General features: G+C 46.0%; 2 protein-coding genes across 3 annotated transcripts; both read right to left on the bottom strand.

The window, feature by feature from the left end:
• Positions 1–18,625: 18,625 nt before the first annotated feature.
• Positions 18,626–24,624, bottom strand: nicn1 (nicolin 1). Of its 2 annotated transcripts, none has more exons than XM_035632773.1 (7): positions 24,467–24,624; positions 23,195–23,344; positions 22,308–22,487; positions 21,556–21,669; positions 19,901–19,969; positions 19,264–19,368; positions 18,626–19,024 (listed from the first exon to the last, which is right to left on the bottom strand). In XM_035632773.1, the coding sequence occupies exons 2-7, from the start codon at positions 23,339–23,341 to the stop codon at positions 18,983–18,985; spliced, it is 657 nt and encodes a 218-aa protein (XP_035488666.1). In that variant the 5' UTR covers positions 23,342–23,344; positions 24,467–24,624; the 3' UTR covers positions 18,626–18,982. The 2 variants fall into 2 exon arrangements, with proteins under 2 accessions (XP_035488666.1, XP_035488667.1); XM_035632774.1 differs by having other exon boundaries at positions 23,195–23,341; positions 24,467–24,621.
• A 9,491-nt stretch (positions 24,625–34,115) lies between these two features.
• LOC118308874 (tolloid-like protein 2) lies at positions 34,116–38,647 on the bottom strand. The gene is made up of 10 exons (XM_047332968.1): positions 38,365–38,647; positions 38,134–38,224; positions 37,822–38,004; positions 37,491–37,643; positions 37,258–37,301; positions 36,483–37,154; positions 36,260–36,356; positions 35,898–36,083; positions 35,301–35,453; positions 34,116–35,162 (listed from the first exon to the last, which is right to left on the bottom strand). The coding sequence occupies exons 1-10, from the start codon at positions 38,399–38,401 to the stop codon at positions 35,117–35,119; spliced, it is 1,662 nt and encodes a 553-aa protein (XP_047188924.1). The 5' UTR covers positions 38,402–38,647; the 3' UTR covers positions 34,116–35,116.
• Positions 38,648–71,838: the final 33,191 nt, after the last annotated feature.

The following is a 71,838-nucleotide window of genomic DNA, read 5'->3' as shown; positions in this document are numbered from 1 at the left end:
TGCGAGTCTCTTGTCTGTGAACATGATTGTGTGTGTGTGTGTGTGTGTGTGTGTGTGTGTGTGTGTGTGTGTGTGTGTGTGTGTGTGTGTGTGTGTGTGTGTGTGTGTGTGTGTGTGTGTGTGTGTGTGTGTGTGTGTGTGTGTGTGTGTGTGTGTGTGTGTGTGTGTGTGTGTGTGTGTGTGTGTGTGTGTGTGGAAGCTGTATGCACACATACACATTTGTCTGCGTGCGTGTTCCGTACATACACAGTCTCCTTTACGACTCGCCGCTAATAGCCGAGTCATTTTAGCCGACCGCCTCGCCTCCCTTTTATTCTTCCCGGACTAATCACTCGCAACTGCCCAATTACGGCCAATCACTTGCGCAGACCAACGCCCCCGACGTAACGAGCCCATCATAACAATCCAGCCGCTCGCGACCGGAACGTCGGCAACGTGCTCCAGCTTTTTCCTCGTCGTCGCCAGGAGCATAACAGAGCAACGTTCTTTGGGGTGGGGGGGGGGGGGGGGATTTCAGGCCGCGTGAAGAGCCCGAGGCAAAGTCTGACTCGGTTTGAAGTTTTTTCTTTTTACTTTAAGGTTTGTCGTGGAGTTCAGGAGCATTAAACTGGTTCTGACGCCGACCACTGCGGCGACATCCCGTTTCCCCTGAGACACTTTCACGCAGGCTTTTCGTTTTCCCTCCGTCATTTAACCTCTTTTTGCCAAATGCCCTTGATTTTTTCTTTTTTACTTTTAGGGATAATGTCTCTCTTCAGATTAGATTTTGCATTTTGTCTGGAATCAGCATGAGGGCTGTGGGACCATATTTGCCTCCTGACTGCGTGAATCGTATTCGGGGACTCGTCAGGGACTTGGAGGTGATGTGAGCCATGTGCTCTTTTTCCTATGAGGGGACAAAGTTAAATCATCATCATTATTTTTTTTTGAAATGACTTGTCGATGCACTTTAATGCTCAGAAATGTCCCTACATCTTTAGGCTTTAATCAAACAAACTGCATTGGCCGGGGACCATTTTCAACCTTCCTCGCCTGCTGACGTCCCAACAGTTGCACTTACCTATTAATATTATCTATCTATCTTCAAGTGCGTCAGACACAGTAGCCATGCGTTCCTTAACTATGACAGCGATGCATAAAGACCCAGAGGGCTCGGAGAAACAAACGGACAGGGGGGTGAAAACATAACCTCCTCCACGTGTCCCCGGCAGTCAGGCAAGCGGTTGTCTGGAATCCCTCTGGGAAACGCTGGATGTGTTGTCGTCTTTTGGGGGGATCCTGGCACACTCACGTCCACCGCGGTCGACTGTGAATACACAGTGTGGATGTGGAGATGGAAAAAACAAGAGTCGGAGAGGTGGAATCTGCTGCTGCCGGAGCGCATCCGGGTGCCGATGCCACTTTGCGCCATCCACCTCGAGATTTATGTTGTTGTTGTCTGTGGGATTTTTTTTCTTTTCTTTCTCCCGTCTCGGCGGAAACTGAATACACAAATTTGCAGAACGAGGCTATGACGTAAAAGGATTGAACGTCCGGGTCGCGTCGCGCTTTTCGGGACGACTGTTGAGTTCGTGTTTTTTCGCCTGAACCAAGGACACAGACTGTGACAGAAATTTAGCGGACGCTCGGACGCCACACTTGGTGTCTGCGAGCGTCGAGCCCGTGACATTCACGGTGACGTCCCACAATTACTTAATGGCGTGTGGCAATTATTTGGTCATTTTCCCATCGAAAATCACCTTGGCATCAATTTTCTACCTCACAGATTATTCAAAAAAAAAACCCTATTCAGTATTCACCAAGCTTCACTGACAGAACCCCCGCGACACACACTAAATCTGTCTTTTCTCTTCCTGTGGTGACTCATCCTTCGCTGTCGTCCAATCGTGAAGGCTCCTGGAATTAACTCCTCCTCCCATTGCATCGACCCATTCATCGGTTAAAACCACAGGTGTAGGTGAAGGTGGTGTTGAGAAGTCCTCATGTCGTCATGACTTTTCCATGTTGACCTGCTACTTACTATCGACTCAATCTAGGGGGGGTGGGCGCACATTCGGATCTATTGGCAGCTGTGAATGTCAATCAATAGCCGCATCAGTTCCCTCCATAGGTTTATTTTAATTATGATGAATCGAACATGCGACGTCTGTTTCGGTGAAGCTTTGAAATCTCACTCCATGACTGAGTTCCTGCAGCCGACGTCCCGCCATTCACCTAATTTTCTTACCAAAGCATATTACCCCTTGTCCTATCCTGCCTTAGCAACGGTTTCTATGCGAGGGACGTCTACCGAGGTATAAGAGGAAGCTATGGTTATTGCAGGATAGCTAAGTTCCGGCAGCTAATCAGTTACAATATCGACACAATGACCCCGTTGACGTCGTGCTACGGGAAACAAACGTTGAACTGTTTCACAAGGAAACGGAGAAAACGTCTCAAAGTTGGTAAATCGACACACTTTAGAAGTTGCTACATTTGCTGCTTATTGAAAGAGCTACTCGCGTAGTTGCTAAATCCCGCAGCAAGGTTGCAAAGTTGCCATCACTGCTGCCAGCTGAGGTTTAAGTATGGGAGCTGTCCGATCGGCACGCAGCAACTAACGCGAACGTCGCGAGTCTCTGCTCCTGCAAATGTCGCTGACGCCGTGGCGCAACTGTCGCGGCTTCATATTGAAGTTCTCTCGTTGAACTTTATTTATCCTCCCATGAAGCTCTTCTCTGAGCGTTCAGTCAGTCCGGCTGTGCGAGAACATCAGTGAATGCCTGATCAGAAATTCAGACTGAAGACTCCGCGACAGTCAAATCACAGCGACACTATACGCTGACATAAGTGTGGGCAATTTTCCACGACAACGCACGCGGTAATAACCCACATAAACACGCCGACGTGATGAGGGTATTCAGGTTTATTTGGCTCTTTATTTATTTTTTTTAGCTGTTGTCAGACTTTGAGCTTCAGCCACGTCAACGCCAGATGACGTGGCTGAAGGAGAGAAATGGAAATAAGAGACGAGTGGAGACGGGAGGAAGAATACAAATCCCACCATGTGCACGAGGAAACGTGGGTCTGGGGGCGACCTACAACCTGGTGGCATTTCACGTGCAAACGTCATCGCTAAGAAGCAGAAATCCTAGAAGAGTCTACCACTTTTAAAAAAAAGTGAAGTGAGGTGAACATGCCATTTTGAAGCTGTTGAAAGTTCCTTAAAGAATGTAGTAAATTCTACTAAATCTGAGGTGTGTGTGTGTGTGTGTGTGTGTGTGTGTGTGTGTGTGTGTGTGTGTGTGTGTGTGTGTGTGTGTGTGTGTGTGTGTGTGAGAGAAATATAGAGAATATATAAAACAACGAAAGCCCGATAGCTCAAATTAAGTGACATGGATTCTAACATTAAAGTATTTTTAAAAAAAAAGAGTAAGTAAAATATTCATGGGGAAATGACGAGGCGGACGCAAGGTGTTCAAAGTCCATGAAGCGGAGGGAGTCACGGTCACTACTCCCAGAAAAGAAAGAGTGCCAAAGAGAGCCTCAATGAAAAAGGTGGAAGGTGATATCTTGGGCTTTGCGGACACAGCGTGGATCTTTGAGCCGGGCTCTCGGGGACGCGGACGCCCTGTAGCGCTCACTGCCTCGCTCGTCTGTTCCGGGACTGGTTGCTGTCACGGTGGGATCCTGTGTATTGAGTGTGGCACAAAGTAATACCTGAGAGGCACGAAGACAAAGCTACACAACAAAATCAACACAAACGAAGACGTCACACTTCTCTCTTTTCCGGAAGCTGTGTAGGAAAGGGTCTTTCAGTCCCGCGATCAAATAATGTTTTAGAGCAGCCGTCTCATCCAAAAAAGGCCCCAAGCCAAAGTGAAATAAAAATATCAATGCACTTTTATTGGTGAAATACACAATTCGCCATATCCTACCGTGGAGCTTAGTAAGGCAACAGACACGGACGTTAAAATAAATGACTGCTGTCAGGAAGCAAACCAATGTAACACACAATCAAGATACGCACACAAAAACACACGCACACAGGCAAAGAAGACGTAGGAGCAGCACAGATGTCTGACGGAAGACACGAGACAGCGAAGTCTCAGGAAAAGTCCGACGGGTTGTCGTGGATGTCGAGGTGGAGGAGAGGGAGAGCAACAGTCACGCACGCCGTCACTCGGCTGCTGTGACAAGTTTCCTGCGGAGAAAAGAAATCGGTGTCAGAAGACGACAGCGGCGAGGGGGGGGGGTGTCGTGACCTGTCAGAGGACACGTCTCGATACGAACTCTCCATCGTCCACATCACCCTCGGTGAAAGTTTTCGAGCTCCTAACTCTCGGGAAAACAAACGGTCGATCGGCCGCGCGCGTTAACTTTTCGAACCATCGACGGAAGAGACCAACTTTAAGCTGTGTCTGAGTTGTCAGATATGGAACCGCGCTTTGTCTTTACAACGACCAGGGCTGATTCACGCCTAATTACGTACAATTTCGTAAAAGCCTGACGGTTCACTGGAGTGCATGTATTCCAAACACCGTTGTGGTCGGAGCCATAGAATGTAAATAAAGACGGACGACGCATTTCCACTTCCTCCCGTTGTCCAAACATGAAGCCAAAGTAACAGAAACGATCTTCGCTAACTTTTATTTGATGTGTACTTTGATTTTTTTTGTTTTTGTTCGGTCCATATCCCATCTGCTACCAGGGAGGGGGGCGGGGTTAATGACCCGTACTGCAGCCAACCACCAGGGGGCAATACGGATGATTTGGCTCCACTTTTCCTAGCGGGCGAGGCGTCAATCTTTATTTTCACCTGTGGTCGCAGCGTGGGGGTTGTATGGCGCCTTTATTGGTGGAACTGTGCCTCATAGTATCATTACCCCGAAGTGTACCTCAACGAGGAAAACGTGAATTTATGCCAAACTCCACAACGGAGCTCCAAAAACCTCTAAGCACAACTGTTCACGCTGAACGAATTTTTTCCTTGATCTCAAAATGTGGTCTCCTTGCTTTTACGGTGCGGCAGAAAGGAGGAGCGCCTCCACATGAGTCACTTGATGAAATAAAACTATATCCAGGGTTTCTCCAGGCTTGTGAGGGTTAAAGCAGTCCGCCCGGGAAAAAAAAAACAACACAGTCCTTCATTCCCGCCAGTGGAGTCTGCAGTCGAGACACCTGATCCATCAGCATCCGTCACGGCTCGAGCGGCTCGAGCGGCGCTCTTATCCAGAGCCACTTACGGCGAGAGGCGCCTTTTTTCTCACAAAGGGCACTTCAGTCGGTGACAACACCGGGGTCCACTCAACACATCAGTGCAACTAGACGACAACTCAGTGCAGGGTCACTCTGACTCGGTGCGAGTAGCCTCGAAACAAGCGCTGGGACCCGACGACTGACGCTCCCTCCGGGCGCTTTTGAGCGTGTGACACAAATTTGTCAAAACGACGACGGCTCCATTCTTTTGTGTCTTCTTTAAACCTTTTAGACTAGAAATGTGTGTAGCCAGGGAAATTGCAAAACAATGACAGGGTTTCTTGCAGAGGACGTAACAGATTCCTCCCATCTGTTGTATTTCTGCTCACACACACACACACACACACTAAAAGGTTAATTGACTATAGAGAAATATGATATTTAGGGGAAAAACTAACTTTACATCTCAATATGGGGTAAAAAAAAAAAAAGAAAAAGTCTGTGTTTCATTGCCTTCTCTGATTCAAAGGTCCGGGCCTTGTTGAGTCCAATGTGGCAAATCAGCATCCAGTTTAGTTGTGCAACTGGTTAACGCAGTAGAAGCTTGTCGGAGGAGCGGGGACAGCCGGGGAACAGGCGGGGAACAGCGGCAGCAGAGCCAGGGCGGATAATGGCTGGGAACCGGAGAGAGACGAGCTGAACCCTCAGTGAGCACTCGAGACAAACAAGGAGCTCAGCGTGGCAGAGGAGCCCGGACGCCGGCGAGCGGGCGGGCGAGCTGAGGCGGAACAAACAAAAGGATCAGCAGGGGGGAATACAGACAGCACGAGGACATCGCTGTGAGAGCAAAGAGAGTTTGGCCACGGCTTCTGCAACACACTGAGCGATCTGGCAGCGGGCAAAAGGACCGGGGCTTTTTTTTTTATGCAGCAGACTTCAGGTGGAGTTGATGAGGAGATGAATCACAGGGGGGCGCAGGGGAATCGGCGGGAAGAGGAAGCGGAATCGTGACGGGCAGGAAGACACACACACACACACACACACACACACACACACACACACACACACACACACACACACACACACACACACACACACACACACACACACACACACACACACACACACACACACACACACACACACACACACACACACAGAGAGAGAAACGGGGACACAAACAAAAAGAAAACAAAGGAGGCCTGTTTCACCGTCTGTGGCCTGTCACACCTGTAACCACACCCCCAAAACTGATGTCGCTACTTCCTGTTTATTTCCTCCGCTGAGGCGATGATGTTTTCCTCTCCGATGGGTTTTTGTCAGCAGGATTACGCAAGAGCTACTCAACCCATCTCCATGGAATTTGGTGGAAGGGTGTCACGATGGCAAAGGAAGCACCAAGCGTCAACCCGCCGTGACGTCGTCTATTGGTTTGAAAATAATGTGCACTTTTCAAAGCTCAGTAAACTTCTCCAGTATTTGGCCGTGATGGAAACGGTTTGAGTGTTTGTTTGTATCAGGACTCACAAGGTCTTGTAGCTGTTTCTCCTGACGGCCACCAACATGTGCGACATGTTAAGAAAGTATCATAGAACAAAAATCTTAGCTGCTTCAAGAAAGACACAGTTTCCAATCTGTCTGAAATTTCCTAGGTTGTGTTTGATGGTTTTACCATTTTGTTAGCATGTTGTGTAAAGTTTAGATTTGAAATCCAGTCTCACGCAGAGATATTCCAAACTTGTGACTGTGTTGATTCTTTCACCTTGAATTAGAATATCAATGATAGGAGGGTTGCACCTTTTTACATTTTGACGTTTACATTTCGTCAGCTGCTAACCCTAGTACGGTATACAGCAATATCATCTGCATACATTCGCAGTTCTACATCGTGTTGAGGGAAATCATTAATATAGCGGATAAATAATAGCGGACCGAGCACTGACCCTTGTGCGTTGTCTCTCTCCTTTTCTTCCCGTTGTCGTCATTTTGTGTCAGATTGATTCGTCTGCTGAAACAGAATCAATGACAAGTGGAGGATTATTAACGCCGCTGTGGCACCGGGCCACAGGAATTGATGAACAGCAGGAAAACACTGGGGGGACGCAACATTTTCGACAAACACAATTTCACAAATGATTCACACACGCAAACACTCTCTCTCTCTCTCTGTCTCGCTCTGTAACCTTTTGTCTCTCTCCCTCTCTCCCTCTCTCCCTCCCTGAGTCAAATATCCCTGTGACCTCCACCAGGATGTTCGAGGTTCTGCTGCTCGACTCGCCTCAGTCAGGGATTTTAACATTCAGGGCAGAGATGCGCTCTCATTAAGATCTGTGTGATCTGACAGCGGGCCGTTGATGGTACAGTAGAGCTGATTGTGCTATATCTTAGACTCTCTCCCTCTCACACACACACACACACACTGCAGGGGCGTCTCTGGATGGTTTTTCGATCAGCTTGCAGCGCTTCACTTCAGCAGATGCGGGCGCTCGGCGCACGTTCTCTCCCTCTCATGTTGCTGCATGTTAATACGGCTGCGATATGAGGTGCTCAGACTCAGAATTACAAAGCGGGACGGTGATTGATTATGCATCGCTTCTTGGCATGGCTCCGCAGAGACACGGTGGGGGAAACTGTTTAACCAGCTCTACCACATGCCGAAACAGCGCCGGGGCGTCTCCCGACCGTCTAACCCACGTCGATATGCATTTAAATTGGCTGCCACCTATGCAAGAGGCTTGTATCCTGAGGAGAGACGGAGAAGTATGGGGGCAGGTTTTTTTATTTTATTTTTTTTTTTTCAGAACAAGGATGTTGGAGTCCATCTTGGTTCCTCAAATTGGATCCTTGAGCACGCGTTTGTCGTCTGTGTGACGGAATGATTCTGCATGAAACCGGGCCTGAGCAAGAAAAGGGGCCTGGAAAAGGTTTCTCTGCAAGATACAGTAGAAAATCTTAAGTCCGCCACAAAGCGGCGCCAAGTGCGTCCAGAGTCCATGTTTTTTTACATTACAGTTACACGTAGCTACATGCAGGTGAACCACGAGCACACACACACACACACACACACACGATCTGTTTCCCCAAGTGTTGTCTCTTACTACCTGCAAAATCTTCCGTTACAATATCAACCCATCAGGTGCAACACTGAACCAGGAACCTGGAGCACTTGGCTATTTCTGCAGTTAAAAACTCGAAAAGCGGATTTGGAGACAAAAAGACAACTTTAAAGACAACTGAACATTATAATCTTCTTGAAGGTTGATTTCAGAGACTGTGTGAGGTTTGGCAGGTTCAACTTTATATAGGGAATGAATATATCATTGGAATTTCTTTTCCTGACAATGACTAATGCTGTTGTTTTTCTCGGGAAGACAGACCCTGGCTGGTTACAGTTTCTCTATTTTCATATGCAATAACAGATCATTTTTTCATATCTTCCAGAAATCCATACTCTCTTCCGCTCACTGTCACTGTGTTTTTACATTTCTGTCACTGCTCACAGACTTCGGACCCAGATGACATTTATTAACACCAGATTTTTTTCTTTTCTGGCTGGAGCTCTCACTCTTCTGATTAGGATACAGTTTTTTAAGCTTTCGGGAAATGGCTGAACCCTCGTCGTGCAGAACACCGAGACTGAGACTGAGGCAAAAACAAAGTCTTAAAAAGGTTCAATGTAAAACTTGTGACAGAGGAGGAATTAATGAACAGGATGGTTGAACGCTGAGTCCAGGCAGGGATCAGGCAGGTGGGCTTTTCCCGTACCAGGTCCAAAACGCAGAGAAGGCGGGTGTGGAGCAACAGTTGGGCGTCCAACACAGATGGTGGAACAGGTGTTAGCGTGCGGGCTGAGCTGGTAACTGTCTGAGAAGTTGACCACTGAGTGCTTGGCGACCCGATGGAGTCTCGTTGGTTGCACTGGTCTTATCCGCTGCGTCAGGGGTTGTCGACTTGCTCGGGGGACTTTCTAAACTAAAGTACGTCGTCACGCGACGGCGGACGATATTGATGCGTCTGTCGTGGTGAAACTACAAATTTCCGGAGATAAACTCCAAAAATCGCAGCCGCTCCATCAGCATGTCTGTGTGTTTTACCAGCGTGTGACATCAGATGTAAATGTTTCATATGTAACAGTAACTGACATGATGACGTGCGACTCTTCTGGGTTATAATCATACTCTTCTACTTCTTCTACTTCGGGCATGGCGCGCCATTTTAAATATCGCTGCCGCAATGAATTGTTGGATATCGATATATCCTTTCCTTTCGCATAGGAAGGTCCAGAGGACCCTATGCTAAACGAGATACGAAAGTAACCATTGAAGCTCCTTTCCTATGCATTTAGAGAATCCGAACAGCTCTTATCATGGCTGCTGATCAAATACTTCCGGGTGACTCCAAGATTTAGGAGACTTCGTAAAGCCAATTTGACAATTCAACCTCACCCACCGCCTCTGGAATCACTTACCACATAGGGTGGTGCACAACCGATGGTCACTAACCAAGAAATACGGACCATCATGCATTGCTCTCGCAACAAGAGGAGAGAGAAAATTGTCAAAATTCACTGAACAGATAAAATGAAATAAAAAGAACACGAGGAAATTGGATGAGGCCATTTCCCCAACAACAGTTTTATTCGTTCGAAAAGATTAGATTTGCTTCCTCCTGTGGATGGAGGTTTGCGTTGTTCCGATTCCATACCTGCACATGAAAATGTATGGAACCATCTTATGTTAACACTTTCTCAGCAGCTGCGCATTTTCTGCCTGCGAGAGCTCCGACTAACTCCGTTAAAGGACAGAGACACTTTTGGGAATCGAACTAATCACACCGGCGCTCAGTTTTTTCCAGAGTGCAGCGCTATGTGCCGCTCTCGCACAAACAAGGAGCGCCGCCCCCCCCCTCCACCACTCAAACTCCGCACAGCCACTTAAACAGTAACCGAATTTCATTCCCCGACAATGAGCCGCTCAATTATGAGCTGCGAATCCCCGCGGAAGGAAAAGAAAACACGGCGTCGATCGACTGGGCGGTCCTCTCCCCGAAGTTTTGCGGAGTCGCACAACCTCAGGAAATGCCCGAGAGGGGAGGAAAGTTAGGGGATGGGGGTGTACACACACACACACACACACACACACACACACACACACACACACACACACACACACACACACACACACACACACACACACACACACACACACACACACACACACACACACACACACACTTATCTCACTAATGTGTCCCAGTCACCAAAACAGAAGCCCTGCTGAGAGTCGGAGAGGAATCCCAGCTCCGGGATTCAAGGCGAAGATCGTTTGTGTAATGAATCTTTTGACAGGAACAAGACTGAGCGGTTTGTTTGCGTCCAATCATAAAGCTTTGTGGAAGTGTGTCCCCCCCCCCCCCCCCCCAAGGACTATAAATTCGGCCAGTTAGCGACCGGGGCGCAGGGACCTTCACTGTCCCATTCATCGGTTAAATCCACAGGTGAGATGCGAGTGGAGGCGGTGGTGAGAAGTCCTCGACAACAGCGAGCGGGCTGCTTGTCGTCATGACTTTTGGCTGTGGCTGTTGAGCCACGACTCAAAATATCAAATATCCAAATATCCGCGACAGTTGCCTCCACGAGGTCCCTGAGGAATCTAACATGCCGCGTCTGATTCACTGGAGCTTTAAAAAAGCCAGTAAACTTAGAGGCTGTGTGAACTTAAGAGTGCAACGCAGTTAATCTCGATATTACTTTTAATTTACATCAAAGTGTGTCAGAGGAACATCTGCTCGTCTTTCACCACTTTCGTTCAATCATTTTTCAATGACACCAAACTCTAATAAAAATAAAAACAGCGTTCTCAGCCATGGACTGTAGATGAAGATGGACGGCATGAATGCTCCCAAAAGTGAAGCCAAATCGCCTGGATCGCCCTCTGGTGGCTGGCTGCAGTATAGGTAATAAACCGCGCCCCCCTCCATGTTAGCAGGTGGACCAAACAAAAACAAAAAAATCAAGGTATACGTTAAATACGTGTTTCCGAGGATGGTTTCTGTTATTTCTGGTAGTTCTTATCTCACTGATGTATGTTCAAGTGTTTGTTTTCAATCAGTTTGATTTTAATCAGTTATTTGGTGCTATAAAACAGGCTGAGACGTGATGATTGACAGCTGAGAGGGGAGGAAGTGGAGACATGAGTCATTGATTGTCTTCATACACAGTTTCCTTCTCACCTTGTATTGATTTGGATCATGCGTCTTGTACTTTTTCGGAGTTAATGTGAAAGTATTGTCTGTATCTGTGGACTCAGGTGTTGTTCTACGAGGCGAGTTTGTTCGAGTGCAACCCCGTCCCTGCCGCTCTTCTCGCTTCCCCCTTGTCTTTGAGCTTGGACTCAAATCACTCGCTGTGACAGATCCCTTGGGTGTCTCTCCTCGTGTTCTGTTTCTGATCCCAAATGTACCTGATTCTGAACAAACTCCGGGGAGTGGGCCCGGACGATAAGGATGGTATTCCGTGACTTCCTGTTACGTCAGCTTTTCATCCTGGGGTATTTATGGCCGCCTCCCACATAAGAGCGTTAATGCTGTGACGCATTAAGGGGTGAACAAAACCCATCTGAAATAAAATGGGCAGTAACTGGGCTAATGAGTGTGACAAGAGTCGACTTTGATTGCCGGTCTTTTTGTTCTGTCTTGTCTGTGGCAAACAGAGCAATTAGCATCGCTCTGACGGCCCATCGCTGCTCCTGAAATTGGATTTCAGTGCACGGCGGCGCCTCTCACCAGACCCTCTTCAGCGCTCTGACACGGCAACAGCGATTTAGTCGGTTAAAGCAGTAAAAAAACCACCAAAAAAAACGTGGTTCACTGTCGTGGTGAAGAGGGAAGAAATAAAAACGAGTTTATTCTGTGAACATTTCACATGAGACAGAAAAAAGTGAAAAACAAACCCTCTCGGTGTCAGAAGAATGTGTGAGGGAGAAGAGCGGCAGCTCTCTCTGGTGGCGAACAGGAGGTCTGCATCCCTGAAACTCTGTCTTCACCTGTGATGTCTCGCGGTGTTTATCATAGAAAAATCAGAGAAACAATAGCTTCATTACTGCAAAGTTTCAAAATGTACCTTAAAGGGACAGTTCAGTGATTTTGAAGTCGGGTTGTGTGAGTTACTTATGCATAGTTAATAGTTAGAGTCCCACCACCGAAAAATGTCTTTCATTTTTAAAATTTTTTTTCAATTGTACGCGGAACGACGTATTTTTTTCACTGCTTTAGTTTGCCGCCAGACAGCCGTCTAAGTTTCACTCGCGCCGGCGTTGCGGCATCATCCCGCAAATCAGCTGGTCAACTCAAAGCTACCGCGGCGAGTTGGCGCAGTAATACATGGCCGAAGTACGCTTGAAAGAAAAGGGCAAACTTTAAACATCTGTCTGGCGGAAAACTGAAGCAGTGAAAAAATACATCCTTCAGCGTACAATTGTACAATTTTTAGGTATGCATTTAAAAATGTTGTGAAAAATAGTTTTTTCGGCGGTAACCCTCTGCAACAGTGGGACTGAGACTCACGCTTCTTCCACTTCTCCTCCAAACTCCGTTAGATGACCTCGCTGATCACCATCTCCATAAGGTGACATATTAACTATGCATAAGTAACTCACCCAACCCCACTTCAAAATCACTGAACTGTCCCTTTAAGGGAAAAAACTAATTCAAATATATTTCAGTGACTGTCGGTGTCAGTAAGCCACAGAGGCTAACAAGTTAGCAGACGGGAAAATGCAAAGACAGAATGACGGCAGGAAAAGATGAGACCGTTGAATATGAACATTTTCCTCATACCAGTTATAAAGTTCCAAGGGATTCATATGTTAAAATGTCTTCGCTCATTATCCATTCTTAGCTATTGAGTTTAGCTTGTCTTAGCTTAGTTGCTCATCTCATTTTAGCTTAGCTTATCTTATGTTATCTTGTCTTATCATAGCTTAATCTATTTCATCTTAGCTTATCTTATTGGACCTTATCTTTTATCTCATCTAGCATCTTTTTCCGTCTCAAACTTTCCTCAAGTGGGAAGTGTTTTAGCTTTGACACATTCATGTTTCAGGTTATAATCTCGTTTGCTTCTTTCTGTGACGACACCATGTGGTTCATCTCATTGTCTTCCAGACTGTATTTCTGTTGTTTCCGACCTGCAGCTCAGTGTTTTCTTTCTTCTTTCTCCTCGCCCACATTAACACGTCTGTTTGCTTGTGACAGCATCAACGAGCGCATTTGCAGCAACCAGCTCCAAATAGTCTCATCAGAGCTTAAAGAAACAGAAAACAGGGGATAATCACATGCAACAGCTGCTTATCCTTTTTATCTGCGGTTAGAACCCGAGTCGTTCCATATTCAGCGAGCGTCGGCACCTGCGTGTTCTGCATTGATGACTGTTAATGTGCATCGTTTCGTGCCGCGGGCCGACGGCAGAGGGGGGGAAACGGCGGACGCCGCGGCCGACACCGGCCGTCCTCCTGCGTTGGATCCAGCCGGGATGAAATGTTTGACAGAAATTTGATTTTTATTTTTCAATCCTCGCGGCGACTTTGGCCGAACTTGAAGTGTCTCGGGAAGCGAGCGGAGTTTCCTGTTTGCAAATGTACTTTTTGAAAATTTATTTTTGCTGAAATGGCGCCGGCGTTATTTGTGGGAATAAACTCAGAAGTGCTAAAAACCGGGGAGACGGGGCAACAAATCTTTTTCCTTCTGAATCACGCACTGGAACAATTGTGTGATTAATAAATGCTCTGCTGACGGTTCACAGCCCATAAGTCAACACTTACAGCCTCTATCACTCATCCTCACACAGGGAGCCCGCGACTCTGAAGTCTGTTTTACCGAGGCTCCTCCGGCTCCATTTCTTTGAAAGTTTAAATTGAGTTTTTTCCCTCCATTAGGACTTCATTATTCCCTCAAACTGACTCGCATATTAATCTGGAAGCTCTTTGCTCTCCTCTTCGCCGCCACAAACACAAACAAATAAAGAAACCGCAGCGGCGAACGGAAACTCCATGAATCAGCCTTGACGCAAATCACGCGGGCCTCGGAACAGACAACGATCGCTTCTGCTCCAATTATGAGAAAGAGACAATTTGCTGCAATGCGAACGGCCCTGGAGGAAGACAACATCATTACCTTCGTCTTCTTAATCACGCGTCAGCGGCGAGCCGTTGCCGCACTAAGTGCTTCCAAACAAATGTTTGGAAGGGAGTGTGTTATTAGTATCTCGAATCGAGAAACTGCACTTGATTAATGCATCACTCATTATTCTTCTAACTTGTCAAACTGGGGTATGAGCGCACTCAGGTGACACCTGCGTCTTTCGCACACAACTGAGCTCATTACGATGACTCTGCTGCAAACGCTCAGGCCGACAGCGAGGATAGTTATTCTTGATGTTTTAACAGTTTCCTCGCCGAATATTATTGGAGATTAACGACTTTAGGCGCCATTCTCCTTGGTATAATGTTAGGGTAATCTGATGAACACAGAAAGTTGAATTCGGTTTTTAGGCAAGTAGTAACATTTAATATATGCTTGCTGCAAGGGGACGAGTCAATACAAAAGCACTGTCTGAGTACCGAGGTTGTCCGCCGAATACAGGAGATACAAGGGTATTTAGGCATGATGGGCGGTTCCCCTTTACAACGTATATCTGGGTGGTACTTGTTTACAGATAAAGTCATACAAACAACAGTTGTCTACACAGACAGTCATATGGCAGTCATGAATTTCCTGAGTCTTATTGCAGAGTCACGCATACCCTGAGGGGCTTCCGCTTCCATAGTAGACAACAAGACATACAAAGATCACGTCTGTACACAAGATACAAGTACAGACTGTTCTCTCTAAGATCAGCATGTTCTTTTTAGATAGTTATACAGTAATACATATTTTTCTGACATAAGTTCCTTGTAGCATCACAATGATGTTGGAGTTGTTAGTTTAAAGCTACAGTGTGTAATATTTAGCAGAACTTATTGACAGAGATTGAATATATTGTCCATAACTATGTGTTCATGTGCGTATAATCACCTGCAACAAAGAACCGGTGTTTTTTTCGTCAACTCTGCAGGAGTTAAATGTAGTGACATGAGGTGGACCCGACCTCCGTGTGAGTCGCGATGTTTGCTACGTCGTGTTGAATACAGTTGTTGCACAAAACTGTGCCAGAATACGTCGCGTTCGCGTTGAAATTGTTTCGGCGCTGCCGGAAACCGGAAATGGAATTTTTACCATAAAGTGTCACCCGTCGGGTGCTCAGTTGGTTGCGGTTTGCGATTTTACCAGCAGATGGCACCAGAAAAGAACAAAAATTACACACTGGGGCTTTACTGTAAAAGTAGTTGCATTTTGTTGCTTTGAATGTAATACTTGAGTAAATGTACGTCGTAGCACTGGTCCACCCTCCAGCACCTCTGCGTCACTTATTAGTTTAGTTAGTTTCCCTTGCACAAAGGTACAAATCTATTTTCCCAAACTGTTTAACTACCCCTTTGATCCTGTGAATACTACACCCACCAGTTTACTTGGGAAAAATATGCTGAAATATTCTGCTGCTCGCCTGTTTTCACACCTGCTGCGCCACCGTTTGCACAAGGTGAACCCCCGGATCTCGGTTTGAACGTGAGCCACAGTCGCCTGTTTCTGGATGCGCCATATAAGATGGGGAAAACAACAACAACTTCAAACCAATTTTAAAGCCCAAACAATTTCCAGAGTTCAGCAGTTAAGTCAAGGAAAAAACTTGTGAAGCACTTCTCTAAGGTCTCCCTCTCAGCTCTTCATCTCTGGAGGTGGAATTGAAACAGCGTGAAGTCTTTCTTCCCGCTGTCAGGTTCTTGGAGGAGGTGTCGGGGGGGGGGGGGGGGGACGCTCATCAAAGTCACGCGATCAAATCTGGATTTTTTAAAACCTACGGGGGGGCAAAGGGAGTGTTTTGGTGAGTGAGTGTAACGCACCATTGCGTCAATGTAGAGCTGTGTGCAGGGCTCTTTGCCCTGCTGTCTCTCTCTGTCTCTCTCTGTCACCACGTCGGTGGCCCATTAAAAACACCCATATAGTTTTAACCTTCCTCTACGGGCAGAAGATGTGAGTTTACCTCTTTCCCTGGGCCAACAGTTGCATACAGTTTCTCAGCTGGCAGACAAACGTGCCCCTCGCTGTGCACCGTGTGCGCATGGCAGCTGACTGTGTGCGTGTTCACAGGGCATTAAGATAGAAAGGATAGCGTTGGCCGATTGGCGTATATACAACGTGTGGGTATATGCATCACCCTTTCCGTGCTTTTCATTTTCCAAATCCTCATTTCGGAACATCCTTTGTATTTTTTGTGTGTGTAGCGTATCTGATGCACAAATGTAGGATATGAAGTGGATAAAGTCGGCGTTACTTCTGATGAGGAATAGCTGAATACGGCCCTTTGCTTTCTGTGACATGCAGCAAGTTGCCGTTTGCCGTCTGTTGTTGTGTGAAATGCTGTTGGTCCATCAAATCAATACAACGGTCACCAATGTTGCGCTGCTGCCGCATTTAATATGGCTTCATCATCTAGACTTTTCTCTCAGCATCTCCAACTCTGACTGGCTTCCAGCGTCGCTGCTGTGGCTGCGATTTTACACTGCGGGTTTTTTTTTGTTTACTGTGTGTGTGTCATGTTCCACCGCCTGCGTGGTAGAAAAAAACAGATTCATCACCCTGCAGCCGCAGGAACACATCCTCCCATGTGCTTTCTGTCTCTTTAACTGGCGCTTTTTTCTTTTTCTTTTACACAAATCGTGTAATAGTGCTCCCCCCCCTGCTCTTACAAATGTGTCCATGCTCCAGAATGCATCAGTATTCAGGTCTGCAGCGAGCACGGCCGGCCGTATGAATTTAAATGTCAAGAGCACTTGAGCAGGCAGCTGGCTCTGCATATTTGTGGTCAGACACAGTTTTTGTGGTTGCTGAATTGTGTGCGTGTGTGCGGGTGTGTGTGTGTGTGTTTTGGGGGGGCGGTGTGCGGAAAAACCTCCAGTCCATTCTCAATTTGTTCCTTCAATTTAGCCTCTATTTCCCTCCCTCTCTGACTCCCGGTCACCTCATGCACCTCAGCGATGGAGTGAACATGAAAAATGAAGACACCTGTAGAATGTGAAATATACGGAGACCGATGTTGAATCGGATTAAAGGACAAAGTGGATGGAAATGCAGACGTTTCCACTGATCACTGAACGAGTACAGGGAGATAATAGGCAATAAATAAACTAAATTAAAAAAGGAAATAAAATACAACCCGGGTCCAAAATCAACTTTTTGGTCCATCTACTAATGGCTGGTAGGCTAAAAAATTGTACACTGTATCGCATAAAATGTTTCAAGACGTTATGAATCAAGTAGAGTCATTTTCTCAAACGCTTCTATAGGAAACAGAACAGTCGCCCTCTGCTGGTCATTTCAGAGAATTCTTCAGGCTCCAGGCACTTCCCCAGTGGCTTCATTCCCCGGTCCCAGTGACTACGTCCATTTTTAATATACAGTCTGTGTCTGACAGAAACTGTAGCAAATGAATGAATGAGTAGATTAATGAATTTGCAGCTCATTGGTCAAACGTCTGAAACAACAGCGAGGAGCAGAGGAAAGAAAGAAAGAAAGAAAAACCCTCGTGCTCTTTTCCCTCACTCTTCTTTTGAGGAAACCTCGTGAGTCTAAACGTCTGTTCTGCGCTTAAAAAAATAAATAAATAAACTGGATGATTCATTTTTACATGCAACACTGGGAGTTTTGTTTTTTTCCCCCAGCAGCAGCTGCTAAGCAGAGTCTCGGTACCAGGCTCCCTGAAGACTCTCCCTCCATATATATTTTCACAAAGTCCCCTTCCGTCACTTCTCAAAGTCCTCAAGCTTCTTCAAACTTCCGGACCAATAATATAGTCGGACCGCTGCTCACTTCCGTCGTGGCTTTTGCATTTTGCGTTGACCCTTCTCGCCCACCGTAGTCAGCCCTAACAACCTACTGATCTTCACCTGAAACCAAACCAGACCTCAGTCTGAAAATCAAACGTTTAACATCAGCAGGTGTCCTGTGACAGACTGAGGTCCTCACAAAGATGGACGTTCACAGCTCATACACATCTCTTAAATAATCCAGTGCGTTTTTTTGCGTCTAATCCTAATCCTCTTCCATAAATCAAAAGTCTTGATTTTATTTTTCACAATGATTCTGACTCATTTAAAACCTCCTGCAGCCTGTCGTCATCAACACAAGGCGTCCATCTCCTGGGATGAGTTTGATTTCAGTAAGTCACAGTAAAAAAAACTAAAGACTAATTTCAGATTATTAGAATATCGGCGGGACGACGGAGCGGAACCGCAGGACTGGAGCAGTACAACTGAGCGAGGTTACTTGCCGGTTCAATAAATAACTGCATCAGTAAACAGGTGTAATACTTTTATCTCTTACCTGAAAATAATTTTAAAAAACAATCAAAAAAGCATGTCACAATGAATTAAATCACGATTTTTCGATCTTTACTTTAACATGAGTCTGTGTTCAATTTTTTTTAAAAATAGCAGTTTTCTGATTTTCATGGTCACTGTGACATCGTGCCCAGAGAATCCAGCAACACATAACATTACATTTTTTTCTTTGATCTTCTCTGAAACTTATGTTTTATGTTTCCAAAGCAGGAAAAATCTTGCAGTATTCATTTTATAGGTCGTCAACATTATTCTTTCCGTTGTCTTCCATAAAGTGAGCTTCATGTGCAGGCGAGAGATCGAAGACCACCTTACGTCAGCGAGAGTAAGTTGATATCGTAGCATCCATCAACCTGAAGAGACGACAAAACACATAGGGAAAGAAAATTATGTTATTTCATTTCTATATGAAGGCCTAGGCCACTCCCCCCAGGTGTCCTCAGGTAAAAGACATCGCTCAGATAATAAATGACTTGTTACTATGGATGACATGAACAAGGCCAAGCTAACGGCTAATGTGGCTTTCTGTGTTAGCTGAAGTTAATGTTCCGTGTCAGATCAGCCCGACGCTGATGAACAGTGGCGATCTTACGTCAAATCGTCCGATGGAGGCCGAGGTCTGGTTGGTCTGCATCACCTCGGTCAGAGCCCACATTTGCTGGATACTGGATGAGACAGTCTGCGGGTCAGGGAGGCCCTGGGAGACAGACAGGGAGACAGACAGACAGGGAGACGGACATACAGGGAGACATAAGGAGACCGATGTCATTCAGAGGAACTTACAAAAGTTTAACAAGAGACAAAATCTCAATTCTCAAATTGTTTTGAATCGCCATAACTTCTCACACTTGATTTATTCAGTTATAAATTAACTGTACATTATATTTCTCAAAATTAAGTTCTCTGTTGTGTAATCAACTCCAACATTTTCACGAGGTAAAATTGACACAAAAGCTATAAAACCAAACTTTTAATGGTTTCTTTAGTCTCAGAAGTGGCAGCATCGTCATCAATATTAATTATTTTATTAGAAATCTTTATAAAAATTACAGTTTTGTAGTCACATGTACAGTTCAGTTCTCCTGAAGAAATAATTGATCATTTATTTATACAAATTATAAAAGCTGGTTATATACTGAAGCAAATTAAAATATCTGCTACAGTGAAATGTGTCAGACTTCCCAAAATCCTTAGGTGTAACAACAGCAAACAAAGAAATAAAGGTTTACCTCCAGGTCAGAGTGTTGGTCCACCAGGGTCAGGTCAGACAGCCAATCAGAAACCTCCTTCTCTGGGTCCTGGAGGGAGCAACATGCAAATGAGTCTAATGCAGAAATCACCCCAGGAATTATTTCATTTTTCTAATTCTTCTTTTCTGTCAAATCCATTTGTATTTGTTGGATGTGAAGAGTCTCTACTTTGGCCTCATCTGCTGGTCGAATCAGTAACAGCAGCAGTTTGTAATAAATATACTTATTTATCAACATATGATTAATGAACTAGAGCTTCGTGAACCCAGAGAGAAAAACTTTCAGGCGTCAGAATAAATTCCAAGATGCTTTTTACACATCAGAGAATGTAATAATAATAATCATAATAATAATCATAATCATAATAACTTTGAGGGTGTGAACAGAACATTAGTGGCCGACCGATATAGGTTTTTCAATGGCCTATATGTAGATCATTATTAATAATACTTGCACATAAAATATTGGGGGGGGGTTAATCTGCTCTACTTATTATTTTAAATTAAAAAAATTCCATACGCGAGTCATCAAACAAACAAACTGTATTAAATAGAAATGTCTGCAGAAATTTTTTGTTCATCAGCCTCATGAGCGCGGAAATCAGCCGACGCCTTTAACTTTCAAAATGCCTCAAATCTGCCTGACAGTTAAAAATGACTAGATTCATCATCCCGCAAATTAAATAAATATATTTAATTTATCTCCTTTAAGTCATTTATCATTTCTGTTTATATCTTAACGCCACGTTAAGTGAATACCCGCGTTGTGCCAGTTCTCCCCGTATACATGAGCGTGGTAGAATGGAAAGAATGACAGGAGTAACTCTGCCTCCGGTACAGTAGGTGGCGCTCTGCCAACGTACAACTGGTCGGAATAAGGCCTTTTTTCCCCAGTTGAATTTTGTCAAAATCAAAACAACTTGGAAAGCGGGAGGAGAAACATGGACGACTTTTCAGCGCTGCACATTTCGTACATTCTCTATGCCTCAATAACGTTACTTGCTGCGGCGACGTCCTCGGGTTTAAAGATAAAGCTTTGTGTTGTTGCTGTTGTTTTTGGCGCCGTTGCTTCCTGCGAGTGGGGAGGGGCAGTTAGAACCTACGGAGCGTAGCGTAACCCAAGCTTACCCCGGTTGAGGTGTATACATGCAGGAATACCCCGGTTACTAAAGGAGTTTTCTAGGTCTGTTAATCGAGGTATGACAACTCTGATTTTAGCCGGGGTGAGGTGTTTACATGTATTGCCTTAACCCGAATATAATCGGGTTTCTAAACTGCATGTAAACGCACTGAATAATGATGAGTAGGATTGTTTGACCTTGGCGGAAGGTGTGAACACACAGGTGATAATACAATGTCCTGATAGGACCTGATGTTCCTCAGCTGACCGTGTTTGACTCGCGTCTTCCACTTTGTCTGGAGAATCGCTGAGTTGGATGCATGTAACAAAAAAATACAATAGAAGCTAGAAGCATAATTACACCACAAATCAAGCAGCCCCCCGGAATATTGGCATTTAGACCTCATTAAGTTCATTATGCCATCCAAGCAGACCTCATTGAGTTTGTGATTAATGTTTGTTTACGACTGTTGTCAAAATTCTGAATATGGAAAAGCAAAAAAAAAACAACTAACCGGCTCCGCGCGAGGGAATATTTTGACGTCACCGATGCTGAAGGTCAACCAGGCGGAGGACGGCTGTCTCAGGATCAGCCGCACTGACACCACGTGATCTGGCTCCGCCTTCATCTGTACGGACAAATGTTTAAATAAAACAATAACGTCAGCAATGACTAACGGAAAGAGGATAAAGGAAGAATGAGGACGGCTGGTGGAAGGCGGGGTCAAAATGTAGGAAACATCAATCTTTTATTTCTTCTTTCTGCTGTGATCACAGCAGTAACCACAGACTATCCTCCTCCAGTGTTGCCATGTTTTATTATTTATGTAAAGCCAGAAGTTCTATACAGAGTTCTGTGGTGTGGAGTTCTGCCCAGTAACAAGTGTAGTACACGGCAAGATTGTGGAAAAATTACGTTCAGGAAACTTCTGGTCGTCCGCGTCATTCTAGTGTCACTGCTCACGAGGGGTTGGTCGTGAAAACACCCTATGGAATTGCTCTGTAGACCCCGTTTTCTATCTTGCATTGAATTTAAGTATTGAGGGACATTTTCACAACTTCTTCGTTCCCCTTTAAGTTAAAAAACATACAAAGCCGAGTCATTTCAAGTTTTGATGTGAAGGAGCAGCCATCGTGGAAAAGTCCATAAGGACGTTTATGATGTTCACACACTTGTTTTCTGCCACGGGACGTCACTTTCTACTTCCTCGAAACTATCTCCAACATCACCTTGTGGATCAATAACGGGAGACATGCTGCGGCCCACCTGCGTCCTGTGGATGGTGCAGTAGTCCTGGGAGCCCCTCTCGGTGTGGGGGTTGTCCATCAGGGGCAGGTCCCTCAGGGCAGTGCACCATTTGGCGGGGGCCTCCTGCCCGGGGCCCCTCCTCAACAGACGCACGGTCACAGAGGCTGTGTAGTAGTTCTTAAAGGTGATTTCCTCAATCTGAAAAGACGAGAGAAACACCGTGGTAGGTAGTCAGTCTCAGCTGTCAATCATGATGTCTCCGCCTGGTTTTAGAGCATCAAATAACTAATTGAAATCAAACTTAAACATGAACACTTGGACATACAGCAGTGAGATTAAAAAACTACCTATAATGAAAGAAACCATCTTTGGAAACATTATTTAATGTCTACTAAGATTTTTGTAGTTTGGTCACTCGCTTTGGTCCATCTGCTTACATGGAAGGGGGCGGGGCTTATGAGCTATACTGCAGCTGAAAAGAGGTCGAAAAGGAATTTAAAAATAAATAGTCTTTAAAAAAAAAAACCATTAAACCAAACTGGAGCTCAGAAGAAATAAGCTTCCAGTCCACACTGGGTATTAACCTATTGTTTGAGGAACACTGAGTTTTTCCAAAGCACATTATTCACATTAAAAGCTAAAGACAATCCCACGAAAAACGCCTGGTCGAGATAATTCCTTCATGCATAAACTTGCTGCGGGCCGACGCCTTTGAAGCTAGAAGTTTTGAGCTAATGAGGAGTCACTCATTAGCTAAGACCAATTTTTAATTAAGACTCGGTGCCAAGAAGTAGGTCAATGCCCAAAATGTTTGAAGTGTCTCTGAAAGTGGAGGGCCGCGCTGTATTTCAAAGGTTGTGTATTTTAAATTTTTTTTGGGGGGGGGGGGCGAAGACATTACTCACGCTGGCGGGCTTCCCGAAGGGGAGCGTGACATCGACCACACAAATGCCAGAGTGAGCCGCGTCCGGTTTGGTTTCTCCGATGTGCAGGTAGACCGGAGGTTTGACTGTGCAGGTCACGGCCTTGACGTCGTCAGTGCACGCACTCATCTTCTGGAAAGAAAACAAGGAGTCCACACACTTCATTGAAACGAATAACTGGTTCGAGTGAATGATTGGTGCTGCTGAAAGGTTTAAGGGGAAGAGGAAGAAAACTCCTGCTGCCAATCACATTCTTAGCGTTGATATGAGATTGTAATTATTTTTTTTTTAAATAGCTGACGACTTCACACGGATTCACACTGAGCGAGTTCTACATCCTGTACGTTGTGTGCATTAAGACCATGCTTGTTTCTCTGTTTTCTATTCTCACACAAAGAACACTATTTGGAGTTTGTGGACCTCACAGCACGGGTCCCGTCGGAGGTCTGTTTTTCATGGTCTGGGCCCCGTAAACTACGTCCTGCGTGACATCACGGTCCAGCAGGGAACTTACTAATGTGATGTGGAGACCTGAAGCCAATCGACGTTATCAGACAAATTATGATATATTGTTACCTGCTCATCTCTGTGCACAAGGCGGTTGATCCCTTCAGAAAGTGAAAGACATATTAAGTTTTGTTTTACACATAACTGGAAACTAATTGCACACTTGCAGTAATATTATGTGAATTCTTTTGTATATATGTATAGTTTAGCGGTTCTTATTTCATATTTTCATATTTTTTATAGAGTGCTAGTTGCTTGATACCTTACTGCTGAAATATCCATCCATCCATCTATCTATAATATATCCATCCATCTATCAGTCTATCTATCTATCTATCTATCCATCCATCTATAATATATACGTCCATCTATCTCTATCTATAATCTATCCATCCATCCATCCATCCATCTATAATATATCTATCTACTCCTTTCCTCTGTGGCTAGCACCATGGACAGCGACACACCGGAAGTCTCAACACAAAGCTATTTTTCACTCAACACAGTTTTTAGTTTTTTTTTACTAAACACTTCTTTGTACTGCGCAAGTTTAAAAATATTTAACATTCATGTTGCGATGCTAAAGACCAACTTGTGCAGTCGCACGAAGTCACCGCGACGTTAGCATTGAAAGCTAACGGTGCAGAACCAGGCATTAGCACGGCGGCTAACGGACGAGTCCGCCGCTGGCGGTGACATGACGCTCAGTAAGGCCGTGAGGTGAACGTGTGTTGGTCCGGTACTGACCTTCGTTTGTCGAGGAGGAGGAGACACGGGTAGCTACAGTGCAGGACAGGAAGAACAGAGCGACTGACACGACTGAAGTCGCAGGTGTTTACATGCTAATGCTAAAGCTACTCTCCTTCCGCCGCATTGCATTTCCTGTCTGGCTGTAACCACGGCAACCGCGGGAGTCTTAAAGGGCCAGCAGCACCGAGTAGGCTGCGGTCCTCTTCCTTCCTCCTCCTCCTCCTCCTCCGCCTCCTTCTGCTTGGGAGCGTCGATTAAAACCTTCCTCGTTTGTCTGGATGGATGGATGGAGAGATGGATCATATTAATTAAATCTGAGTAAAATCAAACATGAAAAACTATTCAGTTTTTAAACGGAAATATCTCAAAACCTTTTTTTTCAGTGCAACTAAAAAAGATTTTTGCATATATATGTATGCATATATATCTATGTTTATATATGTATGTATATTTATGTAAATATATGTTTATATACGCACACTGTACATTTGCATCAAATGCAAACTGCAGACTTTACTTTACAGGAGCACCTGTACGTCTGACAAGCATTTCATTAGTTCATAACAACGGTTATAAAAAAGGTTTAATAATTTAAGATTGCCTCATCAAAGATGTAATTCAAGTGAAATTGTGTAATCCAATGTAACTATAATCTTATCACACATAATCTGGGTTGATCTGATTATGTAATCCAGTTTATATGTAATGCAACTCACAATGTACAGTATATATTTCCCTCATGTTAGATAAACATCTTTCCCAAGTCCCAATATTTAGATAAAAATGATAATAACCACAATATTAAGTGGTCAGTTAAAAAACCTCTATTTTTTTCTCCCTCTTTTTTCCTCAAAGTAAGAAAAGCGAACAAGTGCTGGCACGGGTTTATACTTTCCCCATTAATAAACGTCGCTGCTGCAGATATGCATGCGTTATTACACGGAAGAGGCAGCAGAGGGTAGTCTCGCTCCGTGCATGCGGCCTCCACCACCGAGCTCATCATCACCTCCTCACCCCTCTGAAAACCTCCCAGCTCCAGGAAGCGATAGATGCTCTTACCCAGCAGGCGCAGCCTCTGTCAGAGTGAGATTCAGGTGAGCAGCTCCGTCTTTATCAGTCCACAGCAGGAATCAGCTGTTCTTTTCCTCCGCCGCCTTGTAATGACATGCTGCAGAACACTTCCAGGACGTCTCATATCGCACCGGGCGGTGTTCCACATGCATGGAGGTGTATTGTGTGTGAGCTGACTTGGGCTCTTAGGCGCTGTTTAATAATCCTGGAGATAAATATGTCACGTCCATCAAAGCGGGGTCCTGTAGTAAAACCTACTCGCTGATAAAGACGGACAGGAAGATAGTCTTTGCAATGATTCGTGCACAGAATGAAAAGTGTTGTCGAATTTTCACAACGGTCCACCGACATATATATGCACACTCATTTATTTCTTTTTCTTTTTCATCGTCTTGCCTCCACCTCCGAAAACACAGAAAGCTCCTGGACAGTAGTGACAGGCTTTAATATTTATTCTAGTTTGACAACATCCTCAGACACTGGTTTGGGTGGTGGCACTAATCAATCAATAAATCAATCAGATTTTATTTGTACAGCACTTTCCATACAAACACATAGATAAGTCTACTTCAAGACTGATATTAAAACCGTCTGTATTTTTGCCTTTAAACGTATCCACAAACCAGGAGCAACTAAAAAAAACTAAAGCCAAACAAAACGCTGCGTTCAAGGTACCGCTGGCCGGAATCATCCGAGAGGGAACCAACTACTTTTCAGGGTTTTTAATGTGAAGTCGTACAGTTTTTTCAATCACATTCACGTGTCTTTGATGCAAAATTTTTAAAAAAATATTTAAAAAAAGGAAATGTCAAATACAGTTGTGATAAAATAAAGGCCATAGATGGCCGTGCATATCTTTAATATCCTTAATTACCCTTTACCATATACTTTAAGATGACTGTCTCACGGCGTGTTTTCATAGAGAGCAGCGAGGACGACACCTGACACTGCCCCCCCTCCTCCTCTGTGTCGCCATCGCTCCAGTTCTCAACCTGCAACAACACCCCCCCAAGGTTTACAGTACAATGGCATACATTCATCCATTCTGTTTATTGTGTTTGAAGCAGGGGAGTTGGGCTTTCCAAAGCCCCCAGATCAGTCAGTGTAGGAAGCTGGCAGAGTAAAAACAATCCCCTTTGTCCCAGATGGTCTTCGCAAGTGAGCGCCGGGGCTGCAGGGGCTTAGAGAGAGAGAGAGAGAGAGAGGGGAGGATGGAGGGATGGGGGGTGTAAAGAGAGTCAGGGATGAACAACTCCCACAGTCCAAGTGGCAATGTCCAGTGGGTTTTTATCTCTGAGACACATACTCCTGGCATTCGCCGAGTCCGCCTGGATGGCTCCAATCCTTCTCCTGCCTCCTCTCCATCCTCACCTCCTTCCCTCTCCTCCATTCTTCCTCTGTCGCCTCGTCTTCGTGTCCTCTGTCTGTCGTCATCTGTCTGTTTCCCCCACGATAACATCCAAGACAAACCTGGAGAAGCAGATGACAGTTTTCAGTATTCTGCAGCACTGGGACTCTCTCGTTCTCTCTCGTTCTCTCTCTCTCTCTCTCTCTTTGTGTGTGTGTGTCTCTCTCCCTCTCTCTTTTTGGAACCCGTCTCCCCTGCTGGGTAAAGAACCTCTGAGGGGGGGGGGGGGGCTGGAGAAAATTCATTTGGCCTGGGCGATGATATGTTTCTTACATAAGAAGCGCCACAAAGGTGCCGCTCTTACGTAAGAAACATGCAATTGACAAAACCCCGCTGCTTTTTTCATCCTTTGAGCAACAGAAAACAACCTTGAGAGAGCGACAGTGAACGGAAGGGGGAGGGAGGAGGGAGGGAGGAGGGATGGAGAGGGAGAGGGAGGGAGAGTCTCATGGTGCAGTTACAGGAAGACGCTCTCCAAGGTGCAAAAATGTGGAAACAATTTCAGATCATTTCTAATTAAAGCCTAAAGCCAGACATGGATCCAGTGAGGGGAGAGGGAGTCGTCTCAGGATTTTTTTTTTTATACATTAGCTGAATTCGAAACTCGTTCAGGTGATTAAAAAAAAAAGTCAAAGAACAAATACAGGGTGATGTAATCCAATGCAAACAATAAACACGAAGTAGGGGGAAAAAACGTAATCTTGACATTTATACCAATGAAATAAAATTAAAATCTAAAACACAAAGTGAAATAAAAAAAGAAGCTCTGACTGATCTCACGTCACAAAACGCCGAAAAAACAAAAGACAAAGAGAAAAAGTGGGATCCACTTCTCTACTGAGGACACACACACACACACACACACACACACACACACACACACACACACACACACACACACACACAGTGGATGAGTTTGACTAATCACTGTTCGTACATATCAAATCTTCTGAAATATTCTGGAAAACAAAGAGAGCTGATTGGCTACTTGTTTTGTCGCCGTTTCATAATGATACTACATTGCTCAGGCGACATAACCCACATCTGACTTTGTGTTTTGCTCCATTGCTTCAATTGAAATGTCCTTGTCCCGCTCTCGCTTGCTCTCTCTCTCGCTCTCTCTTTCAATTTTCAATTACATTTGATGCCAAAACACAATTACAAAAACACAATATTTTTCTCTCTCTTCTATGTCACAGTAAGACCGATCATTGGCAGCACCGGGAGAGAAACCCCGCCCAGTGTCGATGTCCAATTAAAAGCATCCATAAAGTTTTCACCGTCCTCGGCAGGATTCGGCATGGACTCGGTAAGTACCACTTTTCGCTGCAACGTGACCGGCGAACGGTTCTCAGAACGAGAACACGCTGTGTGTACATGTCAACCCCTCCAATATCTAGCGGGTGTAATATTTGTAATTAATATAATTAATAATTAATTAATTTAGCATGTTAGCATGCCAACATTTTCTAATTAACACGTAGAGTAGCTTACAAGTGGTGGTACAAGTAGCGGACTCTGAGACGATCGGACGAAGAGACTCGATTGGTTAATTGTGGTCCACAAAAAACGGCGGGAAAACAGCCTGTTGCCGTGTTGTTTAAGGGGTTTCACAGCGACGCGGCGGAACGTGATGATATTTCTGTGACGGGGGCACAAAAAAAAGTGTGGAAAGAGTAGAACCGCTGATTTTCGAGTCACAAAGGAGTGTGAAGGGGCAGACGAGTCCCTGTTTGATTGTGAAGATCAGCGAGCTCCGGTCGGCAGGTTGAGAAAAGAAAAAGGAAGAAATGCCGTGATTGTCTTAACCTCAGCGAGTCAACCCTGTCAGACCCATCTCCTCCACTATCGATCTGTGGCTTCACAGTGTTTTCTCTCCGGATGCGGTGGCTCATTACAACGACACATCAGGGGGGATTTTCTTTTAAGGGTTTTTTTTTTTTTGTGTCACTTTCCACAACAAGACAGATGTTGTATTATTTTACCTCACTGCGTTGTCCTCGCTCCTCCGTCTCGGTGCTTTTTCTCTTTACTTTGTGAAAGGAAAGAGGCCAAGTCCGCCCAACAAAGCCTCCTCCAGCTCTTTCTTTCGAAAATGTCTTTGCCAATGAGCAACTATCACCCGCACTTACTTTCTCACCGTCACAGAACCGGCAAATGCATCTATTTCCCGTAAACTCGCACACGGCGGTGACGTTCAGCAGGTTATATCATTAACTAGAAGAAAAGAAACAGTCGGAGGATAATTAGAGGGGAAAAAGGTGGACGTCACAAAAAGCGCAGAAGTGTGCAACAAATTTTACAGTGAAGTAATCCTGCTCCTTAGTTATAAATGATGTGAGGTCACCTACTTTTACTTGGCTCTGCCTGGTTAGCATGTTACACTGAACCACCTGCACACACACATATAAAGATGGACGACATGACCGCCCCCAAAAGAGAAGCCAAATCATCTTGATTGCCCCCTGGTGGCTGGCTTCATTATAGGTCATGAAATAAATAATAAATGTTAGCATAGACCAAAATTTAAAAATAATCTAAGTAAAAACGTTAAATAGATGTTTCCAAAGATGGTTTCCGATGGTTTTTCTTTATTTTTTCTGTTGGTCATGTGGTTTCTGTTGAACATTTGATAGTGTGAAAAGAGAGAACCCATGACTGAATTGACTCGGCATCATCACCGCCGCCAGCCGCCGTCACCTCCTCGGCGTAATTTTCCTCTCCATCAATATTTCTTAAGACATTGATGATTTGCAAGCACTCACCTCCCTGCAGCAATGCAGAGCTAAGACTCTATAAGATTTAAGGCTTTATTGATTGTCATGAAATGAAAAGCACCTAATGATACCAGAGAGAAGATCCCTGGTGTACAGTCGTCGACTAGATCATTCCTAGTCAGCGATGTAACGGTAACAAGTGGAGTTCTTAATTCATGAACTCCAAAAAAAAGGAATGATTTATATGATTATTTTACATCTGAAAAAAGTTCCAAATAGATAAATGTACCTGCTAGAGCCCGATATATCCCGATATGGATTTTTGGGGGCCGATGCCGATATTTGGGAGTACAAGTTTCCCGATACCGATACATCATTTAAAAAAAATCTGTCAACGATTCCTAATATGTCCTTATCAAACCTTTAAGACAATGTAACTGAGGCTTGATATTTTAGTTTAACCATGAACTTTATCATAAATATCTATAAATTGAGAATACAAATGCTACCAAATACATACAAGCTATAGCAAACATTTATTTGACCTAAAGATTTTAACATGAATGAACATTTAAAGGCTCAAATCAGTTGGCCAATAGTATCGGTCGGGCTCATAAAATATCGGCCATTACCGATATGTCTTTGAAATGCAAATACCGGCCAGCCAATATGTCGGTCGGGCCCATATGATGACCAATTTCTGGGGTGGGCTTATGAATTGGAAACCGGAACCCGATTGAAGTTACATTTGAATGCTTTTACAGTGTAAACAACAAGACAACAGAAGTTGTTGTCCGCCGTGGAAAACGTATTACATCCGTGGGGTTTTTTTTTGCCGCGACGTCGAGTGGTCTATTTTTGACTGCCGCTTCCTCTTAATCATACAATGAAGAATGCATTTTGCTTTTGGAGAGAGGACGGAGCGCGAGGAAGAGAGAAGCTGAGGGATGGAGGTAGAAAAGAGAGGTGGCATCAAGAGAGATGGAGACGGGGATTGGTGGCATCGTCAAAGAAGAAGAGGAATGATCTCTGGAGCGCCGTCTGATTTTCCCCCCCGGGGGAGCACACGAAGCCCCCAGTGCAAACACCTGCAGATTCTTATTTTTCCATGCATTTGTTATCGGCCCAGTGTTTTGTACTCGGGCGCCGTAATGGCGCGGTAAATCACGGCCGACAAGTCGGGAGCAGTCGCAGGCCGACCGCTCCCGAGAAGGGAAGACGGACGACGGCGGAAAGGAGGAGTGGAGTTCCTGAGAGCGCTGATGTCAGAGTTGAATAAGAGATCCGAGAAATATGCTGTTTCTCCGAGCGTGTGGGATTGAGTGTGTGTGTGTGGAACATGGATTCATACGGTCGTGAAGTCTACAGTGCTGACGTCACATCCAGGCTCACTGCTGTTTCGCAAGGAGGTCTCTTTCTCCACGTCTGAAAGGCGAAACTGTTTTGAATGGACGGCAGCAGCACACGTGCACATCTGATTTTGAATACATCAATTCACACAAACAATCCATAACGACAACGTGAGCACATTTTTCGTTTCTCAAATTTTGCAATTTAAAAATGTTTTTTCAACATGAGACCTTAACCAACTGAAACATATTGATATTAAGTGTTGATGAATTCTATTGCTGCAATTCATTTTAAATGATCTTTTATCAAGTTTTTTTTTTTCATTCACAAATGCGAATTTCATGAGAAACAAATTTCGCAACGATGAAAATATTTAAAAACATTGTTTCTACCGTCACTTTTTGTTACCAAACCTTAGCTCTTGTCTCAGATATCGTCTCCGTCTCCTCACGTCGCTATGGAATCTGGTGATCTATAATCATATTATATATCGCTAAACAATTCACTTCTTCTTTTCTTTGCACCCTCCCTGGCCCGTTGTCACAAGAATCATTTCGCTTCTTCTCTATAGGTCTATTCCTCAGTGCCGCGTGGACGTGGTCACGCACACGCACACACACACACACACACACACACACACACACACACACACACACACACACAATCTGAGCCCGACTTGTGTTTTCAGAATGACTCGGTGCCCTCCCCTCCACGTTATTGATTTGACATTCATTACGACGTTAGATTCTGTCAGACGTGCCAGGACGCGGGCGGAGGTGAGAAAAAAAAGAAGGGAAGAAAATAAAGAATAACTTGTTCATTGACTGTAAACCTCCGCGATGGAGAGAGGAGAATTAATCCTATATATGTTATTCCAGTTATTCTTTTATCCGTCGTGGCTGAGTTTGCCTCTTCCCTTCCACATCCCTCCAGCCCTCCATCCCTCCCTCCACTCGGCTGTTGTCCCCCCCCCGCCCCCCCCGCCCCTTGTCTAAAAAGGCAAATTAATTCAACCCGATTTTGTGTGTAATTGTAAATGTGGACACATCCAAAGGTCACTGATTACATCAGTGTCTGCTGGGATCCGGGCCCCTGTCTGTCGTGTGTGTGTGTGTGTGTGTGTGTGTGTGTGTGTGTGTGTGTGTGTGTGTGTGTGTGTGTGTGTGTGTGTGTGTGTGTGTGTGTGTGTGTGTGTGTGTGTGTGTGTGTGTGTGTGTGTGTGTGTGTGTGTGTGTGTGTGTGTGTGTGTGTGTGTGTGTGTGTGTGTGTGTGTGTGTGTGTGTGTGTGTGTGTGTGTTCAGTGCAACACCAAATTTCCATCTTTGGCTCATTTGAATGCATTTTTAATAATCTGTCCTCGACAGGCCATCGAGAGAGAGGGATAGAGACGGAAAGTAATCCAGGTTGTATAAGGAGCGAGCGTTAATGTCTGACTGACTGACAAAATTCAAAACGAACGTCCGACAGCTCCCTTCTCTGACACAGTCTGACTGCTCTCCGTCGAAAACTTTCTTGGATCTCAGTGATCCTGAATTGGACGTCGCTGTCCAGCAGCCCGGGGTGAATGACCTTTCCAGATTTTCCATTTTTTTAAAGATTAACCATCTTAACTTTTTCCGTAATTCTTTTCCAAAAGATTAACCGTAAGAACCAGATCACACCTCAACCAAGGAGGTTATTTTCTCACCTTAGTTAGTTAGTTAAGTTAGTTTGTTTCTGTCAGCAGGATTACACAAAAAACATAAACCAAGAAAGAATCCTAACATTCTGGTGTGGATCTGGACAAAGGGGCGGATCCTGTAATTGTTTTGGTTTGATGCAGCTTGATTGAATTAAGAAAAAAAAAAAAATTCTACATTTGAACATGATATAGACACAATTGATTATTGATTATTATCAGTATTAATTAAAATTATTATTGTATAAAATGGGAGTATGACTAGATAAGCATGTTGCTTCTCTTACTCCTTTTTCGAAAAAAAAAAACAAAAACAAACATGTATTTATTATTTCTATTTTTTTTAATGTTCAAATTTCAATTCAATTCAATTTAAGGACTTTTTTTTGACCTTGGTGGAGTTTGAGCTCCACTGAGTGATGTTCTAGATTTGAAAATAATTGTACACCCACAATTAACGATTGCATGTCAACAACAATCAGGTATAGGTATTGTAAATTATGAAAACTTTGAATGTCCAACATTCAATTTTTCTTCCCCAGAGTTTCTTTCTCCTCCTCTGGTTCCCTTGTCTCCCGTCATGTCATGTCATTCTCTCGCTCTCTCTCCCTCTCTCCCTCTCTCCCTTCTCTCTTTGAGTGACATATTGGTGTGAAGACATGTTCCCAGCTCACTATGCAGCCAAGCCTGACAATGTGACCGTCCTCTGCTGGGAATGAGACAAGCGGAGACACAGAGAGAGACGAAAAGTACAGGAGATAAAAATCTTTTCTTTTCTTTTTTCCGAAGCAGAACGTAAAGAGGAGTCATACTGAGAATGTAAAGATACAGACAAGCAGGAAGGCAGCGACGGAGAGGGATCTCCGTCGACGCTTTGCTCATTGCGATCGCAGTCGATAAACTCTTTTCAAAATATCTCTTACCTGCTGCCTTCAAACCAAATCAATAAAACGGTGTAAGAGGTTGTAGACAAATCTTCGGCCCTGTGTGTGTGTGTGTGTGTGTGTGTGTCTGTGTCATGTATTGACAGACCTGCACGTCTGTGAGAAGATCTAAATTATCCATGTTTATCTCTCATCTACATTTAATTTTGCTGGTCGAACAAATATTGAGGATAAATATGGCGACTGTAACTTGTATTGTTGTTTTTTCAAAAGTCAAACACCTGAAGGAATTAACCCTTTGACCTTTGCAACAGAAATGGTCTACTAGTTAAAAGGCTTATGGAAGTCAATAAACAATAAAAAGCGGGAGGTCCATTTTCAGAGGGTTGGTAAGTTTAGCTATGATTCAAGTTGTTGTCACTTAGAATAATCATTAGTGTTTTGTATATATTCATTTTGATCTTCAAAGGTTAAAAGATGTTACACTGTGATCAATGGAAGGTGAGACAGAGCGGAGTAACCACAACAAATGCAGATGTTGAAATTCATGTTCACTTTATTTCCAAAAAGAATAACAGTAAACACACACACGTTGCTACACAGTCATCACAAATGAACAATCTACCAAACAGTAAATCCTTGAGCGAATGACACAAACACAGAACTGTACATAGTCTATAGGCTTTGGAGACATTGAAGTATGCGAGCCAGGTCAGGTGCATTCATAGAATCTTTCATCACAACCTGACAGGGAACGGCCGCGTGATCTAACATAGAGCGGCAAATTGATCGCAAAAACAAGGTGATGCAAGGGTTTTTAACTTTACAAACCAAAGAAGAAGAAAAAAGACCAGGAGGCTGACGAGACATGAAACCAACCGCTCCGTCTGCCCCGCCAGTTGCAGCGCCGCTAAACACACCAGCTAAAGACTCGAACCGCGAACAAAACCAACATCGCGGAGCCTTTGTATCAACACACTCTCACCGCACTGAGGGTTCTTGTTTCTCCTTCATCAGTGCAGCAGGAGCGCAGCTCTGAGACCAGTCTCTCTGTTCGGGTCATTGTGAAAGGAGAGGGCCGTGGGCACTTTCTTAATGATCTTACATCAGCACTTCTGATCTTGATAAATGCAGGCCATTACAACCCCACGAGTGACGGTTACAAAGCTGCTGCTACAATAAAGTGCCTTATAATAAAGACTCTTTTAAATCTCCCACTGCAACTCACAGATGGCAGACGGACAGTTGATAGCAATCTGTACACTGATTTTAGTTTTCCAATTTTCTCAAAAAATTGTGCTCATGAAAACTATAACAAAGAAACAAACACAAAGACGATATCCTTCGTGCTTACTATGACATCATGCAGCTGATACATGAAACAAAAGCATCCAATGCGAAACTTGTAAAAAAACGTCTCGGTGGCCTTTGTGGTCATGGACCTCTCAGTGTTCCTTCAGTTGGCCTCATGCAGAGATGGTACAGTAACCAATATGGCACGTTAGCATCTCGTCCGGCTGCTTCTCTTGAAAATTGGCTTCACTGAGTTGTCCCCTGGCAGTAGCTGAAACTCCATCTGCGATCTCTGTCGATGAGAACACCGAGAACATGAACAACGAGGCTTTCACAGACGGGTAATTTCGGATTTCCTGAGAATAAATGGTGAAAAGAAATGACTGAAAAGGTTTTCATCGGAGGGTTGCAAATGATAAAATGTAATTACTTGGTGTGACTATCGAAAGTGCTTCTCACTCCCGTCAGGTAGTTGCTGCTGGCGACTTTCCAGCTGAAGTATTCGTCGTAGTAGTTGATCACTGGTGTGTCTTTGCAGTTGAACGTGGAAAAATTAGTCGCGCTGCAGCAGTAAAACTTCCATCTGTCAAAACAGGAGCAAAGATCGAGTTTACATCGGATATGAAACGACATAACTGGACAACTGTTTGTTTGTCTGTTTGTCAGCAGGATTACGCAAAAACTACGGAACAATTTTCCAGTAAACTCAGTGGAAGGATGTGGCATGGACCAAGAAAGAATCCATTCATCTGACCTGGATTCAGACAAAGGGGCCAATCATGGAATATTTCATGCACTTTTTTATATATATAAGATATATAATTAGATATAATATATATATTTTTTTACATTTTCACTGATTTCCCTGAGAGTAACTCATGGATCGTGAATTCGGGCATATTTGGTGGACTGATATCTATGGGTGTGTTGGTCCTTGGTGGAGGTATGAGCTCTACTAAGTGCCGTTCTATTTTTTTTGTGTGGTAAAGGTAGAAGCAAAGGTAGTGTATCATTAACAGACACTCACTTTCTGTCCGTCAGGATGGTGCTGTGGTCACTGTAGACTCCTGCAATCACTTTGTTGTCTGCACATTTGAAGTCCACTGATCCCCAGTAGTTGTTCACAAAATTGGACCACTGGCAAGTCCTGGTCTCCACGAAAGCCTTGCACGAAATCCCCCAGAGTCGATCATTTTTGTCGTTGTTGTGGAAGCTGAAAGAAAGAGAATATTTGATCATTTCTTACTTTTGTTCAGTTTGTCTCGCGAACTAGGAATAAAGCTACGGATAAATATGTCATCATATATCAGTTTGATTTAAGAGAAGACCAAAGCAAGTCAATTTGTGGTATCGATGAAAGTTTAAAGGTGTCCGTTAGCCCTTCTCCACCTTGTGATGCCAGAAACTGTTTGGCCAGAGGCACACTGGCGGCTCAGAACATCTTCCAGCTGATTGTCCCACTCGCCGTTCTTGTGGAGGTACGCCTCTGTAAGAACAAGTGGGCGAGTCACTGGGTGAGTTACACTGAAAGAAGTCTCACGGACTTGTAGAGTTACTCTCAGACAGCCTGCGCAAGTCCGACTGACATTTAACAAATGATTTGTCTACTTACGGCAGCTGTAGAGCTTGTTGACTTTCAGGATGTCATTTTCTGTCATGCCAACCCTTTGGCCTATCGCTGCTGTGGATATGATGGGAGTGATGGTTTCCCTTCCATTCTTTGAGAAGTCCCTCGATCCGTAATGCATCACGGAGGAGTATTCATACGGGACGTTGAGGTTGTCGGTTTCTCGTTTATTGAAGTTTAGCTGTCTGCCATCCTCGATGTTGTCACTGTGGATCTCGACGTAAATGTCCCTGTCGGATCTATTCTGCTCATGCCAGAAGCCGAGTGCATGGAGGAGCTCGTGCTGAATGATGCCGTTATTGATGCAGCCGGCGCCGAGAGACAATGTTTGAGGACTTCCCGTTCGTCCAACTTCTGAAAAACATCCTTCTCCTTTCACAATGCTGACGTAGCTGGTTTGGAGGATACGTGGAACAAAGCGAACACAGGTGCTCAGGTGGAATTCCTCGATGGCCTTTTCAATCGTGACCTTGTCGGAGCTGCTGAAGGAATCACTTAAGGTGTACGGCACTTGAACAAGCCCACTTGACTTCGGCCATCTGCAGTCGGTACAGATGTTTGCGCTCCTTGTTGCTGAGACAAAGACATCTCCTTCGGTGAGGTGGTTTTCTATTGGACTGTTTGCGGTGAGGATTTGTGAATTGATTGTCTGGCCATCTGAAAGAAACAAGATCCAGTTAAATGTTACATTCAAGCATTACATGAATTTTTGTTTTCTCTTGTATTGATCTCTGGCAGCCGGTGCAATTAAACTATTCACCTTGTATTATTGCTCTGCAGTAGTTGAAACTCCAGCGATGATCTCTGTCAATAACAAAAATTATTTTGTTATGTGGACGGAAGGCTGATGTCCAACTAACAACCTGTCTGGCTGTTACAAAAACTCTAGCAGCAGTGGTGCACAACATCAATCTTTAGTTTGGGAGCAGACTGTTGAATTCATCAACTGTTGGATGTAGAACTATGACCACATCACCATGTCAGTGCACTTACCCGTCATTATTCTTGCTGTGGGTCTGGACGCCTGTGAGGAAGTTGTCTCCAGGGACGCGCCAGTTGAAGTCTTCGTTGAAGTAGTTCACCTTCGGGCTTTCCCGGCACTCGAATGTGATCAGTTGATCGGTAGTGCAGCATTGGAAATACCAACTTGAACAATAACAGATAAAACGAACCATTAGTCGTCATTATTCAAGAACCACGGAGAGTGCAACGTGACTCTGATGAAACCAAAAAGCAGGGACACCATTCGCATTAAAAAGTGCCACTGAACTTTGGGCAAATGGATTTCTTTGGACCAAATGCAGAATTTCAACAAGCCACCCACCTTCTGTCTTCGTGGTTGTGGTTGTAATTGCTGTAGACGCCAGTGATCACACTATTGGCCGGGCAGTTGTAGTTGAGTTCTTTCTCAAACAAATTGATGGGACCTGACCAGGAGCATGCGGAGGCAACGCCTACGAAAGGCTTGCATCCAATATTCCACAAGCGATCGCTGTCCACGTGGGTGCTGGGACAAAAAAACCCCAAATGAATTAAATGAGGGATCATAATTACCAAAGTGTAAATGTACGACAGTAAACGACTGTCAAAGTATATATACAGAGTGTTTGTTTATATATGTCTTACAGTAACTTACCTCTTAATCCCAGACACAGCTTCGTTACTGGGACATATATGGAACAAAAAGCCTTGTGCATTGTTTTGATAGGTCTGTGCGCAGCATCCAGCTGGAAACAAGAGAGTTCAATGGATTAATAACCAATAACATAATCAACATGCAGTACAAACACATTCATGACCACAGCATGCACGCCTACCACACCACCAACTCTAGTGTCAACTACAGAGCAGAGGTCGATGTTCTTACCTGTCAGAAGGACGAACACCACGATCAGTGTCGTCATGATGGGTTGCAGGACGAGTTGCAGGTTGAGTTGCAGGACGAGTTGCAGGTTGAGTTGCAGGACGAGTTGCAGGTTGAGTTGCAGGACGAGTTGCAGGTTGAGTTGCAGGACGAGTTGCAGGACGAGTTGCAGGACGAGTTGCAGGTTGAGTTGCAGGACGAGTTGCAGGTTGAGCTGCAGGTTGAGTGTCTTCTCCTCAGTGTCTCTCAGTGTTGTCTGACCTGTGAGGCGACTGTCTCTCTGTCTGCAGGTGCCGCAATTTATACGCTTGTGACAAGGAAACAGTGACGCTGCGTATCGGCCTGTGGGCGTGTTTCCGACGGTGTGCAAGAACACGTGTGTTTGTTCCCTCATACCAGACGGCAGAGCTGTCTGTTGTAGACAAAATTTTTTGTTTTTTTTAAAGTCTTCCGTGACTCAGATGCAGATTGCAGATTTACCAGAACCAACGTGAGGTATAATTATGAAATAATTACCATGGACATTTGAAACGCTACGTTTGACCGGATTATTATTGGAAATTCCCGCAGAAGACATACAACTGCAAAACTGCACAGAACACGTCCAAGTAGGCGACAGCAACCCTGAACGAAAACATAACACACCTCACAGATTATGCAAAATATTACTTTTCCTTAAAATAAAATATAAACCGCGGTGGATTTCCTGGGTTCAACACCTCCAGGTTGTGGCCTTTTTTGGGGATTGGAACGGATAACAAGGTGATTTTGAAGAAGAGTCTCGCCACATTTAGTGGAGCAACAGCACATGTTTAACATTCTTAACCTCTTGTGATGCTTTCTTTGCAACAAAAAGCCCTTCTGCATGAAAATGAGGCTGCTGTCAACAATCAGACCTGTATTAGAATCCCGAAACAAAACGCATGATTTCTTTTTTTCAAGTATACAAGAATAAAGCTAAATCCTGCAAGTGTGTCAGTATATGTTTGTGTTGGAAAGATTCCAGAGGTCACTTTTGTTTTTCTTTTCTTTTTTTTTAATAGGTGAGCGACTTAATGATAAGTTTGATTGTTGCTGCTAAATGAGTTCTGCATTGCAATGACAGAGAGTCATTATGAGTGTGATTCACATTTTTTGGCGGCCGCTCAAATGAGCCGTGTTCTCGATACTCCCGCAGCTCAAAACGTCTTTCATGAGATTCGGAACAAATAAAATAAAAAAGGACAGGTGAGCCTTTTATGCTGATGGCTAATCACGTGTCATCTGTTGACACTGATTCTGATCCACTAAAACAGCAGCTGCCGTCGGCGACAAAAACAGAGAATCTGACCCTTTGGTTGGTGGAAACGTTTTCACCTGGATCAGAGCACAGCTGGTATCCAGATCCCAAATAGGAAAACACAAGAGTCATTTCTGATCCACGGCCAAAATGTACTGGATTCTTTCTTGGCCCCCATGTCTCATCCTTCCACCAAGTTTGCTGGAGATCCGTTCAGTAGTTTTTGTGCGGTCCTCCTCTGTGTGTGTGTGTGTGTGTGTGTGTGTGTGTGTGTGTGTGTGTGTGTGTGTGTGTGTGTGTGTGTGTGTGTGTGTGTGTGTGTGTGTGTGTGTGTGTGTGTGTGTGTGTGTGTGTGTGTGTGTGTGTGTGTGTGTGTGTGTGTGTGTGTGTGTGCGATTCAATCAGGATGTTTGTATTTTTCACCGTGATAATGTCTACCTAAGGTTATAGTATTGGAAGCTGCCGCGTACTGTCCTAATTTCTCCGCAGCATATTACCTGATTTCATCGCCCCGCTGAATGGACATTTTGTGTTATTAACTTCCTACTCTTTTTTTTTTTTTTAACCTTTCTAAAATGAAGCACGATGCCAAAGAGTGTGTCGATCTTTTACTTATTTTTCAGCCGGAGTATGTAGGGCGTGGGTGTGGCCTGCCGCCCGTAAGGCGACCGCGCAGAGCAGCTGCGCACAAAGAACGACCAGCGCGTCGCCACACTTTTATTGTTGTTTGCGACGACTCCATCCGCGGCACAAAAGAAAAGGGAACATGTTACACATTGCGTGACTTGGACAAAGCAGAGAATAGCGTCCTCCTTGTGTCTATCCCCAGTCGTAGACATGGCCCCCGAATTTGCTCCGTTAACGCTAGGTGCCCGAAAACAAAGCAGGAGCTTGTACGTACTTCCTTCTTCTACTACGTCACCGCCAAAGTGGCGATGACAACTTCCCCAGGAGCTTTGAGGAAGAGTGTACCTGCGGACCCAACTATAAATGACAGGATCCACCGATTGCCTCAGAATAACCGAGACACTCAAACGATCCTGCTCATGTCTCGAAAGAAACGGCACAAGCCGCGTCCTTCGTGTGCAAACGGAACAGATGTGAGGGCCGCGTGTGACGGAGTGAGAGGACTTTCACCCTGCGGAGCCGCAGGTTTCAGTGAGCTGAGAGCTCGGTTCATCTCCCCCCGTCTCTTTCCCCCTGCGTCGCACATCTCCACAATAATTAGACGCCTAATGAACGACCTTCTGTCTCCCCCCCCCCGCGTGCCCTGTCTCACCCTCACCACCCACACACACACACACACACACACACACACACACACACACACACACACACACACACACACACGCTCTGGCTGCAGGACACAGAGATTTATCTGCGCCGGGGCGCCGGGTGTCACATCCCGCCGCGGACGGACGGCAGTTTGAGACATCGTTCATGGTCGACCGAAGAGGGACGCGACGCAGGGGACGCCGTGCAGTGACGTTCCCGCGCAATCCTCGGCCGCCCGTCATCCGCACTTCTTCTTTTTCTCCTCGACCCCCGGCGGCCCCTGAGCTGCAGTGAATCACAGTCGGCAAACAGGCCGCAGATCCCGTGCATCACATATGGTTTCCCTGAGTGGAATCAATACATTTGTTGTGACAACCTCGACGACGTTTTACCTTCAAAGCAGTGTTTAAGTATTAGTTTGTCATATTTCTTTTAATATTGTACATCTCATTATACATTATGTATATATATATCTCTCAAAATAATGAGGACAGAGACACAACTGCACTCAAGATTTGATTTAGGGGGGGGGGGGGGGGGGGGGGGGGGGGACCTGTGTCATACAACGGCCATCTTCGGCGTTTGACGGACTTCTCCGATCGGGAATCTTTGAGCGGTCCGTCTGAGTCCTGAGAGACGCCGTCGCTGCTCTTTACTGCTCTTTACTCCCGAAGCGCGACGTTCAATGAGACCCGGTCGTCGCCTGCGTGCGGAGAAAAAGATCAAACCCGTCAATAAAAAGGCCGACGGCAGGAGACGTGAGAGGTGGAAATGAAGGAAAAACCCCGAGTGTCTCACTTGAAGGGATCAAATGCTGGTTCTCTGTGGCGCCCGCCGTTGCGCCGCCATTGTTAACACACGTGGAAGCGCTGACGGGGCCGTTTCCCCGGTCCGGACGGGGGGGGGGGGGGTGCGGTTAATCTCCCCTTTGGCCCCCGGTCCTGCTCAGATTGCAGGTGAAGTTGTGAATTATTGAGTGAGATGCTGCGGCGTCAGCGCGTCGCGGTCGGAGTGGGCTCGGCGGCGAAGGAGCGGTGGAAAGTAGTTCAGCTACATTATTGATGGGACGGATCTGCCCCGTCGGAACGCGGACGCCGTCGACGCACCTGCTCCGAGCCAGAGGCGTCTGCTCTCTCTCGCTTCGTTGAACCTTATGCAAGTCAGGGTTTTGAGACGCCCGCGCTTTTAAGTTTTTCCGAGTGCAACTTTATCCCCTTGACGTGCGGCGAACATCAACGCGACTCATCCGCTGAGCTCGGAGATGCAAAAAAGGAAAAGATGTTTTGGAGAAATAACCTCCTTCCATTAGTCCCCGTCAAACCACATCCATTACACGCAGCCGGCCCGTTTTCTGCGTCTGTCATTACTGTAAAACAGTGACGCTACATTAGAGCCCTCGTCGTTAACGACACGGGAGCCAATTGATGGGCTTCATGCTCGGAATCCTCCCGTCGCCCGCTCGTCTCTCTGGAGGACCCCCCCCCCCCGGAGAAAACAAATTAAAACTTTAAAAGTCGAGTGATAATGCTGCGGTTTTATTTTCTTTCTTTCTCTCCCCCCATCCCTGGTGTAGGTCTCTCTCTGCCTTCATCCCGTCCCTTCTGCTTTCATCCTCATCCTCATCCTCATGCTCTTCCTCCTTTTGTGTGCATCTGTCCGTCTCATCATGTCCCCCCTCATCGCCCTCCCTCAGTCCAGTTCGCGCTCATCAACCGTTGCCCATCTCCAGTCCGTCTTCCTCTCCTTCCCACCTCCCTTCCTGTTTCCTCCACTCCTTTCTTCCTCCCCCACTCTTCCCTTTCTCTTCTACCGCTCCATCTTCACCTTCTTGCAAACGTCCTGCCCTTCTCCCCATCCTCCTCTTGTTTCGAACTTCATTCCCTCCCAATTCTCATTCTCTCTCTCTCCCTCCCTCTTCACCCCCCCCCCGTCTCTCTTTTCCTGTCCCTTCTCGTTTCCCCTGTGTTTTGATCTCCCCCTTCATATCTTCACGTCTCTCTTGCCTCTCCACCTCTGCAGCCACTACCTCCAACAACCTCAACTCCTTCCGACAAAGAGAACGGCGGCGTCACGCTGGGATCACCCCCACGCCATCACCCGTGGAGACGGATTCTTCAGCGGAAGAGATAATCTCTACTCCTTGTACAGTAGATCCTCTTCAGTCATTAAGCTCTCACCCCCCCCCCCCCCCTCACTTATCTTTACTCCCCACCCTCCCTGTCCTTCTGTACCTACCCACTACCCAGGGTTTGATATTCCAGACACGCAGCATTCAGCAGGTGGACCAATACCTCTACTGCTGACCCCCCCCCCCCCCCCGTCTCTTCCAGACAGCCATCGATTTCCCATTGACGTGCCAGCAAGGGGGGGCGGGGGTAGTCGATGCGTAGTGCAGGTGGTGTGTGTGTGTGTGTGTGTGTGTGTGTGTGTGTGTGTGTGTGTGTGTGTGTGTGTGTGTGTGTGTGTGTGTGTGTGTGTGTGTGTGTGTGTGTGTGTGTGTGTGTGTGTGTGTGTGTGTGTGTGTGTGTGTCTCCTCAGAGCCCTGGTAGAGAAGTGGATCCCACTATTTCTCTTTGTCTTTTGTTTTTTCGGCGTTTTGTGACGTGAGATCAGTCAGAGCTTCTTTTTTTTATTTGACTTTGTGTTTTAGATTTTAATTTTATTTCATTGGTATAAATGTCAAGATTACGTGTGTGTGTGTGTGTGTGTGTGTGTTCCTGTGACTGACTGTAACATTGAAGCACGTGGGATGATGTCGTGCTCAAATAGTGAAATATGAAAACATGACTCAGCTCTACTGCTCCATCACGTGCGACGCACGCGGCTCCCTCCCTCGAACAGGCAGCTCCGGGGGGGGCGGGGCGGGGGGCGGGGGGCGGGGGGAGAATGTCCTCTTCGCAGTCTGAATCCGTCTCCGTCTCGGGATCAATAACGTGGAACTCCTCACTGGAATGTCACCGCGCAGGAGAACAACGGTCTCCTGACCAAACCGCCTTTTGAATCGGTTCGATCCGGAAGTCTTATCAGGACCTGCACCGCGTTGCACACGCGCAGAGACATATAGGTGTCTGAAACATACACGTGGTGTACACACAGGACATAGCTCCACATTCCTATGCAGCCACATTGCGGAGAAGGAAGTGAACAAGTGACGCGGCCGCGGTACAGTTTGCTCGCACGGCGAGTACTTTGCACACAGTCGGCGGTGACAAGAGGAATCAAAAGCCAAGGGGTCAAAAGCCCACAGATCTGTTAGCACACACACCGAACGACCCCTCTCTCACTTTAGAAGTGTTTCGAAATTGCATTTTTACGCCGACGAACTCCCACAGACACCGGGGGCGAGTACAGGAAACAGGCGGCAACGAGGTTTCATAAATTTCCCAGAATATTATATTAATAATTCATGGACCTTAATGAAGAAAAAAGTCTGACACATGAAGGAGACGGACATTTGCGAGTGTTTGAGATTTGGTGCAGATTACATTCAAAATCTGGATCTCGCAGATTTAAATGGGGTTTTTCTTCGGGGGGCCGTTGGGCCCTGGCGGAGGGTTGGTGCTCTGTTTTTGAAGAAATTAAATAAAGGCGTTTCTATTCAGGTGTGAGCGTGTAGAGCACGTGGATGTACACCCGTTCGGGTTGCTCAATGATACAAAAAACACAGGGCGTGTTGACTCACATGGGGCAAAACCGCATCCTGAGGAGACCTGTCAATCACGGCGAGGAATGTGACGTGAAAAATTCCACGTGTGTATTAGCTGACTGACACCTTATGTAACGTCGCCCACACGCGCCCCGGGTCAGGTGGAAATGAATCCCTTTCGTTCCCATACATGGCTTGGAGCTCGTCTCCCATTCGCTCGTCGGATTATTTCCAGTGTTGACTAAGTTTTTCTCACCCTCTTTGCAAACCTGCTGCTGTCAATCACCGACAGCATCGCACCTCCTGGGCCAGGTTTTTTTTTTTTCCCCCTTCTTCTTCTTCTCACACGTGTGTGTGTGTGTGTGTGTGTGTGTGTGTGTGTGTGTGTGTGTGTGTGTGTGTGTGTGTGTGTGTGTGTGTGTGTGTGTGTGTGTGTGTGTGTGTGTGTGTGTGTGTGTGTTTTCTCTCACCTGCTTCACTCGGTCACACTTGACACTGAGGTTCACATGTTCACCATTAACTGGTCGCGTGTTATTACGCGTATCGCGAGCATATTGGCTCTTTATTAAGTCGTTATTACCTATTACCAAATGGAGGTTAACGTTTTCAGACCTGATTTGCCCGTTTGTGCGTTTGCTGCCTGTTTCCCTGCACTTTGCCCTCGTAGTGTCTGTGTGACGTCATTTGGGAAATTTCAGTGTAAAAAACGTCATTTAACATACTTTGAATATATGACTGAGGAGTCATGTTGATGTGGCAATAGATCTGTAGGCGTTTGTTCTCCCGGCTGTCTCCACCCCTGTAATGCTTATTGGATTTCCACGAAATTTGGTCTCAGGATGGGACATGGGCCACGAAATAATACAATAAAATTTTGAAAGGTGGATTCAGGATATATTTTTTTATCACTTTCTTTCACATTGTGAGATTTTTGAATTTTCACTAAATGCAGTATAAATATTAATAATAATGAAAAAGAATAATTTTGAGTTATTCATCTTTAATTTATTAATTAACAATAATTATTTGTTTTTGTGTGATACCTCATGCGCTGCTATGGCTCGTCTGAAGCTCTGAAGGCTTTTATACACACAAACACACACATAAGCATAACTGGACACACTTACTTCAGTCACACACACACACACACACACACACACACACACACACACACACACACACACACTCACACACACAAACACACAAACAAAACCGGAAGCTTGTGCTCCCCCTGCTGAGGAAACAGTTACTACGAATACACAGAGCAACAAATGAATTATTTTGATCATAAAGCCTGACCCCTCCATGTTAACAGAAGGGACATAGACCGAACAGAAAAAAAAAATCAAAGTAGACGTTGAAAGAAAATGTTTCCAAATATGATTTCTGTAATTTTAGGTCGTTCTTATATGTTCAAGTGTTCATGTAAAAATGCCTAACGCTATCTCACATATCAGGAAAACTTTTGTGGTTCTGCCCCTGAGGGAAAAATGCACTTTTCTACTTTCTATTTATTTGTTTTTCATAATAATAATACACTGGATTTATAGAACCCTTTTCATGAAACTCAAAGCGCTTATCATCATGCTCGCTGAAATTAGGTGAAGTTGCTGACAAACTCACCAACGACCAGGAAATGTTTGTTCTCGTCAATGCTCAGCGTGACCGTGTTGTTTTCCCACAATCGATCGATACCGCATATCTGCATGGTGCAGTGGCACCGCAATTATTGAGTTGCCGCCTTTTTGTCACGACCGGCTGCTGAAGCACGTGTGTGAGAGTGTGAGTGAGTGTGTGTGTGTGTGTGTGTGTGCGTGCGTGAGTGGCATGGCGGAAAAAGCCACTTATCATTTATGGCTTTTAATCAATCATCAAGTCTACAGGGGAAAAGGTGCGGCTGGCGTTCGGCAGCTGTTTTGTATTTCCTGTTGTTGGTGGAGTTCACCTGCCAAAAGTGAATCTTGTTTATGTGTGTCATGTGCGGTTACTGTGTTTGGTGCGGGGGAATCACCTGAAGACAGGGCGGGAGTGGGGCCACTTTTCCGCCCGGGAGGTTTCAGGACCAAGACCGGCCCACTTTGTCTGTGGCGTGCTGGAAATTGAATACACGAGGCAAACAGTTCACCTCTTGCTACCGTGTGGTTTTCATTTATAATACGTTCTAACAAATGAATTCAATTCAATTCAATTTCCCTTTGCATAGCGCCAAATCACAACACACGTTGTCTCAAGGCGGAGACAAATGCAGAGAAGCCTTTGTACTGTCCCCGCATATTTGCTGCACCGTCGGTGGAGTTGGCCACACACGTGCCAATGTGTCAATGCTGAGTTTGTCTCAACGTGTGTTTCAGCGGCTCTGTAAAAAAAATACTTGCCTGTGGATTTTTCCCAGTCCACCACAGCGACCAACCGCTCATGAATGGCATTTGTGACAATATCTGACAATGATAGCTCACTGGTCCTCCGACGTGGCCTCTGGGGTTGTATCAAGATGAACTGAAAACATTCCTGCCTCTCGGACCTCATCTGCAACCGTGTCCTTTGTCCCCTGGCTGAGAGCATCCTCAACTTTACCAACAACGTCCTGCCAAGGGAACCTCTACCTTTTGCACCAGCGTCATGAAGCTTCTTGCTTTGCTCAATACAACTGCTAATGTGCTGTTGAAGGCACAGATCACACCGGCTCAAGAGTGTGACCAACTCTAGAAAGTTGCCCTGATTGAGTATAAGCAGCCTCTGCTCGACCCCGTCTGTAACTAAGTCCACATTTGCCTCTGACTTTTATCACATCTATGATGTAAGCATCAGCACTATCTCTGTGGATCTTACTTTTCTCATGCGCCTCTCTCCGCTGGTGAACGTGTTTCCATGTTTTCACACCTCCCTTTATGAAAGGACCATCACTCGCTGCAGTTGCAAATGCCAAAAACACAGGGAACAATACAGTGATTGTGTTTTTCCACTGCATGTCAGCCACTTGCGGTTGGTGCCATGCTTGCTGTGAAAAACTTTAGCGAGCAGAGGATGTTTCGTGGGTTGCTGAGGATGGTAATGGAAAACCGTGTCTGAATCCTGCGGTTGAGGATGAGCAAGATAATCAAAATGATCTCGTCTTCACTAGCATCTGTCTGTACCTGTGGGATTCTTCTGCTGGGCTGCTGCCGTCTCATTGGATACTGTCTTTATCTCCTCTCTCAGCATCTGACTCCCCTGTATTGCATGGCATTAAAAACGCAGAAGGGCATAGACACTGTGATGTCATGACCGCAGATTGATTAAACGACTTCAAACTGTGATTCATTCAATCATTTTATTGTAATGCATTGAAGCGGCACAATGAATTCTGTCTAGTGTGACTCTGAATCTTTAGCCCAATGTTGATATCATATAGAATCTGTCACCACGCCATCTCTGTGTGTGTTATCTAATCGTACAAGAAATAAAGTGAATTTATATTGTTTGCTCTGTTATCCTCTCTACCTGTCCCTTCTGCAGTCATGGCCTCTGGCTCCTCTTCCTCATTTCCAGCAGGGGACTGGCCAAGAACAATCATGAAGAGGTCATTTTACCGTATACACAGATCAAGCTTGAGGTTGTTGTTTTTTCTTTAGAAATATTTGCATAATATTAGCAAATTCTGTGATTCACTATGGGCGGTACAAATAGGCTAATATGTAATATTACCAGCTGCCACTTGGGTCTGTCCTCTCCAAAACATTTCTGTGAGTTTGGCACATTTGGCAGCGGCCTCCTCCAGTTGTCATGCAAAGGGCTGCGCTGTGAACTTTGAGAGAAGTGAACTAACGAGACAATTGTCAGTTGTTTTTTTGTGAAAGTGAAGCGGCCCACCGGGAATCTCCCGATTACCCGCTCCGGCCCTGCCTGAAGACCGCGCCATGGCTGCAGATACACATACAATATGATGTGACATTTAACCCAAACCCTTTTAAATGTTCAATCACTTAAGTTTAAACTAATCCGACCTTGTTCTTCTTTTACATGGTCTGTCTTGTGTTCAGCTCTTACTAGAACCAACAGTGAGTCATATCCTCGGTGCCCTTAAAAAGTACAGCTATTAAGCGCCGACTTTTAGCAGTTTGACTTTGCAAAATGAACAACGCTCCACTGCCTCGAGAATAAATAAATGGATAAACGTTAACACAAGAAGTCGCACAGTTTCAAGACTGCGCTCGTTCAAGTAGAGAGCATGAACGTCCAGTGTCCACTGTGAGTTGAAGGGCGGACGCTGGCGCCATTTAATGAAGCGTGCCCACGCCGTGGGTCCAGCGCCTCACACCTACGCGGGGCACAACTTTTATTATGTGGAATAGGTACGGAGGCTCCGAGGTGGCAGAGCACGACAACAATGCAGAAAAAAAAACATTTTATCAAACACAATGAACTATAACGGCACTCAGCATAGAGCGCATACCTCCGCCAAGGCCCCAACAGCCCCCTTGAATTCAATCAAGCCTCATAGGTAAGCCAACAAAACAATGCAGATCATGAAATTGTATTCTCAATTACGGAAGAAGGATAGGTTGACAAAACTCCAAAATAGCATAGCCTAATAAATAATCAGTCCCTTGAATGTGCCTGAGTTATTTTCACCAAGATCAATGAATTATTCCCTGGAAAATCTGTAAAAAATGTCAAAACACATAGTTTTGCGTAATCCATCCGAAAGACAAACAAAAGGGGCAGGTGTGAAAACACAACATTTTTGGAAGGGGTAGTCCATAGACTGTATATAAAGATAGACCTAGTCACCGGGTCGGGCAAATGATGACAATGCGGAGCTGCCTGAGGCCTGTATTCTCTGGAAAAAAGTCAGCTTCTATAGAAGTCTATGAGAAAATGACTCGTATTTTTTGATCCATAACGTTCATGGTCTCAATCCGCAGTGTCAAGTCTTCTTCAATACAGAATTCAATTTTGTACATTATGGACTCATTGAAAGTCAAAAAGATGACCAAGCGCTGTACCGTGGATACAGCGTACTAACCCGGTCCATCCAATTGGTGCACAGTTGCAGGTGTTGGTGGGCGCGCAGATTTTTAGTCAGACCCACCCCCAATTCTACTTTCAAAATGTGAACCTTGAGGCTTCAGAACGGCAGCTCACAACCCAACGGGTGACGTCACAGTGGGTTGCCACTTGAGGTACATGTCGTCTTTATTCCACTCTGGCCACGGATTTGTTCATTTTTTGTTTTGCACCTCTGGGCCACTGTACATCGAGTACATAATATTTTGTACTGTAATCATTTCTTGTCGGCAGCGTGAGGTGAGATCCTTCACCTTCTTTTGACGGGCTCCTTATTCAACCACACTGGCAGCTATTGGTTCAATCCATAATCATAATCATCTCATGCGCTCCAACAGGTGTTTCTATAACCAAACAAACCTGACGTTGATATTCTCCTGCCGCACCTGTTGCCAGGGTCGTAAAATTAAAAAAAGAAAGAATTCAGCGCGCCGATTGACACAACAGTCGACTCGTTGCCTTTGCATGTGATCGACGAACAAACAAAGAAAACACAGCCTCCCCTATAATGATACAGGAAAAAAAAACGGATCCCGGCAGGTTGTTGGAAGAAATCGTTGTATTCACTCTTGCAGGGAGCAAGCGATCCACTTCACCTGCTCCTTTCACCTTAAGTAATGTGACCATGGTTCAGATTAACTCTACAGTGTTTGGAAACACGGAAAAGAAGCCGGAGATACTCATCTCATCCGAAAATCAAATGAAAAAGAAAATCAATCTGCCGATAGTAACTTCCCGCCAAACGAGATAATAAGACAAAACCAATATCATGATATTTTTTACATCTACGTCTGCGTTTTCACTTCTTGCAAAACACGTTCAACCGCTTGATGACTCATCCTGCACTCGTCCTGGAGCGAGCGTTACTCATTCGTCCGATCATGAATCATGGACCGCAGCACGGGGACCTGCGTGCCGTCCCGTTCATCGGCTAAATCCACGGGTGTATGTGAAGGTGGTGGACCCGATAGTTACCGTCGACTCTGCCGCCAAATAATCCACCACAGTTCCATCCATAGCTTTGTGTTTTCACGGGACAAATGTGAGGAAAAAAAAACAGCTGACGTCTGATTTACTGGAGCTTTCATTTTTTGTTTCACTTTTAAACTTAATTAGACGTCATTTGGTTTGGAGCACCTGAGGCTAACGTCGACAGATTCATTTTCAACAGATACGTCTCTGCTCGAACGGAGAAACTTCACTCCATGCGTTTGCTTTGTGGAGCCAAAGGAACGATGCTGGTAGGAGCTTGTCCGACCTCAAATCAATGTAAATGACTGGAGGCAGAAACCAAACATAACAAAATGGTCCTGACCCAGCCGATAGTTCAGTCATCATCAGGCCACAGACTGTAAATAAACAGCCCCAGGCTGTTTTGGATAGCGTCGAATAACTAATTAGAAAAATGGAATCAGGAAGACGCTGCTCAATGTTGAGAAAATGTTCCCCCGCCATCAAATTACATCTGAGCACTGACATTCTTATTTCACCTTCCTATTTCACACGGGGCAGCTTTCACGTTTGTCACTCGTGGCGATCTTTGTGCGCAGCTCTGCGTGTCCCGAGTTCAACCCCTCTCAGTTTGTAAAGCTGTCGAAGGCCTCGCTCCTGACTGACTTGCCCGATGCAGCCTGTGGGAATGTATTCGACATGAGGCCGCTCTGTTTCGGCCCACATTTCCCCGCTTCTTCTGCGTCAGGACGTAGACTGTACATAAACAGCCTCGGGCTGTTTTTATAGCATCAAATTAACTAATTCGAACCAAACTTGTCCTAAACACGAACACTTGAGCGTACACTGGTGGTGTAGGAACTACCTCACACGACTGGTGTGAATCAGATACCTCACAGTGACCTGACACCACAAGGCAGGTCCCAGCAACAGGTGCAGCGCTTTAAAGGTGAGCATTACATTTATGGAATTGATTGACATGTGTGTGTCATGAACACTCGAGCGCACGTCAGTGTGACAACAACTATACCTAAGGAGACAGAGACCATCTTTGGAAAACATTTATTCAACGTCTACTTTGATACATAATTTTTTTTTAAAGTTGGGCCATGTGCCATCTGCTGACATAGAGGGGGCGGGGCATGTGACCTTTACTGCGGCCAGCCATCGGGGGGCGATGCAGATGATTTGGCTTCACTTTAGGGAGAAGTCATGTCGGCCATCTTGTCGTCACTGGTTGCCCAAAAACGAGTTTCATGATCTCTGATCTTCTGATGCCGGTCAGCCACAGCTCATCTTGCGGTTAAAGTCAAACTAATAAAACAAAACTCAGCGTCCTGGGCAGCGACGCACACTTTTTAAAAAAAAAAATGACGGTTGTTTTCTCAGTACGAAGTTGTTTGTTGTGGGACAGAGGGAAGGTGCGAGTGGGACGAGAGGTGTGGATCTGACAGACTAAAGAAATCAAACTTTCCCATTGCAGCAGCTGCAGCAGCAGCAGCCAAATGATACAACATGGATTTCGTGGTGAAGAAAAAGAGAACAGCCTTCCTCTTCAAACAGGGTGAGTCAGACGAATCCTCCCTCTGTCCATCCGTCCGTCTTCGCTCGGTCTAGGTCTAAATTTTTTTCTGCATCTTTCATGCAATGATGTCACGGGTACAGGCACAATCGACTCCGTGAACAGAGACCTGCAGGTCCGGACTCGTGCGTAGCGACGTCTCTCCTCCAGACATGTGATTTGGGCCACGGCGGAGCAGCAGAATGTGGTGCTGTGCCGCCGCGGAAGGTTTGAGAAACATGGGCGGGTGTTTGTCCGCCGGCCGCCGCAGGACACGGTGGTGAATCTTGGCAGATGTGTAGTCGAGATCAGAATGAAGGTCGAGGACAAGAGGTGAGTGCGGCGTGACCCAGGGACGCTGGAAGTGACGGATGCTGAGGCGGCTGCAGCACTGCAGCCGCAGGGGCAAAGAAAAGCGTTTTTAACTGAAAATCAATTTGAGAAACGTTCATTTCGTTTATTCTAGAGTGACATTTTGAGAGTAACACAGGAGTAGACCTGACATCCACCCAGGTGTCTATGTCTATGACAGTTTGGAAGGTTCAATGTGTTTTCACTATAGTAGATACAATTTGCACAGAGAGTAGAACGTGACTTGAATGATGTTTGGAGCAAACTGAGAGCATCACAGATATATTCAATATTATTTTTCATTTAATGGCCCTAGAGGTCGAGGTGCTGCCGGCTGTCGCCGTGTAAAATGAGTAGTGATGTGGCAACGCAGTGACAACGAGCTGCGCACTCAGAGCGTCGGCATGTCGACGGGGGGCGTGTCGGCTGTGATCCCTCGATGTCGCGCCGGTGGTCTTTACTCCTCGTTTTTAGAAACCTCACAGCACCGCGAGTCTACGTCCACGAGGAGACCGGGGTTCGCATCCCAACACCGCCGCCGTTGTCCCAGAAGCTGTGAGACCCCCAGACAGTTTCACACCTCCCCAGTTCGATGGGGTTCATTGATGCGTTCGGCACGTGTTGCATCTATAGTACTGAAGAACGTTACCTCAGCAGCAAAATCCAGACAGTGCCGCGAGTCTTGCGAATAATTAACTTGTGAATTGATTGGTAAAGAGAGTCGGACGGTGCTTGACCGCGGCTTGAACTGAGCGCGTGGCCATTTAGTATCCTCGGCGACGGCAAATTCAGACGCACGCCACATTTACAGCCTCAGCCGCGAGCGAGAGCGGCAACTAAAGGGTTTGAGACGATGTCGACGAGCCGTGTCGAAGCAAGAGTCATGTTTTCACCCACGAGGAAAGGAGATGCTCTGGAATTTGTTCTTCTGCGTGCGTGTGCGTGTCAGTGACCAAAACATTCCAGGGCAATGAGTGCACACGGAGCGCACATGCGAGCGCATGTGTGGCAGACGTGTCGTCCTGACGGGAAAACTTCTTTTTGTTCCCGACGGGCGCCTCCGACTTCCGCCATCCAGAAGCCTTTGTGATCACCAGCCGCCGACATTATGAGCACATTTCATCTGCCGCACCGGATGTTTGGCTTTCGACTAGCACCGGACTCTGCTCCAAAGGCCCTGCATCACTTCACGAGGGTGTTGGTTCAAAATATTTCCAGTGACGTGCGCGTGAAAGAAATGAGCCTCTGTGGCGGGTTGTGTCGGTTATGCACGGATACAGAAGCACAGAGAGAAAAACCAAAGAGAAGTATGTGTCTTTGTTTTCCTTTTCTCTGACAAGACGGCAGGCTGCGGTCGGTGAAACGAAATGTACAGCAGGTGGTTATTTACATAACCCAGGCAACTGTACGCTGCACTGATGAGCAAACAGAAACTTCAGGGAGAGATGTTCCGATAGCATTGTCCCCTTCCCGATACCGAATCTGATACTCAGACTTTGCATATATATATATATAACCTATTTTTAACAACTGTATACTGTTAATGACTTAAACATGCAACACTTGATATTTTCTGTTCATTCATGAGGGAGAATCAGCTCAGAATAATGAGAATCTGTGTTTCATGCTGAGGTTTTAACTCATCACCTGCTGTGGGCAAAGACCAACCAGGGGTGGAGTCGGATCGCCTTTCCTCATCTACTATTACTTGACCTCGGCGGAAATCGTCACGAGGTCAAGGAAAGGTGTAAAGGAGGACTCATCGCACTTAGGAAGAGCCGACAGAGGCGCTCAGAGAATCCGACTGGACGCTCACTGTACTACGTCATCACGCGACGGCGGATGTCCTTGGCGGTGAACTCCAAAAAAACGCGGCGGCTCCATCGGCATGTCTCAGTGTTTTACCACCGCGTGGCACCAGACGTAAACGATTCATGTGTAACAGTAACTGACACGATGACTAGCGTCGTGCGTCTCCTCTGGGTCACATTCATACTCTTCTTCTACTTCCACTTAGGATTGAATTGTTTGCGTTCGTGCACGGCGCGTCACGCGCACAGAGGAAGCTCCAAGCGGACCCTGTGCTAAAGGAGATAGGAGAGGAAGCATTGAAGCTCCGTCCCTGTGCATTTAGAGAATCCCAACAGCTCTTATCATGGCTGCCGATCAAATAATTCAATATTTAGGAAAATTCCTCAGCAAATTTTACAAGTCGACCGCACTCCCCAACTCCCCCCCCCCCCAGCCCCCCCGCCCCCAACTCCAAGGGCAGCCTTAAAATATGGCAAATGTGAAATTAAAATGATAAAAGGAATCATATTTCCGACACACCGTTCCCCACAATCATTTAAAAAAAACACTCTTTTGGCAGCAGAGAATTACCCACTCGGCGTCGGCCCTCTTCAGTCGAACCTCGTGCGAGCTCACAAGCTTTTGATTGCTTCCATTTGCATTTATTACATGACGACGGCGCCGCGGCTCCGCCGCCTCATTGAAATGGATGAATCAAATACTGTTTTCACCTTTTTTTTGTGTGTGCGTGTGTGCGTGTGTGTGTGTGTGTGTGTGTGTGTGTGTGTGTGTGTGTGTGTGTGTGTGTGCCACATAAAATATTACCCCCCTGAGTCAAAGAGAGGCCTCGTAAACAAGGATGAGAGCGCTGACCTACAGTCGTGTTCTCCCCCCTGCATCTCCGTGATAGTAGCTGAGTGAACGAATGAAACCGGGGATGTGGAAACTCATTACCTGGGATTTCGGGGGGGGGGGGGGGGGGGGGGGGGGGGGGGGGTCCAGGCTCAAACATTGGATATCTCCCTTTTGGTGACACATTCACATGCGCGCGGGTGACGCGGGCGGCCGCGGCCGCACCGGCCAGGCCGTTCATTTCACACAAATGAACGCTTAATGGTCTGACGGAAGCGGGGGTATTGGCATTAATTGCTCGCCAAACCTGCTCCCCCCAACACACACACGCACACACGCACATACGCACGCGTCTCCTTTTTGTGTTCCACTACTAAAACGGTTCTTGTTATTGTCTTTAATTTTCCCTCTCGCTCGGGCTTCATTCATCGTTTCCCTCCGGTTCACTTCCTGTTTCTTTTCCGTGCCCGTCAGGCAACGGACACGTCGTCCCCGACACCGCGCCGCTTCCGCCGCCGTTGACTTTGCTCAGCGAGGTGAAGGTCACCGCCCGCTCGTCTCCTTGTTTCATTACAACCTTTGTGCCGCATAGTTCATCCTCCCTCATCATTCTGTAAACCACGTCACCGTCGAAAAACATCAGAAACAAGGTGCTGCGGTACAATCACACATAAATCAAGGCCTGAAGGGGGAAGCAAAAAAAACCCCTGCTGCCTCGGTGGAGCGGCCGGATTTCCTGTTAGCGTTTGCTAAATGTTGAGGGTAAATTTAGCCCTCTGCTTCTGAACTAGGACGGGGGAGAGTTGCCAGGCCTCATTAAGCGAGACAATTACACTTATGTGTCAGTGCACCGCCGCCGCCGCCGCCACGCAGTGTCGGACTCGGCTCAGGTGAATTACAGGAGGGCTGGAATAGATGCAGGCTGCAGCAGTGTGTGAGATGAGTGCACTTACCCTGCAGGGACGCACGCACGCACACACACACACACACACACACACACACTCCCGTGGCCTCACACTGCTCGGTAAATATCGCACTTGTGCACAGGCAGGAAAATAGATTACACGAGAAGACAAGTCAATTCCAATCCACTATTATCGCAGCGAGGTGTGGACTATAATTATATAGTCGGGCGGTACACCGAGAGCTCTCTTCATCAGCGGCGCTATTACACTTCAGGTTAATACGGTGCGGCAGAAGAAGAATTTCCCTTTTCGACGACGGTAAAGGGAAATGAAACATGTCGTTGGGTTGGGGGTTTTTTCTGCGTTGCATCATTAGTCCGGAAAACATTCCGGAAGGAGAGAGGCTTTTGTTCACTGCGTCTGTCGGCTGTCTGTCAGAGTTGCTTTAATGCACACGGCGTCTCATTCTATCACCTGTATCCACGGGCGTAGCACTGGTGGGGGACAGGGGGGGACAGACTACCCAGGGCCCGAGGTTGGTGGGGCCCCTGGAAAGCCCTTAAAGGTTGTTTTCTAAGTAATTAGTGTCATAACATGAATCAAAAACTGGCTGAATACATTGGTTGAGAGACTGAACGATGTATTTCAAATAATGATGGCGGAGGTTCTCTGAGGGCCCTCTCACCCCAACATGGTTTAGTCTGCCCATCACGACTCAGCATGAGTATATATCATATTGAAGTTATAATTACTTGTTCTTGTTTCTGCCAATAATACATGACTCTAGTGGAGTCTTGGTCATTTTCTCAATGTAGAGGGTTAAAAAAATGTCATATTTCGTGGCTCTGTGTAATCCCCCGGGAATACTTCAATCAACATGGAGAAAATAGTATACTCGTAAGCACGATACTCTAAGCAATCTGTCGTGAAAACCGGAGCGACAGAATTAATCTTTATTCAAAGGATTTGACGGCTTTCTGATATTCCACTGGCAAAAATCAAATTTTGGAACTCGCCAATAAAAAGCGCCAGATCGGAGCCAATGCTCGGCAGTCGCCGTCGGCTGTGTGTGAATAGGATCCGAGGGACTCGTCGGCAAGCTGGCGCCTCCGACCGGGCTACATATGAAGCCAACCTGAGCGCAGGACACGGTGAGATTAGAAGAAAGAAGAAAGAAAAAAAAGGTGTCACGTGTGAGCAGGATGACACGGAAGTGTGTGTGTGTGTGTGTGTGTGTGTGTGTGTGTGTGTGTGTGTGTGTGTGTGTGTGTGTGTGTGTGTGTGTGTGTGTGTGTGTGTGTGTGTGTGTGTGTGTGTGTGTGTGTGTGTGTGTGTGTGTGTGTGTCTAGAGTTGTGTAACTATATCAGATTTGAATCAGATTTGTAACAAGTAAAAGAATTTGTAAATTCCTACTCGCAGCTCATTTGCAGCAATCTGCAAATAAGCTGCGAGAGTCGAGCACAAGAGGAAGTCAGAGCGGCAAACGCGCTTGTGTTTTTCGTCCTGCGGTGGCCTGTGTTGTCCTGCCGTGTCCTTGCCCCGGCGCCCACAGAGAATAAATGAGCTCGTCTCTTTATCGACTTTTTTCTTCCTTCCTCCGAGTCTCAGATCTTGCCCGAGATAAACTGTGCCGACTTGTTCTTACACTCGTACGTCCACGGTCGCAGGTCAGAGCGGCTTCGCACTCGGCCCCAGAGGAGCCAATATGTTCCTGTGTGACTTCAGCGCGCCTCTGTATCAGCTGATCTGATATGTTCCCCACTGTCACGCGTCCACCTCGGTCCGCCTGTGTCGCAGCCTTCCGCTCATTTATATTCCAAGCAACACTCCGACAACAGAACTTTATTTTCTACACTGTAGCGTCTCAGTGGAAATTAGTGTCTGACTGTGTGCGTGTATGGATTATTGTACTGTAGCTTAAATCTTTTGAAGCTCTATTCAGATCGGCTTTGTTGTGTTTTTTCAGGAGCTCCTTTATGTCTTTGCACAGAAATTCACTTTATTCCTAAACAACTTTATTTGGACCAATTTTTGTTTTTAATCATTACAGCTCTAATGCTCTGAACTTCTTGGGGACGTTACATTGTAAAAAAAAAACAAAAAAACCCAGAGAAGAAGAGTTGTTGGTAACGGCCATAGGAGAGGCCAAACTAAAACGTGTCTGTTGTCCATAATGTGTAAATAGAGATGGACGACATGACAGCTCCCCAAAGTGAAGCCAGATCCTCCGGATCGCCCCCTGGTGGCCGGCTGCAGTATAGCTCATGTAACCCCGCCCCCCTCCATGTCAGCAGACGGGACATGGACCAACATTTCAAAGTAGACGTTAAATAAATGTTTCCAAAGATGCTTTCATCTTCTTCATTTTAGGTAGCTCTTAATCACAGTGATGTTTGTTGAAGTGTTCCTCTCTCTGATCGCTCTGGTTTTAATTAGTTATTTCAATGCTCTAAAACGAGATTAGACGTCATGATTGACAGCTGAGACTGACCCACGATTGGTCGAGTGTGTGTATGGCTATACGTCCAAAGTAAGACAAACGCGCAGGGTGGCAGCGCCCGTATCGGAGATATTTTAGCTTCATTGTCGTCCATCTTTATTTACGGTCATCGATCTGCACTCGACCAAAGAGGCTCCTCTCTATAGAACCATTGTCTGTCACGGGGGGTTGTGCCCGGGGAGGGGGGGACTGGAAGGAAACTGTTCATCAACTTCCTGTGGTGGAACACACCTGATTGTTACAGAGATAAACACAAATATCAGAGTCTTTATCAGCAGATACTGACATAAACACACACACACACACACACACTTTTCACAGTCTAATCTTAACCACATATGCAAGTCGTAGCTGCAAAATGTCTCCTCTCCGTCCTTGTGGAAACAAAGTGTGGAAACTGCCTCCGCGTGGCCTCTTCACAAACGTCCTCAGTGAGAATTTTTCTTTCAAAGTCGAACATTTTCAAAGGGGGGCGGGGGTTTTCTTCTGGTTCAGGGTCAGGGGGCCCGATTTTAAAAATGAGAATCCGCAGAAGAATAGAAGTTGAAAAGGTTTGCGTTGGATGTTTGCGTCCGACCTCCTGCCGTTGAGTTGCGTTTTTGTTCAGACGACAGATATGACTCATAAATCCTCCAACTCCTCCGCGCCTCTGTCGCTTGTCGTAATCTCTCCTTCTTTCTTCTCTGTTGTGTTCGTTCACTGTTCTTTCGCTCTCCTCCCTCTTTCTTTCTGCTGCGTTGCCATGTGTTGTTTTTTTCCCCCCACCTCCTTTTAAAGGTCTCTCTCAAGTCTTTGGCATTTCCCCCCCCCCCCCCAACAACCTCCGTCTGGATTTCTTCTTCTTCTCCACATTCTCCATCTCCATTATCTTCTTCACCTCTTTTTTTGCTTCTTCCTCTTTTCCCTCCATTTTTCTTCCCAATTTTCCATGTCAACTTCGCTTTATTTTCTCCTTCTTTTCTCAGTCTTCCTCCTCCTCCTTCTCTCCGTCCTCCTCTCCATCCCTCCCTCTGTACCCACCATCTGTCCGTCCCTCTCGTTTATTCGCTCGCTCCTCTCCTCAGTCTTCACCTCTCCCACTCTCCATCCACCTGTTTCGCCGGCTCTCGTCTTGTCGTCACGCTCCCCTTCCCTTTCATTCCTCGCCTTCTCCTCCCACCCATCTGTCTCCTCTTCTTTCTTTACACCCCCTTTCATTCCTCCTCCTCCTCCACGTTTTCCCCTCCCTTTCTTTCCTTTTCCTTCAGCGCTCCTCCTCCTCCTCTCCCTCATATCTGTCTCAACTTTACTTTCTCCCTCCTTTCATCTCCTCCTCTCCACTCCATCGCCAATCCGTCCTTTTCTCTGATCCTCTTACTATCGTGCTTCCTCTCCCTCCTCCTCCTCCTCCTCCTCCTCCTCCTCCTTCTATGCATACAGTTTCCGTTTTTTTCTTTCTCTTGTGATGTTCGGGCATGTCTGTGTGGGTGGCGTTCCTTAAGCATTGCACATTCCGACAGTTTGGGAAGTTGGGTCATAGATTAAAGGGACAAGCTGCCAGGTGAGGTTGGCTGCTTAGCTGTGTGTGTGTGTGTGTGTGTGTGTGTGTGTGTGTGTGTGTGTGTGTGTGTGTGTGTGTGTGTGTGTGTGTGTGTGTGTGTGTGTGTGTGTGTGTGTGTGTGTGTGTGTGTGTGTGTGTGTGTGTGTGTGTTAGACAAGCAACTGTACGTTGTTGTGTATTTAATGTAGTTCTGCAAAAAGTGAGTCAGTTCTGGTCCTTTGCTGTTCCCTCAGGCGTTCCTTTGTGAGCCAACAGCCAATGACTTATCCACCCCTCAGTGTGTGTGTGTGTGTGTGTGTGTGTGTGTGTGTGTGTGTGTGTGTGTCTGTGTGTCTGTGTGTGTGTGTGTGTTCCATTGACAAATGCAAGTTGTCAATGGAAGTTTGGTTCAAGGACAAATGTCTTACAAAACACACACACACACACACACACTCACACACACACACACACTTTCTTAAACCAACTCACTGGAGGTGTAACATCTCTTAGAATCAAAACTCAGAGTGAAACATCACTAAGAAACCGTTTTTACCGTCTATTCGTCTTTACGTCATTCATGTGACAAGTCGTCCGTCCACTGGCTGCAGGCGTCCGTAAGGATCTTTGTCCGTATGGTAACAATAGTCAACAAGGATGAGCACACAAGTTCATGAAAAGATCATGTTCTAACATTTGTACAGTGAGGTTAAAGGTCGTGGCCACAGCGCGGCTGGCGAAGTGTCGAGGTTCACAGGAACAGCGTCGGCTACCGGCGTCACACAGTTAGTCCCGTGTTTCCTCGGCTACATTACATCCTATACGGTCGAGTCGTACATCCCACGATGCGTCATGAAAATTGCAAAATCAATGGAGATGGAAGGTTCAAGGATTCTCTCTGTTTGAGAGACGTCTCTTTGTGATTCAATGGCCACATCATGGTCAGGAGTAATATGTTTCTTGCCTCCGCCAATGAAGTGATGCTTTCACGAGAATTGGCGGAATTACGCAAAAACTACTGGACAGATTTCCAGTAAACTTGGCGGGAGGACGGGACAAGGACCAACAAAGAATCCATAACACTTTGGCGAGGATCTGGACGAAGAGGTGCATTGAATTGAACTCATTGAATTGAGGGACTGTTGGGCCTTGGCGGACGTACAGTATGCGCTCGACCGAGTGACAGTAGATAGTAGTCGTAGTTTTGTGACTTGTGAAATGGGGAATCCAAGAAGATGACCGTACAAGGAGGTGATGGCCACATCATGTTCAGCGTTTATTATCTGCAGCGTGTTTGTTGAGTAAATGAAGTCTATTAAGGGCCATGTCTCCGGAGGCGGTCGGTGCGGGCGGACGGACGACGGTGACGCCAGAGACCATTGTTCACGTCCAGCGTCGAGTTTCCCCAGTCAGCTTCGCTTCTCATCCGACATCAATCTGTATGTCAAAGCGTCTCGTTTCCAGAGAGGATCCTCTGTGCGTGTATCAGACGTACAGAAACGCGGCCCTCTGGGTCCTGCGGTTTTGCTCGCAGGCCCGGCAGACTGTATTATTGAAGCAGCGAGACTCTGGAATATTCTTCCTGTGTTTCCGGCGCGAAACAGATAGCCTGCATTAATATCCCTCCGCTAATGATCACCGGCAGCAATGCAAATCTCCCCATAATTATCAACTTTGTTGGTTTTTCTGTTTCTTGTTTGTTTGTTTGGTCCCCGGGGGCTTCGCGATTATTGTGTTTATTATACTGCTCGTGTGCAGGGCCGGAGACGGGGGACGGGGGCAGGCCAAAGAGGAGGAGGAGGGGGCGGCGTGATGTTTAATTATCTCTTTCTCTAATGTAGAAATTTAAATATTCCTATTATTTGTGCGTGTGTGTGTCAGACACTTATACATCTGATAAAACTTGTTATGTTCGAAATAGAAAACCCAAACTTGGGTCTGATTTGTTTCAGGCTGGACGGTTTATCGTTGGCAGCAGTTTGAGTTTGTCCTCTTAATGTGTCTTGATGTTTGGTTCCGAGTTTTTTCCCGCACGTTACCAACACACACTGTAAAAAACTCCTGAACCTGCAGCTGTAACTGTAAATGTCAGGCGGGACGCTTGTCTCGACGAATCTGCGTGCTCACATCCAATCGTAGGTGTGAAAGACGGGGGTGCACAGACTTAATCTTGGGATCGGGGATTTTCTCTGGCGTGCTGAGCATGTGAATGGGAATTTTTTTACCACAGCTGAGGAAGAAGACCCCGAGCAGCCGGGCGAAGGCTTGCGAGGCGCCGCTCGGGAGCAGGAGGCAGAAGAAAAACAGATCATGGGAGAAGTGGAAAGAGGCAGTGAGAACAGACGTGCGGTGGGATAAACAGTCACGAGAAGACAAATGCGTTTCCCGAAGCGATCAATCTCCTCTTCCAGCTGTTCCACGTTCACGACGCTCCGTTGGCAGCGGCTGGACATCAGCTGTGAACCTAAAATGACTGAGCTGTGGGTTTTGGAGAGAGGATGACGGCCGGGTGGGAACAAGGGGTTAAAAAGGAGCTCAAACACAACAACTCATCGACAACTCCAGATTTGAACTGTCCATCGTTTGTTCGGCTGCTGATCCGACAGGAAGCAGTTAAGTGATGAGTGGTCAGATCGCAGCACTATGACATTACTCTGTTGATAACAGTATCTATAGATTCCCAGCCTCAGTGTGATGTCGGAGGAAAATGGCCGCCCTGTGAATTCGGTGATGGTCATGAAAGTGTGTAGGAGTGTGTCTGCGCTCAGCTGTGAGGTTTAGTTCCACAGGCTGGAGATGAAGATGGGCGACGCTTCTCCGCTTCCTCCCGTCGTACAAAGATGAAGCTACTGTAAAAGATCTTGGACGCCGGGCCTCCGCCGTCTTGTCGCTTGGCGTCGGCGTCTGTGCACCGGTGATCTTGGGAGGGGGGCGGTGGCCCCAGAGGTCCCGCCCAACACACTAATCAAGAGTCAGTGTCAGCTGTCAATCATGACGTCTCAGCCCGTTTTCATAGCATCAAATAACTCATTAAAGCCGAGAGGGATCAGAAACATGGACTCTTGAACAAACATCAGTGTGATAAGAACTACCGAAAATGCCAGAAACCCTCTTTGGAAACATTTATTCAAAGTCTAGAGGGGGCAGGGTTAATGATCTACACTACAGCCAGCCACCAGGGGGCGATCCAGATGATTTGACTTCACTTCGGGGAGCTGTCATGTCGTCCATCAGTGGCTGCATTTTGGATGACTCCATAGTTAGGTGATATTGTTAGGTGACCTCCAGTGGCCGCAGCGACTATGATGGGAATCTGAACCAGATTCTTTTATTGATCCTAACCAAGTCATTTTTGTGCCTAAAAGTAACCAAACCGTGACCTTTCCATAAGCCTCGCCCGCGACGCTCCTATTGGTCGGAACAGAAACGTAGGGACAAGCCACCCGTGTGGTCATCCAGGTCGGACGACTGGTTCGGACGACTTGCCGAACAAACGTGCAAAAGTTAGCGGCTGTTTGCTGAATTCAGCGGAGGACGGAGACACGAAGGACTGAAGTAGAAAAAGGGGGGGCGGCTCTGGGCTACCAGCGGCGAAGGGGCAGGCAGAAGCATGCTGGGAAAAGCGAGAGCGAGACAGTTGCACACTGAGTGATGGAGAGGGACGGAGGAGGGGAGTGCAGAGAGGTTCGAGGTTATTATATGTAAGGTCTCCCCCCGTGGAGAGGGGAGAAAATGCTCCTCAGCACCTAACATTCATCTTACACAGGGTCGGCTGCACGGGGACGATGCACCCGCACACACACACACACACACACACACACACACACACACACCAGAAATAGACCTCAAGACCTGAGGTGGTGAGAGGAGAAGATATTAAACCTGAGTGTTTCCCTGCAGACTGGAGGGAGTGAAGGGGTGAGGTGGTGGGTGAGGATGAGGTAAGGATGGGTGAGCTGTGTGTGTGTGTGGGTGGGTGGGGGGGGGGGGGGGGGTGTGTGTGAATGGGGCTCCTTACACTCACTCTCTAAACTCTCTCATTCAAAGCCTCACATTAAATCACACTGTGGAACCCGATTTAATGAAAACTGAACAGCTCTCTTGACTCGCAGTGACCGAACATTACATTTTCCCTTTAAACCTCATGTAAAATGGAAGAGTTTGAGATTCCATTTGGGGGGAGGGGGAGGGTGGTGTGGTGGTGGTGGAGGGGCAGACGGGTGGGGTCGCTGAGGTTGAGCAAGCCAAATGAGAAAAAGAAACCTCCTCTTGAGACCACGGCCGGATACGATCCCTGTTTGTCTGTTCGTGGCACCTTGTGAGGACGGACTTCACTACGACGAGGGGAGGATACAGACACTTGACTTTATATTTTTTTTATTATGATGTCTAATATTTGGTCGTGATGGAAATATACAAACCGAGAAACGAGCTTGGGTTTCCGAGGCTGCGGTGTTTGTGTGCTGCTGACAGACAGTTGATCAGTAGTTCTGTGTATTTCCCAAAATCCTTACTACTTATTTTGTTAATCATAATTTTTCAATTTAATTTTTCATATTCGTCTTGAATGAACGGACGCCACGTCAGACTATATCGTGATAATATCATTATCGCGCAATTCTCTCCTGCCACATTAATCATTTTCTGAGAATCTGTTATAGTTGCATCGAGTAGAAATGTTTTGCGGCTTTAATTTTTTACCATTTATTTACCTGAATCCAACGCTGATTGAAACTCGTCGCCCGTTTCATCCCGATGAACATCACCATGGAGACGAACGGACGCCACGTCAGACTACATCGTGACAATGTCGTTATTTTTATTTTGTTCTGCCACATTAATCGTCTCGTGAGGATCTGATATGGAGACAGTCATAGTTGCGGCTAGCCTTAATGTTCCGCTGCTTCATTTATTTCTCATTTATTATCTTGAATCCAACGCTGATTGAAAGTCGTTCTCGTCACCTGCTCACGAGGACGAACGGACGCCACGTCGGGCCACATCGCGATAATATCGTTGTCGCGGAAATTCTGTCCTGCCTCATTAATCGTTTTTGTGAAAATCTGATACCCTCATAGTTGCGTCTAGTCGTAATGTTGTGCTGCTTTATTTATTTTCCCAGGTAAAATAATTCTGTTACTTTCCTCCACTGGAAATATCCTTCCTGGCTCTGCTGCCGTATGAAGAACTCGTCTAATTAGATAGAAAATGAAACAAAAACTCAGGAAGTGGAAACGCTAGTTTTTGAGGGGTTTTATTATTTTATTTCGTTTGAGCGATTGCCTTCATCTGGCGATAAACTCCTTTTTGCCTGACGGAGAAAGAGCCTCCCAGGTTGCCGGTTGCCCATCAAGCAGTGTGACTGTTCATTACAGTGTGATTAATGTGCGCTTGATGTGATTCATGTGCAGCGGTCGCGCGAGTCGCCACATATCGATCACGCGGCGCACTTGGAGCGGCAGCCGAGACACAGATTCCCACGGCTATAAATAAACATTACTTTTTCAGTGCTCTTTGTCGATGGAAACGGTTTCCGAACCTTTGTGACTGCACGTCCTCTGCAGACGGGGGGGGGGGCGTCGCCGAAAAAGAGCGAAAGGCCTCGTTCACGCGGAAACAGAAGAGAAAATGACTCCGGCGGTCAAACGATGAATTTAGATCGAATTCGAGTGAAGACGAAGAGACGGACGCTTCGTCGCAATCAGGTCTTTTAATGGCGTGTTCAGGTTTTGAGTTTCTATGTTTGTAATCAGATAATTTGGGAAACAGAAGAAAGGCCGACGACTCAAAGAGAGACACGTGGAGTTTGAGGATTTTTCCCCCTCTTGGCTGAGCTCTCACAGTGGTGCTCATGTCTTAAGCTGCCACCCACAGCCGCATAGTACCCCCACTCCAATCCGGAGTTCCGCTCAAAGTTGAACCGGAATGTTTGAAAGAGGCCTGACGTGACCGAGCGTGCGCTGACCCCTCGCAGTAAATAACAATTTTTTTAAAAAAAGCTATCAAGCCTCTTTGGACGCCCGGTCCCCTTTTTCCGCTTGACCTCTGACACCCGACGCCTTCACCCTGCGGCGCAGCGGAGAGCCGCTGCATGTGCCGGAGATTGGCAGGGTCAGGTGGAGGGTAAGGCGACGCCAGAGAGGGTGGCTGACGTGTGAAGGGAGGCCACCCAGAAAAAAAAGGAGAAGCCGCAATATTAAAAGTGATATTCCCGCCAAGTTAGACTGAGCTCTGTTGGTGGAGGATGTTGTGAAATGACTGTTTGTCTGTGTTGACCCCCTTTTTCCTACTTCTACTTGTAATTTCTAAGTCTTTGTGGGAACCGTTGGCCCACACACTCTTGTACCGGCCCACCCAAAAGCCTTATTTCCACACTACACCACTGCCTGGATCTGTGTTTTCAGCACCATGCTTCTCCGACTTAAACAAGAGCCGCAGTCGACAAATCAAATCAAACCAATCAAACGATACGAGAGCAGCGGGTGGGGACGCCGAGATCTCCCCTCCATCCATCCATCGTCTGCCTGAGGGGTCGCGGGGGGGCTGGAGCCAATCCCAGCTAACATTGGGCGAGAGGCGGGGTTCACCCTGGACAGGTTGCCAGCCTATCACAGAGAACCCGGAGAGAACCCACGCAGACACGGGGAGAACATAGAAAGGCCCTCGTTGGTTTGAACCGGGATTCGAACCAAGAACCCTCTTGCTGTGAGGCGAAGGCGCTGACCACTACACCACGGTGCAGCCCCCCTCCAATACAAAGGCTGTTCAAGCTGCGGCGTCGCCACCAGAGAGAAAGGGTGCCTGTGTGTGTGTTAGTGAACACTTTCACCTCAGAACACACACACACACACACACACACACACACACACACTCACTCTCATAAATCCTAAACCTCGGTTCTTGCTTTGCCCCCCCCCCCCCCCCCCCCCCCCACCACCACCACCATGCCCTCCATTAAACTCGCCATCCGTGCCTCCCCGCGTGAAGAGGAAGATGATAAGGAGCACCGCTTTTTTTTCTTTTCTTTCTTTTTTTGGTAACTGAATGGAAATCAATTTCCAGATATTTTCTGCCTCGGCTGCTTTCACGGGTTTGCCCCGCGGGTTGGAGGGAACTGCGGGCGAGAGGCCATTTTGGAGAATTCTATCTGCTTCTCTGTCGCCGTGCTTCTCTTTCATTTACCAAAGTTTCTCCTTTTCTTCTCCAACGTGCCAAAGAGCCAGAATTTGTCGAACACAACTAAGTGTGTGTGTGTGTGTCGGTGTCGGTGTCGGTGTCTCTGTGTGTGTGTGTGTGTGTGTGTGTGTGTGTGTGTGTGTGTGTGTGTGTGTGTGTGTGAGTGAGAGTGACAGAGTGACGAGTGCTTTATATCTTTCTCTCCATCTGCTTCATGGTGATGAACAATCTGAGACCCACAGAGAGATGAGGAAACAAAAGGTGTTTTTCTTCCATGATTCTCACTTCTTTTGTTCAAACTTTGATTGTGTGTGTGTGTGTGTGTGTTTTTGTTTGTGTGTTTTAGACCTTGACAGTAAACTTAAGATGCATAACACTGCAGCTGCAGCGTCTGTGGTTTGATTCCCGACCGGCCGACCGGTGTTGTGTCTTAAAGGAACATATTTCTCCTTAAGGTCCCAACTTCCCGAAAGCAGAGCTGGTAAATCTTCCCCTTCGCTGCCGTCGCTCCACATGCTCCGAGCGAGCAGCGGGACATTTGAAACCTGGAATCGTTTCCCGTCTCTTTGCACGTTTGAAAAAAAAAATCTGTTTTTATGATTATTTTTTTGTAGGACAATAAAAAAAAAATTATATCCCATAATTCACTTTTACCCTTGATTCCCATATGTGTCTGTGTCCTTTTTTTGCACTCTTTGCTATGTTTTAGTTTTTATATATGAAAGTTTTTTTGTTTAGTTGTGGCTCATCCCGACCAGGACTGGCAGAAGAGATATTGTATCTCACTGTGACTCATGGTTAATAAAGGATGAATAAATAAAAGAAATGGCAATAAGGCCAGACTTGGGTTCAGGGTTAAGTTGCTTGTTTTTTCAGGCACATGTTGTCGTAGACAATCGGATGCGTCGTGACAATAATTGTTCAAGTACTTGCATTACTGGATTACTTCCACTAGAGGGCACCACAGAACTCAGCTTGTATTTCAATTCCATACATAAAATACGTGGCGATACTGGAGGAGAGTCTTCCGGGTACGTCTGAGATCACGGCAGAGCGAGCGACCGTGCCACCGTCGTAGATGGAACGTGAGGCTTTTAAATCATCAACATTGTGACAGTGAAAAAAAAGTATCTGCCCCTACTGGTCATGCGAATATTGCATCTAATAGACGCAGATAGCGTTCATATGTGAGGACGTGCACAACCGACGCGGGATACACGAGGCAGCTATGATGCGTACGTGGAGTTAAAAGAAAGTTTATCTCCGCTCTTACAATCCAGCGGGAGGGTTTATGTTTTAGTTGAAACAATTCAGGTCACGGAGACAGAAGTGTGCAAGTGTGTGTGTGTGTGTGTGTGTCCCATTCACAATGAAGCCGTGATACAATGCACTGTAACTGTTGCACCGTGAGAAGAGATTAAAAACCTCAAATTTTCGAGTTTTTAATGTTTTCTTCTGGGAGAGTTTGTGTTTGTGTTCTTCAAAGAATGAATTACCCCCCCCAAAAAAAGTGTCAGACACCAGCGGGACCAAAATATGGCGGATAAATAGCTAGTTGTTTTTCTCACCAGCAGGGCCGTGCACAAAGAAAGCGACTGAAACAAAAACAAGAAAACCAAAACAAGGGCCCCTTGTCCATTGGCGCAGACAATGCGAAACAGAAAAACGGCCTTTCAGGAAAAACGACGTCCTCTCATCTAAAATGTGCTGCAGGATTGCGCCCACGCTGTGGTCTGGGAGGGAAGCGGAGAGGAGCTGCGGGGTACGTTGCATCGCGGGACGGATCAAGGCGACGAAGAGAACGGACGGAGGCGCGCCGCGTTGATCATCCTCATCCAACTGACGACGAGCGTGGAGGCGTGCAGAGATGGCAGCGACGAACCCGGCGGACTGCCGGAGGATAAGTCCACGCGGATACCGATATGTCTGTGAAAGGCTCTTATTGGCTGGATTTTATCGGCCAGCCGACGAATCGATGGAACTTTAGCATGAACGTGCGTGTGAATGTGACTCGAAAGCACTCAGAAAAGCTGCACTCTGCACAACCCCAGAGTGAACTGAACTCTATGGCTCCGACTTGTCCAACAGAGTGAGACCTCTTAGCATTTCCCCTCACGTCACTGTCTCGGCGCCCTCATTCATATCAAGTCTGTGATTTACTCCCAGAAACTTTTTGAAGTCCATCGTTATTTTGGAAGTCCGACCTTCAGTATTTGGAACAAGAAGCTCATAAAAATAGAGATAAACTCGTCTCAAATTGTAAATCAAATCTGGGGATCGGACTACGAAATCTGAAAAGACTCGTTAATAAATTTGCAGCAGAGACACTGGGATCGCAGGGGTCATGTTGCCGAACGTCACGATGAGTCCAACGTCCGTCGTCCGAATCTTCATGATCCCTGATAGGACTGAGAACCTTTGTCTGTGTGAAACCATTCTTTTCCTTTGAGCTCTGTAAATGTTTTTTGTTTACAACCCCACAGGTTGGTTGTTGTTGTTATATAATAACAGATATTCACCGTAATCATTTCAGGCTTTCTACTTTTTATGCCTCTCGCTCGTCGTAACTCCCCTGAGCCGGGCCGACTCGGTTTACACGAGGCCTGGCCGCGTTCCCACGTCCGCTGAGCTCAAAGTGTTAAAACTACAAAACGGGAGGAGAAATAAAAGCAATGGAACATGAGAACAAAAAACTAATCAGAATACACAAATGTTTCAACCTCATCAAAACAAAGTGGTTGTAAAATCGTTTGAATTCGCTCGGTCGGAGGATCATGTGATTCTTCGCCGGCCCTCCGGAGGAAACTCTCGGGTCGGAACCCCGCACTTGTTGATTGGTTGGTTGGTTGGTTGGTTGGTTGGTTGGTTGGTTGGTTGGTTGGTTGGTTGGTTTGTTGATTGGTTGGTTGGTTGGTTGGTTGGTTGATTGATTGGTTGGTTGGTTGGTTGGTTGATTGATTGGACGTGGATTCTTCAGCCGCCCGCCATCGTCCGCTCAGACATAACGTGTCCGTGAATCCAGAGTCACAAGCCACAGCCGAGCTGCTTTCAATTAAAACACAGTCGGTGGACGAGGGCGAGCACAGATTGAAATGCGCACGAGAGGGTGGATTCATGGTTAACGGAGAGGGCCGGTGTTCAGTGGAAGGTCACGGACACACTCCCCCTGGGGGGAAAGAAGAAAAGAAGAAGAAAAAAAAAAAAGGTGTCAAACTGTCCTGCAGCTGAATATCGTGTGTTGAAGTGTAATCATTACATTCATTTTGAGAAAAAAAAGTAAAAGAACATGCAGTTTTTTTTTTTACTGCAATCGCTCATGGGCGACAAATTATTTGGAAAAGAACCTGATTGAAGAAGAAGTAATAACTCAATCCGTTCTGCTGCGGAGGCAAGTGGCGCTCTGAACCAATTCAGCATCGGACTCCCGCGGCAACGAGAAAATGCAAAACTGGTGCCGCGAAACCAGAGATATGTTTTTTCTTTGTTTTGAACCGACACTAAGAAGGTTATGATTTTATGCCTGTTGGTGTGTTGGTTGGTTGGTTGGTTGGTTGGTTTGTTGATTGATTAATTGATTGGTTGGTTGGTTGGTTGGTGGTTTGTTGATTGGTTGGTTGGTTGGTTGATTGATTGATTGATTGATTGATTGATTGATTGGTTGGTTGGTGGTTTGTTGATTGATTGGTTGGTTGGTGGTTTGTTGATTGATTGATTAATTGATTGATTGGTTGGTTGGTTGGTTGGTTGGTTGGATTGTGAGTAAAATTGCACAAAAACTCCAGAACAAATTTCCAGTAAACTTGGTGGAAGGATGAGACACGGGCCAAGAAATAATCCATACGTTTTTTGTGTGGATCCAGACAAAGGGGCAGATTTGTTTATTGAGACTTATTGTCATTGCACATGTATTTTCGACTTCTATCTATTGCGGAATTGTCCTTTTTTTTAACACTGTGAGATATTATGTTTGTTTTTTTTGTTTTGTTTGACATTTTGAATAATTTCCTCAGGATTAATTTTTGGATCTTGAAAAAAAACAACAGGCATATTTAGGGGACTGATATCTACAGTACAAACCAGTGATTTATTCTTCATACGAGGAGAACAGATGGATGCTGTTGACGTTCAAATGTCAACAAACACGCATGTAGACACAATGGGGATTATTGATGTCCAAAAAATGTATTGATTTCATATTCATGCATCGTGGGATTAAGTGTGAGATAAAAATGTGAACAAACCACCAATGTTTAGCTGAGATAATGCGGATTCATTTGCTTTGTCTTTTTTATCAACCTATCATTCTACTTCACGATCTGCGTTGTTTTGATGTCTTGGCTTTATAAAAGCCTGATTGGATTTAATCAGTGTCGGGCTTTGGTGGAGGGATGATCTCTGCTGAGAGACATTCTAGTTCCACGTGTTCCTCTTCCTCGTCAAAACTTGGCTCTGAAGTTACCGAACAGTTTGGTTGGAGTTAATCGGTCGGAGGGTCTCGGCCTCAGTGGCCTCGGAACACATCGCCGCAAGGAAGAAGAAGAAAAAAAACCCCTGCAGCCCCAGAAGCAGGTTTGCTGCGACCAACATCGTAAAAAAGAGCCATAAAAAACCACGGTCAATTATTTCA

Source organism: Scophthalmus maximus, chromosome 6 (assembly GCF_022379125.1).
Source record: "Scophthalmus maximus strain ysfricsl-2021 chromosome 6, ASM2237912v1, whole genome shotgun sequence".
NCBI lineage: Eukaryota > Metazoa > Chordata > Actinopteri > Pleuronectiformes > Scophthalmidae > Scophthalmus > Scophthalmus maximus.
The sequence above is the reverse complement of the archived record's forward strand: the minus strand, read 5'-3'. Positions and strand labels throughout refer to the sequence as shown.

What these genes read in the sequence shown, in the direction of transcription:
- nicn1 (XM_035632773.1), bottom strand. Translation starts at nt 23,341, where the DNA reads ATGAGTGCGTGCACTGACGACGTCAAGGCCGTGACCTGCACAGTCAAA. An exon ending in TATTCCCTCGCGCGGAGCCG is followed by an intron (nt 19,970 to 21,555) that starts GTTAGTTGTTTT and finishes TGCTCCCTCCAG; the next exon opens with GACCCAGAGAAGGAGGTTTC. An exon ending in CCTCCATCGGACGATTTGAC is followed by an intron (nt 19,025 to 19,263) that starts GTAAGATCGCCA and finishes TCGTCTCTTCAG; the next exon opens with GTTGATGGATGCTACGATAT.
- LOC118308874 (XM_047332968.1), bottom strand. Translation starts at nt 38,401, where the DNA reads ATGACGACACTGATCGTGGTGTTCGTCCTTCTGACAG. An exon ending in GCTGTGTCTGGGATTAAGAG is followed by an intron (nt 38,005 to 38,133) that starts GTAAGTTACTGT and finishes TTTTTGTCCCAG; the next exon opens with CACCCACGTGGACAGCGATC. An exon ending in CACAGCAAGAATAATGACGG is followed by an intron (nt 37,302 to 37,490) that starts GTAAGTGCACTG and finishes TGTTATTGACAG; the next exon opens with AGATCATCGCTGGAGTTTCA.